The following is a 72,089-nucleotide window of genomic DNA, read 5'->3' on the forward strand; positions in this document are numbered from 1 at the left end:
AGATCATTTAAAAAGAAAAAGAAAGACTTGACTCGAAACTTAAAAATTAGATATTGCATTAGTAGTCCAATGTTGATCACTTCATTCTTGAACACTACTTAGGTACTACTTAAAATCTCACTAAGGGCTTTTTTGGTGTGGAGAAAAATATTTTCTCATGTTTTATTAATAAAAAATTTAGGGAAACATTAATCTAAGAAATGAATTAAAAATGAAGAAAATGACTTTCCTGATAGGAGTAAGGAAGATATCTTGAAAATCTACAAAGAGCTAATTAACTGAACCTAAAAGTATGAAGTAGCAGTCAATAGAGTGTATGAAAATTGTGGGAGATTAGGAATCAAAATTCTAGTACAAACAAGAAATGCGAATTGATTATTTTTCCAATTTGTCTAAGCAAAATTATCTGATATTATATGCTGAAGAGAGATGATTAGAAATGTCTAATGGTGCAAGTCGGCACCAGTATTATAGAAAGAAGAAGTCAACGAATAGCTAACTACAATGGTCATCATTGAGGGCATGGTATTGAATGTGATCCAAAAGAGATAGGACAATGAACGAAACCTACCTACCAAATTAGGTTTTGCTTAAAATAAACAAGACACTATGGGACTGTGTCTCTCCCTCAAGGACCTCAAAAGGGAAGGTACTACTATATGGATGGTAACATCATAGGGATGGATTTTGCGCAGGAGTTAAAGGCTCTCATTATTGACCTGTAGCTATCAAGTGTCTACAAATTCTTGGTTAAATATTTATCGAAACACTTACAATAGGAACCTTATTGGTTCACTTGTTTAATCTTGTTGACAGGAATATAGGGAATTGATTGTTGGAATAAATTACACGCACAAAAAAAAGTCACCAATAATTTAAGTCTTTGTTTTTTTTTTATCTTTCTTAATAAGATAAAATATGCTTTAAGATATGTACGTCATTTAGTAAATCTTTCGATTTCCTCTTGTTTTGCCTTCAATCAATAAAGAAATATAGGTTTGGAAATTAAAATATTTTTATATAGGAAATGGATTATTCATCAGTCATGGAGAATTTTAGTAGCTTAGTTGGTTAGCTACATGAACTTTCTATCTTGTTGATAAAAGTTCGATTCCCACCTTACTTTTTCCGCCCCCATTTTCCTTACCCCCATTTTTTCTAACAAACAAAAAATATCTCTACTATTATAAAAATGGGAGTTGGGAAGGACCAACAAGGATGAACACAGCACTAAAAATTTGTACAGAAAACATTTTCAATTGTACTATAAACTATGCCAATAAATCACTACTGTCGTGACACGGGGATTCCAATTTCTATCCACGTGTACCACATCACTACTTTATCAACATTAATTATAAGTGTGTCTCCTCCGCTACTCCACTGCTTTCTAGACTTTCCATCACTGCTCCTTCCATAAGTGTCGAACAGGGAAAGGACGATCACAGCAACAATAAATTGTATAAAAAATTATCTGAGTTATATATTAAATTTAGATTTATTTTAATTATATTTGATTTCTTTTCTTTTTTTTTCAGTTGTGGGTCTATTTCATTTAACAAGTATTACTACTTGGTTTGTCATCTATTCTTTGTACACGTGTATTTCACTTTTACGTTATCATATTTCTTTATTTCTACACTTCATTTTATTACTCTATTATAGAAAACACGTAAAATTATACTTTAAGCAAAAATTAACATGTATATATTTTAGAAGTTTAACATTAACAATGGCAAAAAAATAAATTTCCATCTAACAATAGGGTTATATTAAACCAAACATCTAACAAAGCGACCAATTGTCACAACAATTTTACACGTGGCAAATATGAGAAGTTTTGTCACATCAATTAGTCCACGTGGCAAATATAGTAAGTTTTGTCACATCATTAGTACATGTGGCAAATACGATAAGTTTTCTCCTATAAAAATCTATAAGTCATTAAGCCCTAATTTCTTTTCTTTTCTATATTTCTTAAATATAAGTGTCCAAGAGGGACTAACATAACAATGAATACTTATAACAAAAGATATTTAAGTTGTACACTTTAATTAATTACTTTTGTACTCCACGTGGATATATGTCATAATACTGAATATTTATTTTCTTCTCATGTATACACGTATGCACTTCAATTTTAATTCTCCGACACATTTATTTCCTCCGTACATTTTTACTTGTTCACTTTTGACTTTTCACTTTCTTTAAGAATTAATAAATAAAGTACTTCCTCCGTTCCATATTACTTAGACATATTACTAAAAATTTCTAATATATATAAGTGTCCAAGAACGGCGAACACTAAATTTGGAATTATTTCAATTGTACTTGGTTTATCTCCTTCTTTCCCAGTTCTGGATCCACTTCATTTAACAAGTACTACTACTTGGTTTGCCACTTATTCTGTATTCCACTTTTACGTTATCATATTTCTTTACTTCTACACTTTATTTTATTACTCTATTATAGAAAGCACATGAAACTGTACTCTAAGGAGGGACTAACATGTGTACATTTCAGAAGTTTAACATTAATTCTACCTCTTATGTGTTAACTTTTTAAGTCTCCACGTGTCTGCATTATCTCAATTGTCCTTTCATTTCCTTCATTTGACATATAGTCCCTCTGTCTCAATTTAAGTGTCTAAGTTTGACTAGACACGGAATTTAAGAAATAAAGATAGACTTTTAAATCTTGTGGTTCTAAATTAAAATGTGTATAATATAATAAAATATCCTTTGAATCTTATGATTATAAACTTGATATGTATGATATTTAAATTGTCAACTTACTAAATATAAAAAGAGGGGAACATAACCAAAATAAGACAAATTTTAACAACAATTGAGAAATTAAAGGGAAAAATAAGAGGAAAAGCAACAAAATATTGCTTAGTGATTCATATAGTTGGTACTCTGAATTTGAGATTGTTTAAATTAGAGTTTTGCTATTAATTTTGGTGAGTTTATTCTACAAATTTCTTTGTTAATTAGATCTAACGCAGTGTCTCAATTGTCCTTTCATTTGGCATATACTCCATCAGTCTCAATTTAAGTGTCTAAGTTTGACTAGACACAGAGTTTAAGAAATAAAGATAGACATTTGAATCTTGTGGTTCTAAATTAAAAATGTGTATAATATAATAAAATATCATTTGAATCTTGTGATTATAAACTTGACATGTAGGATGTTTAAATTGTCAACTTACTAAATATAAAAAGAGGCGGACGTAACCAAAATAAGGTAAATTTTAACAATAATTGAGAAATACGAGGAAAAGAAACAAAATATGGAGACTTACTAAGGAGGGCTGCTTGGTGTTTCATATAGTTGGTACTCAGATTTTCTTTTAATTTTTCTTGTTTAAATTAGAGTTTTATTCTACAAATCTCTTTGTTAATTAGATCTAACATAGTGTCTCAATTGTCCTTTCATTTCCTTCATTTGACATATACTCCATCTGTCTCAATTTAACTGTCTAAGTTTGACTAGATACAGAGTTTAAGAAATAAAAATAGACTTTTGAATCTTGTGGTTCTACATTTAAAATGTGTACAATATAATAAAATATCCTTTCAATCTTGTGATTCTATATAAGAGTTTGAACACAGCAACAACAAATTGTACAAAAAGTTGTATGAGTTGTACACTAAATTTGGACTTATTTCAATTGTACTTGGTTTTTTTCCTTTTTTTTCCACTTGTGGGTTCACTTCATTTAACAAGTACTACTACTTGGTTTGACACCTATTCTCTGTACACGTGTATTCCACTTTTCCGTTATTGTCAACTTATTAAATATAAAAAGAGGCGGACATAACCAAAATAAGGCAAATTTTAACAATAATTGAGAAATTAAGAGGAAAAGAAACAAAATATGGAGACTCACTAAGGAGAATCGCGATATCCTTTTATAAAATATATAAATCATAAAGACTAATTAAATTGAATAATCAAATTAATTATGTTGCGCCCCGTACATCGCACGGACATATATTGCTAATATATATATATTCATCAGTCCCTTCTCCATATTCTCTTTTGCAAGCCCAATTAAAGCTAAGCTTGACCTACCTCCACAAACCCTTTTTCAGTTTAGTTAAACTCATGATTAAGGAAGTACTTTTACTATTTTTGTCCACATCTTGATCAAAATATCTAGGGAAGGTATATATTGGGTTATAATCCATCAAAGATTCTTTAAGTCTGGACATCACGTGAGCTTCTTTTTCCAAAGAAAAGGGTTACGATTCTCTGCTTACGTGACAAACATGAAAATCGACTCATCAAAGTACTAGCACAAAAAAGTAAACTTATGTTCAACGGTATGAATAAAAAAAAATCAGATGCAGATATCAGTGTTATTAGTATCTCAGAATTCTTACACTTCTAAAGAAATTTAAATTATGTTTATCAAGTACTTTAAAACCATTAGCTACCCAAAGTATAACAATATATTTATGTGTGTCTCTGTGTGTCTGGGCGCACAAACAAGGAAATATATAATCGCATATAAAAGTTGCAACATGCATTTTCTGTGGCCCTTCTCTGAAAGAGCACATTCATTAGTAGTATCATTAGTGAAACCGACACTAGAAAAACACTGTAACAAAGAGAAAAATGAAATGAAAATTATAAAAAATAAATGTAAAAATAAAAAAACTGAGTATAATGTTTTTCTTCAGCCTCACCATCAGTCTCCTTATTTCAGTTTTTTTTTTTTTTTAAATTAATTGAATGGATGAAAAAAATTCCAAGATGTTATTATAATAATGTTATACAAGATAAATTTACAAAACAAAGGACCGTAGATAGTGATACACAAAGAATCACTAGATCAAATTTAAAAATCTATAAATATTCCAAACTAGGTATTACCGTATTAGTACGTCGTCAATCACCAATTCAATGAAGACGATTTGGTTGCTAGCTTGAAATGTTTCGATGTCGTTTCTGCCTGATGAGTCATGAATCATGATAAAAACAGTATTATATATATATATATATTTTTTTTTTGATATAAACTTGGATTTTTGGTAGGTATTCAGGCAATTATGAAGTTCCGATGGAAAATTAACATAAGGTTCAAGTCCAAAGGTTCCCCAAAAAAGTCATCTGTATGATCAAAGCAGTCAATATTTACTAATATCATATTGCCAACACACTCAGCGGTGTTAGCTACAAAGGAAATATTTTCCTTTTGTTACTTATTTTATAGCGCTTGTTAGGTAAATAAAAATATTATTTCAAGAGCATTTATATATAATCAGATCATATATGAGTTCGGGTGTGAGGTATTGAGAAGTGTCGATGAGACATTCAGCATAAAATGCCACTGAAGGAACTTATTCTTTAGAGAAGATATTTTTTAATACATTTTGACCAATCAAACAAGGTAAACTTTTAAATAAAAAAATTAAAAAACTCCTCCATACCAAAAACAGAATCTGTCCTTGAACTGCTTTTTTATTCTTTTATCTTATCTTTAATTTCTGGTCACATGCTAATTATAAACAATTATAGCTAGGTGATACCGATGTTCAATTAACTAAATAGGAGTAGCATTCATGTATTGTCTTAGGAACCAATCTTAGGGTTAGGCTTAGCTAGCTAAATATGTAAGTGGGATTAATTTAGTGCTGTATTCCACAAATTAGGCATCGCCCTAAAGTAGATTGATTCTGCAACAGTTATTTGCTTTCCCACTTCAAAACCGACCATGTAAAAGTAAAAAAGAAAGAAAAGCATACAAGAAGCGCTAATTAGCTCGCAATCTCAATTCTCAAAGGGTGAGAAGAAAAATTATACTGCTTAATTACTCCATTCTATTTTAGGTGGCCCCATAATTGAGCATAGACTTAATTAATTGGTTAATTACCTTTGCACTCTCATTAAAGTTTAACTTATAATAACATGTTACTTGTCATTTTTACCTGAAATGTTAAAAGAACACGGTAATGTAGTAATATAATAATTAACTCATTAGCTTAATAAAGAAAGGCATCAAATTATTTGCATGAACGAAGGAACAAGGTCAGGGGTATAGAGGGGAGTAGTATATTTTACAAGTTCATCTGAATTCAGTAGTTTTAGATGAATTAAAAATTTCACTTAATAAGCATAAATAATAGATTTCAAACCAGTAATAAGCAATGATAGAATTTTGAATCTTGAAAATGTAAAATTAAAATCCTAAATCCGTCTCAAGGTTACATTGATCTAAACCAAAAAGAAAAAAAAGTTCATGAAATTAACGAATCTTTGCCAATTAAACAAGAAGATATAGAGGGATCGAGGTCTTGACAAGTAATCTAGCCATCAAGATTCAAGGGAGAGGTTGACAAATTAACTAAACCTGCCTCCCAATTTGTTTCTACTTTAGGTTGTTAGTCTTAGGTTAGGTTTCTTTCACAGTACAAAATTTTGTGCATGCCTATCAGTCACCATGGGTGGATGAATATGATTACTGGATTGGAAATTCACCAGATACCTGGCTCTATTATTAGGTTTATGTCTCTCTATATATAAGCATATCAAGGCCTCTTTCGTCCTTGATGTTGCTTGTGTATTGATAAAATTTCTCAGTAGTACAAGTAGATTATACAATTGTCGGAGCAATGATCTTTTTATCACATTATCCAAATTCCCAGGTGTAACCCAGTAATTATCGTTGTAATTAGGACTCATTATTTCCTTGAAAAGAAGAGGATATTCATAATTAACTTTCAAATAACCCACTCCTGCATCTCCATTTGGATGGCGTTAGTGCGATTTTTCATGTCAATGTCTCCGTTATTTCGTCAGAGAAATGCCTCTTTACTGACATGTTTCGTGATAGCGATGCTCGCTTTTTTCAAATGCAATTACTTTTACCATCCCAAAATCAATACACAAGAAGTCCAAAAAAATCTAGTAATGCAAATTACAAAAGTATTACTTTGATGGTGATTATGATTTAAATGGAACACTAATTACTAGTGAAGCCTTTCAAAAGGAATGCCTGGTCAGAGATATCATATATGTTGACCTAAAATTAATGAGTAAACAGAGGCGCACTCAGGTCTCACGATTTGAAGTTTATAGATCCTTATAACAATAATCTCGACCTAATATTCAATAATGATCAGGTTCACAGTAAAATATTTATAGCTATTTAATAAATTTCTTAATATATATATATATATATATATATACCGTATCTCTAAATAAAAATACTCAGATTCTTATGAACCCACATGTCATACACTAGCGGAAACGCCCCTGAGTAAATCTTATGTATATCTATATATAATATAAAGCTAGACATAGACAAGGTGATGTGACATCTCTATATGGCCTAGAATGTTATTTATCTTTTTTCTCCCCCCCCCCCCCCCCCCCTTTTTTTTTTTTAATTTTATCCCTTTTATTTTAATTTATGTGATATTTTTAAAAAGTCCAAAAAAGTACCTCATTAATTTTCTTATAATTGCTCCTTAATGTTCTCTACTTTTATCATTAAATAGTCACGTTCTTGCTTTGGCCTGTTACAATTCTAAATCTAATCTATGGCTTTTCACTTTCCCTAATCTTAGGTTAATAAAGGTTATCTTCTGATTAATTCACTACTGAAGAATGGATAAATAGATTCATTTCATTTTTCTTTACTTTCTCTGAATTAGGAAGAAGAGAAATTTCCATGAATCAGGCACTTCTCGGATTGTGGGGTTGCATTTAGCTTCACAAGTCTCGGATTGCTTCCGATAATTATATGTGCGGTGATTTGACATAAACTCCAAAGATGAATCCATTGGTAAGTCTTCAGTTATTGCATAAATATTTTCAGGTAAGTTTGAGAGTGTACAAAAAGCCAGTGAATCGTGTATGTGTACACTAACAAAGCACGGTTCCATTTACACATAAGATGGGGCAGACTACGACTCTTCGTGTTATTAGGTATGGTCGGAGTCTACTTTCATTTTGTGGAAGTACAAATAATTTTGTTAACGGTTTAATGCTTTTTGGGCTATCTTTGACGATTTATCTAATATATCTATTGATACACAACAATATTAGCAGATATGCTAATATAGAAGCTGATGGAAGATCTTAAAGACTAACTGTGCTCAATGTTAAAAAAAAAAAAAAAAAAAAAAAAAAAACTGTGCTCTCAATCGAGGATATTAAATAAGGTCACGTATGCAATGTCAATTATTGCAGAACAAGATCGACATATAGCAAATGAACATTTTGATATTGATGAATCACAAAACAAAAGAGTTGCTCAAGATATAATGTGTGAAAGCATAATATAAGAACACTTCAACATGACATACTAGCTTGTAATTGCACAAAAATGTGTAAAATTGATTTCTTAAAAAGGTAATTTTTTCCACCATTGTGGCGGGTTGATCATTCTTCCTTTTGTGAACTGCTTGTAACTATTTTCTGCTACTTCAGATAGAAAAATAAAATATAAAATAGCTTTTGAAGGAATGTGTTTTAAATTGAAGCCCGGCTTGATGAAATTGAAAAACTTGGCACCAACGTGTATAGGAAGGGAGGCTTCATCAAGAATAACAAGGTTCCAGGGAGTTCATTGAACAATAGTATCTTACACATCTCCAATTAATTTTTATGTTTTGCTTTTTCATGTTAATATATACTAAACACTACAAGAAAGTGGAGATATGACGACATTTATTTAGTGACACTTGAAATAAATGTCGGGAAAAGGGGAATTTCACGACATTTATGAATAAATGTCATAAAAATGACGACATTTGATAAAAAAAAATGTCGTAAAATAATGACATTTGGCGCCAAATGTGCTTAAAACAATGACATTTGGCGTAAAATGTCATTAAAACCATGACATTTGATACAAATGTCAAAAATATTTTGACATTTGTTTCAATGTCATATTATTAGTTTTAATTACCGACATTTACACCTAATGTTGGAAATCTAAATCTTTTTAAATTATTTCATCACACCTTTGTATATAACTCTAGATAAAAAAAAAATTATTGGATGCTTTAAATTAGTAATTATATAATATATAAAAAAATGAGTTTGGAACTAAAAATGTGGCTTAATTATTTGTTTAAGTTAGTCAAAATTAAATTATGCAATTATATTAATAGAACTAGTTAATATTTCTACTAATAAGAAAGTAAAACCTAGTGAACATTTGTGCTCTTTTAAGTAACTAGTATTAGAATAGGCGTAATTGCGGATAATGTTTAAATAATATCAATTATTTTCAAATTATGGTTTAATTTATTTATTCATTAATGTTTTCTTAATTATTGTTGTGGTCAGACTCTATTGTGATTTTCTTTACCATTCTCGACAAGGTTCTCTTATCTTTTCCTTCACCCAACTTTGGTTGTGGAGGAAAGAACCGAGAAAAAAGTATCGTCGATAATTGATTTTACTATAGGACAACTCATGATGTTCGTATCAATCTAGTTATTGTGCGATTATGGTGTATCTAATCTCATGCGCTCCCCTAACTTTCGTATCTCAATGTCAGTGTCGGTTTGAAGAGTGGTTTCGCAGTTGGCGTTCTTTCCGGTAATCTAACATAAATATATAAATTTCTTACTCCTAAAATATTTGTTATTCTTAAACTTTTATTTTACTATTCATAGTTTGCCATTTCAATTGCCAACATCTTATTATGGTTAAGAATATGTATTTCTTGCATATTTGCCGAAAAAAAAAATGCTTACTATTAATTATTCCTCCATCCCTTTGACTAGTCTAGTATACTTAAACAAAAAAATTACTTGTCCATTTTAACCAATCAAGAAAGATTTTGTTTATTAAGTAATTATTTTTCAAGCTTTTCAGAATATTAGTAGTTAAATTTAAATTTTTGAAAAAAAATTAATATGTACAACTTGATCATAGAAATATTTAATAAATAACTATTTTTGTGGTAGTTTTAGTGGAGTTATGTAAATCGCCGCAGATTTATATAATTTGTGACGATTACTATTCGTTTCGTAATACAAAATTCTCGTATACTTTACGATATTTCATTAACGTTCCTCATTTTGATTTATTCGTAACAATTTCATTATTAACTTTACGAAGTACATTTTTTATTTTTTTGTTTATTTTTGTTATATAAAATGTGCATGTTTTTCTTTAGAAGTTATATCACTTCATATTTCTTCTTTTTGTATTTGTATATACTTTAAAACAGAATTTAGATGTCAGATCAATAGTCATACTTATTCTATTCATTCTTTTATACATCTGAACTTTATTTAAGCTCGTTTTAAAGTAATCGATTTTGTAAGGACAACATTATAATTGGAGTACAAGTTACTATTATTCTAATAATAAAAAAAGAAAAAATTTGAAGTACAGTAATAGTAATAGGAGCACTTTTTATTATTTTATGTACTTTAATAAGAGAAATTCTTTTTCATTTGGACTCAAACTTTCCCCCCAAAATTTGGAAAATCCCTAGAGACCAAATCTTCCCTACTAAAAATTTAAAGCCCATATACTAATTCCCCCTCCCCATGAAATAAAAACTGAAACCCTCCCCTCAATTCCCTTTACGTCACGGCGGCCTAACTTCTCCCTACCTCACTTTTTCAGTTTTTCTTATCTTTCTCTCTCTTGTGCTTGAATTTTATGTACGTTAGTTACTCTTTTTATTTTACATTTTCTTTTGTAGGTTTTATAAAGTGGAGTCTCGAAAGAGATGAATTAGATGAATTGCATAATATGGTTGCTACGTTGGATCATATTGTTGTGGATGTTAAGGTAACCCTCTGTCCTATGAGATTTAGGATTCACACTGCATTTTGAGGTCCATATTTTTTACTTTTTTTAAATCGTGAATTTTGGAATCTCAGTTGATTTCAGGTAATATCCAATTCTATTTTTCTATGTTAAGGACCGTGTGGTTGGAAAAATAGGTGAGCTCCTTGGAGTTTGATTTTGCTATTTTTTTGTTAATCATATTTTTCTAAGTTCTAATATGCACGATGCACCTTTATGTTTGGTTTGATGTCACAACACTTTTCATCTTCATCAGAAGTTATATGCAAAAATGAGAGTCAAGAAGAGAAGTCTTATGAAGAGGGCGTTGTCATAGAAATTCCAATTGCTGCTTCGTATGAAGGCTCGCCAAGTGACCATCAATCAATCAGTATTCTTGTAGTCACTAGTCTCCGTTAGAGTTTATTCATAGTATGTAGTTAGCAAGCTTAGCATGATAAGAGAATTTTGTATTTCTTGAGAAACATTATAATGGTGTTATGAGATTTATAAAAATATAGTTCGTCGGAGTGATTCTTTTATTTCATTCAAAATTCTTTTGTAGTGTATGACTTGTATATCAAAATTATTTGAATGATTCTGGTATTAGAGTAGGTTTTTTTAGTATATAAAAATAAAATGAAAGAGTTATTGACTAGGGATGATATTATGACATTTCTTTGTATGTGTAGCAATGATGGCTATGATTTGCTGACATTTCTTTATATGTCGCAATTAAATTGAGTTAAAACTCAAAACATGTGACATTTAGTAAAAGTCATAAATAAATGTCACTAACTATTTTGCCGACATTAATCTAAATGTTGGAAAATGTAAGGTGACATTTCAAAAAAGTCATAAATAAATGTTGTGAATTTTCTACCGACATTAATATAAATGTCAGAAAATTCCTGACATACAAATTTACGACATTTGTACTAAGTGTAAAATAAATGTCGTTAAGTGATTTTGCGACATTTATGACGCTTAATACGACATTTATAAAATGTCGTCATAGGCCTAATTTCTTGTAGTGAAATTAGTAGGGCTGCTTCAAATTTGATCTAATATGCTTCTCACACTTCGTTTTCTCACACTTCGTTTTCTCAATTTTTTTATATAGGATGTTAAAAGAATCATGACAATATGTTCGATTTGTGATTATTGTTTTGCTTTATAAAAATTATGGCATTACTATTCAGCTATTTTTGATATTTTTCAATTAAACATATATGCATGAGAGTGTCATTCGTACATTTTTAATTCCTCGTGGGGCTGGAGCACCAAACGAACCCCAAAAGTTTCCATCATTTATGATATTGACGAATGATCTTCTTTTTTGATAGCTGGGTGAGTCATGGTTCCTCTTTGGTTATTTTCAGTTATTGCAGACTGCATGTGGAAGCTTTACACCTACGTGGTAGGGTCAACTAACTTCCTCTTCGTTCTTAATCGTTCTCTCCTTTTTTGTTTTTTTTTTTCCTTCCAATGAAGGATGTGGGGAAAATTCATATCGATCACTCCCAGTTATGGTAATTTCTTCTAGAGATGGTGAGCAAGTTTGTGCATACTTTAATTAACTATTTTATCTAACAGCTACTATTTGTCTATTGCCGACACAAATATCAAGATAACTCTGTTAACCAAGCTTAAATAGTTTAGAAAAAATCTCATAATTCTTTGTCTCTAGTAAACCGTGAACTTCGATCTCAAGTGATAATGTTTTATGAGCTAGCTCTGCTTATCCCCCATATCCGTTTCAGCAGGAGTTTATGTGGTCTTCAAGAATCTTTTTCCGACTTTTGAGGTGGTCGTCAAGTCCTCTGAACTCTAGTTTAGGATAGTCAAAATAAAGGCAGGACTTTCGTATCTTTTATTTTCCTTTTTCTTTTAAGAGATGTTGTCTGATTTCTAATGAATTGAATTTGCAATCTATTTCAGTTTAATCTTCGGCTTTGGCTGATTTGCCTCTTCTAGCTAAGCTTGCAAAATGGAAACAAGTCAATCATAAATATAATGGTTTTCTTTTTTTTGGCTGCTTTGAGTGGATGAGAAAGCGGGGGTTGCATTGCTTTGCTAAGCACGGAAACAAATTGTAGAAATATATCTTACTTTCCACATCAAATAAAGATATGAAGATGGATTGAATCTGCAAAATGTATATAATTATGGTAATTGCTTCCCTACATTACATCCGGGAAAAGGGATCTGGGGAAGCACTTAACAACCAAATCAAGAATAAAGAAATCTAGCACTAGAACAACTTGAGTAATAAAGTATATTCTGGAAAAGAACCACAAAAAGCAAAGATGACGGTACTAGATCTCACTGAAAGCTTAGTTCTCCCCGTGATTTCCAAATTAATGTCTACTTTCATTGTGTGTTCTTATAGGCTGCTTCAACCCATAAAATATTTCATTAATTTTGTTGCTCAAGCATTAGTGTTTTCCTCCGAGAAGCTAACAAAATCGACAATGTAATTTAACAAGCACGAGAAAAGTGGAATAGCAGTTATATGAAGATATGAAAGCAGAGGCCTGCTCATCATACATATATCTAAACTTTTTTTTTGCACGGATTGGCCTTCATTTGGGGTGGTCTTTAATTTTTGTCTTTCAAATTGGTGATCTTTAAGTTTTGCCCCTCAAATTGGTGGTCTTTAATTTTATCCTCCGCCTTTGCAGGCAGAATTTGCATAGGGGTAGATGACAAAAATTAAAGACCACCAATTTGAGGGGCAAAAATTAAAGCCACCCTAGCGTAGGGCAATCCTACAAATTGTCCAACTTCTAAACAAACTAGTTTCATGAGGCTCGTGCTAAACCCGAGCCCAAACTCAAAATATAAAAGTAAATATTTTAATTAAAAAATATAATTTATGTTAGTAATAATTAAATTTCAATAAGTATATAAAATGAAAACTTTCATTTCACTCCTTTAATATCTTAACTTTCTTTTTAATGAAATTATTTACTTCAAATTAGATGGGGAGTCAGAGTTTGATGTTTATGGGTTCTGAATCTTAATTTTTAAGTTATTTAATTCTAAATTAATAATCTATACATATTTATGAACTTTTAAGACAAATACAAAATTTGAACCAAAGCGCTATCGAATCCGATCAAACCTGTAGCTGACACTCTAACTCTGCCTTGCTTCAAACTCATTTTTTGTTTAAAAAATTAATTTTAGTTAACCAGACAAGAGATTCTAAAGATAATACGATCTTGACTGATAACATTCAACACTATATAGCATTTTAATAATTTTAGTAAAAATTTGTGTGAACACATATGAGCTCATTAAAGTATAAATATAAAGTAAAAGGAATGACTAGATGTAAGTAAAAGAATATTTAGAAATTCTCAAATTTCATAATACAAATATAGAGTAAAAGAAATGCTTACACTGTAAAAATCTATAATAAGCAACAAATAAAAAAGGAGAAAATGAGAGAACAACAAGAAGCAAAAATATCAAGCGAAGAAATGACTATTTTTTAGGTTAATAGAGAAGATCAATTGAAGAAAGTAACAGGGAAAATAAAGTGCAGTTGATGTGGCTGCTTCTCTCTTAACCAGGGGTCTCGGGTTCGAGCCTGAATATGAAAAAATTTGTTAGACCCCGTATTTTATACGTCGAGTTATTCGCGAAGGAAATCGATGTGAGATAGAAATCCTCGGATTTTAATTTCTAAACTAGAACTAATCGGTTATAAATTTTACTTAGTATAAAAATGTTATTGGAGATTAGGAACTACTTAATTGTGGTGTTAATTAAAATTTTGTGACAACCATGAACCAAGAAGGAACACCAACGTGCAATACACAAAAGATTACTCAAAGTCATCTAAAACAAGGCTATTATGGAAGACATACACATATGCATTTAATGTTGATTCATCCACTACACTTTCATTATATTGTGGACAATAAAATTGGAAGAAATATACATGTAATACTCGGCCAAGATGGCTGGAAATTGGAGGAGAAAAAGTTGAAGCATGCAATTGAATAATGAAGGCATGCATTATTTTATGAAGACATAACATGTTGGAGGAATCATTTCATATTTAAATATTGACCATTCATCTTGTATGATTGCAATGGACAAAGGGTAGTGTATGAATCATCCACCACACATGCAATTGTCTTGTAAACAATTGAAAAGAAAGAAGAAAGGAGAGACAAGGGGGGGGGGGGGGGTGGGGGGGGGCTCGGCCAAGAGGCTAGCCGAAAGTTGAAGGGAAAGAATTAGAATTTTAGTGTAAAGTTTATTTGAGTGGCTCAATGTCATGAGTGGAGCATGTGGCCACCTTCTAGGCATCATAGTTAACCAAATAAGGACTAAGGAGATCAGTAAATACATTCATTTCAACTACACAATACAAAGAAAGAAAACTTAAACCTAGAGAGAGAAAGCTCTCGGCCACAATGGCTGATTTTTGAGCTCTTGAGTCTTGATCCAAAAATTATTTTCCAAGGTGTTTCAAACCTTTAGAAGGTCCCTAAAAACGTGAAGATAGTCATTGGAGCAACAAGAACCATTTTCATTTCAATTCACAAACTCTAGCCAAGTTGAGAAGTCAAGTTGTCAAGGTAAGATCTAACTTTCTTTTTCATGTATTAAGGGTGATGTATGTCACACCCCGACTTTACTAGGGTGTGATGGGCACCCGACCCCGTACTCGGAGCCGAGCGAACCCGCTGACTCTTATTACGTACTTAATTCCCTTAGACTCTTACATTAATAAGAAACGAAAACGTAGTAAAACCTTCAGATTTTTTTTTTTTGGTACTTAATTCAAAAAAAATCTGTAACGATGTGAAACTTATATCATAACACGAATAACACATCGGCTGATGGAGCCGCTACTGGACTGACAACCAATACCCATAACTTTGTCTGCAAAGTCTCTAACTTCGAACAAGACATCATAGCATAGTACGCTGACTAGGCTACACTCCAGGGCCAAATGGAGCTCGCCAACTTCGCCGGAACATCTTCTATAATAGTTTCAACTCATCTGGGTGTACCTGCGCGGCATGAAACGCAACCCCCGAAGAAAACGGGGTCAGTACGAGCAATGTACTGAGTATGTAAGGCATGAATAGTAACAGAGTAAGGAATATAAATATGAATAATAACAGAATGGAAATATAGAGCGTATCATAAAGTAAAAGAGTAACCTGTACATCTGAGTGCCGCTTAGGCGGTTACCCTGCATGCTTAGCTTTCTTTGAAAAACACTTCTTGTTCACATATATAGGAAATAGAATATGTCAAATTGCCGAGGCGTCGGCTCCGATCCATATATATATATCATACTTTACTTTCTTTGAAAACATTTCTTTTTTATATACATAGAAAATAGAACATATCATATTGCCGAGGCGTCGGCAACCGATCCATTTAACCACATATCCCGCGTCCGGGACGATATCATATCATACCAACTAATCAGGTGGCTACGCGTATATAACGCTCTGCCCTTTTTCCCATCTTCCCCATATACATATACATGTACATATATCAGCGTCTATAGCGCTCTGGCCCTTCATCTTCCCCATATACATATACATGTACATATATCAGCTTCTATAGCGCTCTGGCCCTTTTTCCCATCTTCCCCGTATACATATACGTATGCATATATCATATAGCAGCATGCAGGAGAGCCCAAAGAAAGTCATGTAACTATCGGAGTGACGTAAGGTCGGTAACCTCCGATTACATTATGGAATAACCATGGCTTTGACTCACCTCGAAGGAACAATTATTATAAGGTGAGACTAGCAACGAATGGTAGCGTTAAGACTCGATGGGTACGTACGTAAATCGACATACGAAGGCTCAAAAACAAGTTTCGGGTCAATCCGACTTAATATACGAAAGTTATGAGCGTTTGAAGTTCAGAACCTTTTATGAACATTTCAGAAGCCATTTTTGGAAAATCATTCTCATCATAATCATCATAGAATATTCTCGTCCTTGACATCATCATTTTCATCGTGAAACATATCCCTCGTTATTGCCATAAGAGCTTACGAAATCATGAACCTTTGTTTTTTTGGAAAAAATACGGACATTTTGAAAAAACAAATTACGAGTTATTGGAAAGAGAATCATACCTTGAAATCGTAAACATCTAACTTTTGAAAAACAAGTAAGATATGGAAACAATTATGAAATCACAATATCGGGATCATGCCTTTGAAGGAAAGGAACAAGCCTTAACATACCTGTTCCGCGTCCTATTAGCTATGCTTAATTGTCCAAGCTCGCTACCGCTAATCTACATTCAAGAGACGCAATCATTAGATTCATTACCACACACACCTCTCTTAGTATCTCAAATAAATTCACTTATGACCTGTCGAAATTTCGGCAGCATCTCCCCTGTAAATACACCAGCCCCCGAGAATCGAACTCGACCCAAAGCATCAATCAATCAATCCGAGAATTCAACTCGGCCAAACTATCAACAACAATACCAACAATTATTCTAGCAACACTTCAACATTCAATTCAATTCAATTCAATTCATCCCAATTAATGCATACCTCCACCCGAAATCTCACAACACCACCAAAGTCAACAACACATTACTTCCTTCCAAATTTATGAGTTATATCAACAATCCATACATTGATAAATTTATTCTTACAAATATAAGAACCATACTAACTTTTCCAATAATTCACAAACGATTTCCATTTCATTCCAAACCATTAAATCTTCATCTACCATCATAGAATCTACTACAACAACAATTAAAATGCTAAATGAAATTAGTTTATCACTTCCACACAATACACATACCTACACGGCCACAACTTCCACAACAATACCATAACAATTACAACTTCATTTCAAGCCACCAAACCTTCACTTTTATTATGGAATTCACAACAACAATAATCAAACTATTATATAAAATTAATTCATCACTTCTACACTACACTACTCCATTTGGCCACAACAACCACATGCATGCTTTCATGAATTTTCATCCATTTCTACACATTACAACAACAACCAACACATTACATAAAATTAGTCCATTCTCTCTACACCATATCACACATGCACGGCCCAACATCAACATCATTCTTTCATGAACTTCATTCATTTCTTTACACTCCAACATGCATAAATCATCTATACATATGTAAAAGAAGATTGAACACATACCTCTCTTCCCTTATCTCTTTTTGCTCGGCTAAGTTCACCACTTGCATAACCAATGCTTTTCTTACTCCAACAATCACTCCATGTTAAAGAGGATCTCCAAATTAGTTAGAATGCTAGAAGAAAATTATTTTTCTTGATCAAAATCTAGGACCTCATTTTTTGGACTCATGGCCGAATGGCCCTTACTTTTTTTCTCCAAGTTTTCTTCTTGGAGTTTTTCATGAATAATGGTCTTACTTTATGAGCAATTTTCCATATATATATATATATATATATATATATATATATATATATATATATATATATATATATTTAGCCTTATCAAATAGCATGTGGACACATGCCCCTTCTTCATTTTTCTTGAAGTTTCTTGAAATTAGACAAGAAGACCACTTGACTTGTCTTATAAGCTTTGGTCCATGTAATTGTAATTAACCTCATTATATAAAAAAAATGTGGGCACATGGCCATGGGGTGGGGCCCACTCTTTGTGTCACATGGCCAAAGTGGAAATTTTCAAGGACTTTCAAGACTTTCTTCCTCTTTTTTTTTTTCTCTTTTTTTTTTGGTGAAATTTCCATTTTGCCCCTAGCCTTCCACAATATTACCATGAACCATTTTGCGAATTTCTCTTTTTTCCCTTAGCCTTTCTCAACATTTCCATATTACCAATGTTCATAAATAATATTCATAACCAACTTGTACATTAGAAAAATTTTGGAAGATGGTCATTCCCTTAACTTTGCCACGACTACCTTGAAATATCCGAACGTATAAAATACGGGATATAACAATGTAGATGTGTAAATATAAGTTGTATGCATGAAATAAGGTGTGTTGATGTGGGAACATGATAGTAACCATGAGGTTATAGGTGTTGATGTTGAAGTATGGTTGTAACTTGATGAACATGAATCACATGCATAAAATCATGAATGTTGGTGTTGGAATGACTATGTGGCCGAGGGGACTGTTTTGGTGGAATTAATGAACTAATTTTCTTTAATAAATATGGTTGTTACTATCATAGATTTCATGGTAAAAAGGAATGAAAAGAATTGGAAGGTTAAAAGTGAAGTTGTGTTAGTATGAAAATAATTGAATCTATGATTTTATGTGAGTGATGTTGAAGCATGTTGAAACCGTGTATGGACTGTTTTTGTAAGAAGTTAGTGAACTGATTTTACTTGATTTTGATTGTTATTGTCATGAATTTTATGATGGAAATGAAGGTGTTTAATGGTTGGAGTTGAAACCAAAGTCGTTTGTGAGTTGTTGTAAGGATTATAGAGATGACGATGTAGTTTAGTTGCGTATGAATTGATGTTGTACTTGTCGTGTGGATAGCTGGTCATAACTTACTGAAATTATATGAAAAGAAGACATGAAATAATGTGTAAGAATCATATGTGGTTTGCTTAGTATGTTCGTAAACGTTTGCAAGAATTCTGAACATTTTTATGTTGTCGGTTAGGGACTGTTTTGGACATGTTGTTGGTTAGGGACTGTTTTGGACGTGTTGTTTTGGCTAAGTTGGAAAAACTAATTATAGTTAAGAATATACATCATGTTGTCATAGTGGTTGGGATGTTATAGAATCGTTTCGACGAAATGTTATGACTATAGACTAACAAGAATAAATTGGACGTGTCATAATCGCATGTAGACTATTATTGGGTGTTGTAATGTGCGGACTGTTTTGACACGTTGTTGTTATTCTTATTGAGCTTGTGAGATTAATGATAATTAAGATTTTGCATTGTGTTGGATAGGCTGTTATAAGTTGTTACATGCAAACGTTAAGGCTACGAACTATTAGAAGTAACTTGAAAATGTAGTAGCCGTATGTGAATCGTTATTGCATGTTGTGAATGTGGGCTGTTTGGGATATTGTGTGGGCTGTCCGGATTGGTATTGAACACATAATTATTGATGTTGGATTGGTTGTATGTGGTTGGTTTGGATACAAGAGAAAACGTCGTCTAAACATCTAGAAAGGAGTTACTAACGTTAGAATACGTTTTGAATCTCCCCGTAACTTAAACGTAGTTGTTGGCATCTTAATATAGGTTGAAGTATTATTGGGCAGCGTATACATATTGTGTGACGAATAAGCGCTAAAGGTATGTGAATCTAACTCTTCTTTCTTTTTGGCATGATCGTTGTGAAATGAATATACGATATATATACGATTCCAAAGGAAATTCCTATTCTTAGAGCCACTAGGATGGCTATTGATCTTGATTCCCATAACTTATGTTTTGTTTTATATATATTGATATGTACACATGATTTCAAAGTTCCATTTTGATATGATCCACAGGGACATCCGAAAGGTATATAGTATGACTATTATTTGAAATTGCGAACGATGGTTCGTGTTGACTATCCTATTGAGTCCTTAAAAATGTTTTGAATTGCATATAGTTTCTCACTACTCTGCTCGTGCATACCTCAATATATCTTTCACCGAGTCCCGGGCCGGGTATGTTATCGTGCACACTTCCACTGCATTGTTCGCCGAGTCCCTCATTAAAGGGCCGGGTACAATATATATATATATATATATATATATATTCTGGAGTTATGCTGTGTTATGGTGTTATGCTGTGTTATGATGTTATGCTGTGTTACGGAGTTATGCTGTGTTACGGAGTTATATTATATTCTGGAGTATGCTGTGTTATGGCGCCAGAGACGGGGTGGCGACCATGTTCACCGAGTCCCATAATGGGGCCGGATCTGACATATGATATTGATGTGCATGAGTTATGTTTCAAAAGCAAGTACTTGGTATTCTGGTTATTGTACTCATTTTCTATACCTCTTATTTCAGTTATAATCCCATTTACTGTATTTCATGCTTTACATGCTCGGTACATATTCCGTACTGACCCCCTTTCTTCGGGGGGCTGCGTTTCATGCCCGCAGGTGCAAATACTCGCTTTGATGATCCGACAGCTTAAAATTCCCCTTCTGCTATTTTGGAGAGTTCCGTTGTTCCGGAGCCCAGATTTGGTATAGATCCTTTCTAATCTAAATATATGCATATGTTGATTGGTACGATGGGGCCCTGTCCCGTCATATTTACTGTTGAAACTCTTAGAGGTCTGTGGACATATGTGTGGGTTGTGTATGGGTTCTGTTCAGCTGTGTCTATATGGTGTGCTGTGGTATGATGTTCGTCTATAATGGTAGCCTTGTCGGCTTGCATATGATATTGATATGTGATGGCAGCCTTGTCTGCTTGCTTTTATATGTATGGTTATGCGACAAATTTGAGACCATGGTTTGGTCGTTATGAATTCCATATGGAGTTGTTGTGAAATGAACATATAGCTAACGGATATGTATACGGGTGTCCAGGTCGGGCATCAGTCACGGCCTACGGGGTTGGGTCGTGATAAAAATTATTGGTAGGGAGCGCTTCCCCCGATTGAGCCCTACGCGACGCGAATTCGAATTAGTCGAGCTCCAATGCAGATATCGGACAGGTAAATAAGGTAGGAGTTCGACAGCTTTTGAAAAGTAGACCATAAGAACAAAAAGTAACTTTGACTCTATTAAATAAGTTCAGGACCTAAAAGTAATTAATTGAAAAGTTTGTCATTTTATTGGAAACTTTTGTGAGGACTACAAATATCCTTTGGTTGTCCCTTATACAGTCAGACCTCTCTATAATGACACCCGCATATAACAACACCTCTCTATAACAACTAACTTTTTTCGAAACTAATTTTTTATGTTATATTTTACTTATCTATAACAGCAACAACCAACTTTATAACAGTACCCTCTTTGTAAAACTACCCGCATTTAACATCTATCTTTTTTTTATGGTAATATAATAATTAACCATCTTTATCAACAACAACAACCTAGTGAAATCCCACATCGTGGGGTCTGGGGTATTAACCATCTTTATAAAAATGGAATATCTATGATTATCAATAATAAGTGTAGAGATTTTGACCAAATATTTGTTCATTTAATAAATTATTACAATAAAAAATATTATATGAATATATATATTTTCATCATTAAACGACTTTCCTTCGTTATACAAAATGTGACTAAGCTTAGAATTTGGCAATTAAAGATGAAAATTAGATTTTATGCATCTTTTTCGCCTATAACAGTGATATATTATTTAATTGTCAATGTTGTTCTAGATGTATAATAACCATCCTCTATAACAGCTGAAAAATTTCGAATCCAATGATACTGTGTTGGAGAGGTTTGACTGTATACAGTAAATGAACTCGAACCAAGTTGTGGGCTACTATTTTCACAGCTTCGAATACAAATCATAAAGGTGGCAGAGAAAAAGAAAAGAAACGCCAGCTGGGTGAATTGCATTTTTTTTTTGCGTGGATTGCCTTTTATTGGGGGTGGTCTTTAATTTTTGCCCTTCAAATTGGTGGTCTTTAATTTTTGCGTTTCGCCTAATACCCCGAGATTCTGGGTTTAAACTCCAGCTCAATAAAAAGAAAAAAAAATTGCAAGGCAGAATTTTGTAAAACTCTGCCTTACCAGTTTTGGCCTGAAGGTAAAATTCTGCCTAAGACAAAATTCTACCTTGCGAATCCAAACTTTACATTGAGAATTTATTTTAAATTTTTGACTGAGCGGAGTTCGAATCTAAAACCAAAATTTTTTTAGCGAAGGTCAAAAATTAAAGACCACCAATTTGAGGAGCAAAAATTAAAGACCACCCCAGCGAAGGACAATCTTGCAAATTGCCCTGGCAGTTTCAATTTTTTGCGCGGAGTGCCCTTCTTTTGGGCTGGTCTTTATATTTTGCCCCTCATTTATGTCTTCTTTAAATTTTGCCCTTGCCGCCTGTTTAATGAAAGTTCTTTGACAAAATTACCTTTACCCCATTAAAATCCTTTTTATTTCGTCATTTGCCTTTTTCTTTCTTTTTTTGCTTCTTCTTTCCTCCTCTGTTTTGTGTTTGTCTCATCTGTTCTAAAACTTAGGTACGAATTTGGATCTTTTGCTCGTTTCAATATTTGTTTTTATGTTAAATTGTTATTTGTTGAATTGATATCCTTGTCTTCATCGTTTTTTATATTTAATTGATCCTTTTTTATTTAAAATTATAGTGTTTTGTTATAGTGTCTGTATGATTTTTTTGAACTTTAGTTTTCATTCCCATGTCTATATTTTGGTTTTTGAATGTCGTATTATGAATGTCGTAATATGTTTTAGTTGATTTTGATATGCGTTTTGGTTTTCTCTTTGTTGAATCGTTGAAGTTTTGCCTGTGAATAGCTGTTTTATGTTGTTGTTGCTGCTGTTTTTATTTAATAATCTGATTTTTGTGAAGAATGTGTTTGTCTGAGGCAACATATGTCGGGTCCGGCAGAGTTCTTGGTTTTTGAAACTGAAGTTATGCCGGTTCCGACATAAAGTTATGCCGGTTCCGGCATAAAGTTATGCTTGTTCCGGCATAACTTCATGAATTAAGTTAATTTATGTGTGCTTGGTTTTTTGGTGTTGTCTTGTTAATAATTTTGATTTTTATGCAATCTTATGTGTTTTTGGTGTTTTGTTAATAATGTTTTGTTTTGGTTATGAAAAATGAAAGTTTGCCTCTCACGGCATACTTTGTAATTTTGTAAACTGAAGTTATGCCGGTTCTGGCATAAAGTTATGCTTGTTCCGGCATAACTTCATGAATTAAGTTAATTTATGTGTGCTTGGTTTTTTGGTGTTGTCTTGTTAATAATTTTGGTTTTTATGCAATCTTATGTGTTTTTGGTGTTGTTTTGTTAATAATATTTTTTGTTTTGCTCATGAAAATAAAAGTTTGCCGCTAACAGCATACTTTGTTCTTTTGTAACGTGAACTTCTGCCCCCTCCGGCAGACTTGTCTAATTCTTAACACTTGTGTACTTTTTTATTTTGCTTATGAAAATGAAAGTTGCCTCTAACAGCATACTTTGTTCTTTTGTAAAGTAAACTTCTGCCTCATCCGGCATACTTTTCTAGTTCTTAACACTTGTATACTTGATGTTTTGCTTATGAAAATGAAAGTTTGCCTCTAACAGCATAATTTGTTCTTTTGTAAAGTGAACTTCTGCCTCCTCCGGCAGACTTGTCTAATTCTTAACACTTGTGTACTTTTTTATTTTGCTCATGAAAATAAAAGTTGCCTCTAACAGCATACTTTGTTCTTTTGTAAAGTAAACTTCTGCCTCCTTCGGCATACTTTTCTAGTTCTTAACATTTGTATACTTGATGTTTTGCTTATGAAAATGAAAGTTTGACTCTAGCGGCATACTTTGTTCTTTTGCAAGGTGAACTTCTGCCTCCTCCGGCATACTTGTTCAGAACTTTGCCTGATTATTTTTTGTCAACTGAAGTTACTATAATTTCAAGTCTAAGTCATTGAGCATTGTATACTAATCAAATGGAACGTATAAACTAATCAAAATCAGAACAAAGCAATAAATTTGATCAATTCTATGTTGTTGAGTAAAATTATGATTCGCAATGTTGAATCTCAACTGAATATCAGTTGTTTAGTTCATAGAAGATGATTTGTTGTTATTTTCAAATATTAACAAATCTAAACTTAATAAAGCATCAAATTGAATTGAATTACGTTCAATTGTAACGCTATATATTATGTATTTATCTTTTTCGATGTTGTAGCAGCAAAATCAATGGAGATTTCTCCGGTGAAATGTTGGAACGATGGAACGATTGAAAGGTTTGTTGTTGGAATGATGGATAGGTTTAATTGGATGTTTGGGGTTCGTTACAGACTTTCAGGTTTTTATATGTGATGGGTAGGGGTAGTAACGTCTTTTCTTATTATTTTTTAGCTTAGAAGGGCAAATATTAAAGACCACGCATTATGGGGGCAAAAATTAAAGACCAACGCATTTGAAGGGCATTCGCGCGAATTGCCCTGGCAGTTTTGGAAGTGGATCCGTCGTTCAGGATCTGTTGGGTGACATCTGATCCAATTTAAAAAGCCCAGTTTTAAACACTTTTCGGGCCCGATGGTTTGGACTTGCAAAAGAAGACTGAGAAATTTATTTACTACTACATTGTTTATTCAATCAGACGGCTGCAGAATAAAATTTCCTGAAAATAGCAAAAACTTCTACTATTTTGCAGGCAAAGGACTAAATTGATTATTTAAAAATACATTATGAATAATTTTCATTATATTTATAAATTAAAAACCAAATAAACCAAAGCCCATACTGGTGATCACTTTCTCGTACTTGACCTTTGGCGCTTGTTTTTAAACGGGAATTACTATCTTTCACTGCGCCTTTTTGATTTGATAAATAAAAAAAAGAATATATCATTGTATACTCTTTTGGCCTGCAAAATTTGTCTTCAACTTCCACTCCATCGATACTCTTGCTTGTCACTACAAATCAACATGTCTCTCATTTCCACTATTATAAACCTCTTATTCATCCATCACTTCAATTCAGCAACTCGCAATGGATATTTCCATGATCCCCTCTTTAATTTTCGTGTTCTTCTGCGCTTTCTTCTTTTATGTGGCTAATTCTTCGACCCTCGGAGTCAATTACATTTCGCCACTTGTGGAAATTCAGGATAGGGAAAGGGCACCTTCTTCAGTCCAATTAACTGCCGCCTATGGCGTTCTAAATCGTTTAATACCCTCTCATTTTTCCAGCTTTGAGTTCCACATCATTCCCAAGGTGCTTCTATAAACTCTTACCCCCTTTTTGGATGGTGGTTTCCCGTGGTTTATTAATGTATGATTTTCTATGAAACTATGTTTGTTTCTATTGTTCTTAAAATTATGTGGTATGATGTTGTAAATCCATGGTTCATTCCATGGTTATATAACCATGAAAAGTCCTAATTTTTGTAACCACGAATTTAGTGATTTTTCCGTGATTACATATTTCATTTCTCCATTATACCCCACCCCACCCTCCACCATCCATCCCACCCCATCCTTGCCCCACCCTCCACCATCCATCCCACACTACCCCCACCCTACCACTCACCCCCACCCCATTCCCACCTCTAACTACCCCACTCCTCTGCCACCCACCCCAACCACCACCCACTACCCTTCACCACCGCCCAATCCCACCCCACAACAACTCACTCCCACCCTACCACCCACTATGCCCACCCTTATCCTACAACCACCCACCCCTCCACCACCCCCATCCACTACCCCTCACCACCACCCAATCCCACCCCCACCCTCATACCACAACCACCCACCTCACACCGTCCACTCCTCCACCACCCCCACCCACTACCTACTTATTTTTTAAAGTTCCTATTTTATTCTTACCTGAGTTTTATTAATATATATAAACTAATTTCTAATTAAAAGTTAAGGGTATTTTAGTAAACTTACAAGTTATTATATAGTACCATACAGTCAAACTAAACAATACAAATGTTATTAAACCACAACAAACGATACAGTCTATCCAAACATGGTGTTCATTAATAGAGTACAATACAATACAACACCATACTGTACCATACCATACTGTACATTAATGAACCACGGGAAACAACCATCCAAACAGAGGGTTACTCCCGTCATTTCAATTTATTTATCTTACTTTCCTTTTTAATTCATTTACTATAAAAGAATGTCTCCTCCGCAATTCTTTAATTTCAACATTACACCTGTCACGTTCGAAAGACACTTTATATATATATATACATATATATATATTTAGTTTAAGGCCACATATATTCAATTTGGACTAAGAAAATTTATTCCTGTAGGAACATTGCGGTGGAGAATTTTGCTTCAACATAAGCAACCACCCCGGTTCGGCTCGAGACAATTCTCCTGAAATTCTGTAAGTTACATACGTACTATTTTATTCATGTTGCTAATTACAGTGGTTTACGATAATATCATGTCGTTATCCTTTAAATACCGATGGTTTAGTGCTTCTTTTACCTTCCCATTACATAAGAATTCACGTGCCAGTTATTTTCAGTGTCTGGAGAACAATGAACTAGTTCTCGACTTCTCGTAATTTATTTGGCTGTATAAAAATACGATATACAGTAACTAGTAGTATGATAATATGTCCCAGCATTCTGTATTCCTGGTCAAGATAACTTGTCAAAGCTCTTCATTGACTTCTGACAAACAGTTAGATGCGTAAGAATCTATTATGCATTTGGTATATATGGAGGAAATATTTTCCATTTATTCTGCGGAATATTTGAAAAATGTTTTACCTTGCGAAATCATTGTTCCAACAGTAGGAAAATATAATATATGATATCGTTTCCTTTTAGCTCTTCATTCACAATTGTATATTGAGGATCAGTATATTTGTCGTCTGTTTATGTCTTCGCCTGTTTATTATTCTATGTCATAAAAGTGATGATAATTGATTTAACTCTTGTCTTAACATGGATGTGTTATGCGTGAGTATGGTGTGTAGAGTGCTCTATGAGCTCATTTTGTGCTGAACATATATTATTATTGCTGCTCAGCCATTGTATTTCTGTTATGTCTTCAGCAGAACATCTATAATAATACCATAACAACACAAAAAGAAATGCTTTTTCTCCAGTTTGGTTAGACTTAACAAGTATTAATCTCCTTTTTACATATTTACTGCTAACAATAGGAAATTGTGGATCTCTATTATTAAATCTATCTGGATATTACACAGAATAAGTGGAACTACAGCAGTAGAGATATTGTCTGGTCTTCATTGGTACTTGAAATATTGGTGTGAAGCACATATATCATGGAGCAAAACAGGTGGAGCACAATTAGCTTCTGTACCTAACCCTGGCTCTCTCCCTCCTGTTCAAGATGCAGGAGTAGTGGTAACGAGACCTGTTCCCTGGAGCTATTACCAAAATGCTGTCACATCGAGCTGTAAACCAACTTTTCTTTTATTTTTTAGACACTTCTTGAGTCCTCTCACAGACCAAGAGGTTTACTTATTTTTTGTTGATTGTTTGTTCTAGATACATTTGCCTGGTGGGATTGGGAAAGGTGGGAAAAAGAGATTGATTGGATGGCTCTCCAGGGGATCAATTTGCCATTGGCTTTTACTGGGCAAGAAGCTATATGGCAAAAAGTCTTCAAGGTATTTTCCTTTGACTCTATGTCTCAGTTGAAGGTTCCTACTTCTTACTGATTTATGTTGAATAGGATTGACAGTCTTTCATTTCACTACATTATTTCGAACTGGGAAAAAACATTAGTTAATAGTAATATGTTTCCTGTTACAATTTCTTGAGAAGGTGTTTTTTTCTAAACCCATTGGAGACTATTTAGCACATTCCAAAAGGACTTGGAGAATTGTTATTACTAATTTAGGAGTATCGATCTGTGGTTGTAGATCAAACAAACAAAAAGGAAAGAGGAGAGTCAGTTATAGTTAACAATTTTGTTAGAAATCTAAAGGTGCAGATGCCTAGTGAATGGTTCAACTCAAAATGTTTGATACAGAGAAATTGAAATGTTGCTTAGGTTGACTTGGTGAATTATCTGACTTTTTGAATCAGCCATGAAATTAGCTATTAGTATGTAATTAAATATTTATCTTTGGACATATATCTATGTCTGCTGAAAAAACACGAAGGGTAATTGATCAAATTCACGGACGTTCCTATGAGGAAACGCTTATGATACTAGAACTCATACGCTATCGATCATGTTATCCCATTTTGAAATTGGGTATGCAGCAGCAAATGCTAGTTATAACATGGATTCCAGCGAAGCCAATTTAGTCCTAGTAAAGCCGAAGTTAGTACTGATGAAGGGCAAATCCAATTCTTGATAGTCTTATATCAGGCAAGATGCTACTATTAATTATATGAAAACTAATTATAGTCTGCACTTTTACCATGTCTCTGGATGTGGACTCTGAAAACTAATAAATGCTCCATTTTGACTTTCAAGATACTCCTTCAACTTTAACTCTTCTGGATATATTCATCGTCGCGCATGCTGAAACTTCTGAACTTGAGTATAACATTAAGCTTCTTTCTTGATGTAACATTGATCTTAAGTGTCAATTATCAGAAAAAACATAGGTCTTAGTGTGTCGTTTATTTGGTTCATTTTGCGCATTTATATTTTTGACAAATGGTTCATATTTGTGCAGCACTTCAACATTAGCAAGTCACATCTGGATGATTTCTTTGGAGGTCCAGCATTTCTTGCATGGTCACGTATGGGAAACCTACATCGGTGAGCTTCTAGTAATTGACCTATCTATACTATTTTTGACAAATGAGTTCTTTCTGCATCATGCATTGGAAATACTTGAAGATTTTATCATAAAATTTTATCTCATCGAAAATTGAACATTTGTATTGCCCATAATAAGTCACAGGATATTTGTGGTGTTATGTTTACATTTTTAGTTCATTCAGGAACTAGTTTCTGCTGTTTGGTGAACTTATTTAGCACCGCAAATCAGCTTATAATATATCTTTTTGGCATTTAACTTTGTTTGATAACTGTCACTTTTCTCATCAGCAATTTGGCATGTGCGTTCTTGCTACTATGCTATTCTTTAATTTTCATATATAATGACAGATGGGGTGGTTCACTGCCACAAAGTTGGCTAGATCAGCAACTCATTCTGCAGAAGAAAATTCTTGCCAGAATGCATGAACTAGGGATGACTCCAGGTACAGCTATAGTTTTGAATCTTTCTTAAACCCTCCTGCTTTTCCTAACTGAGAATTCATAGCCCAAGACCTTATTACTCAAGCTGCAATTTATCCCCAGTTCACCAGTATACTGCAGGATTCATCATGACAGATGCTTTTGCTCTTTCATTAAGCAATTTTACTGATTGGGTTTAAGGTTTGTTTGAAAAGATAATTTGTGCGGATAGGATAGCTTGATTCAAGCATCTAAGTTGTACATAGCTCTGATGTAGTGACATGGCTTTTACTTTTTACCAAAAATGAAAATATGAGAATGAAAGCCAGCTATAAGGCTTCTTTTATTGTATAAAGAAGTTAAGCTTTCATAAAACAATTTTATGCTTCATGTGGATTATGCTTTATATATTATATTATATTATATATGATCTGGTAACCTGTTTCTTTACTTAATTCCTAACACTTCCCCGAATGTTTAAAACAAATTAAGGTATTGCTAAAAACTTTACCGCTTCTATTAATCATATATAGTGTGTGCTGGACTCCTATGTTTTGTTGCCTTGGTAAACTAATGTTGAGTTGATTTTGTGATCTTTCAGTTCTTCCAGCCTTTTCTGGAAATGTTCCGGCAGCACTGAAGAGCGTATTTCCATCAGCAAAGATAAATCGTCTGGGGAACTGGTATATTGCACATCTAATTTAGCACAAAGTAGTAGATTGGTGATTTAGAAAGGCTAACACATCCTTACTATTATCTTTCCTTTATTTCCTTTCAATCTCTCCTGTAAGCAATATTGACCTGACCATGCACCTGGGCTGCCGATGAAAATTAAGTGCAATTTTCTTAAGCATAATCCTACAATTTTCTGCTATTTATTTACAGTTAAATTATTGGGTTTCAGGTTTACTGTGAACAGTGATCCAAGATGGTGTTGCACCTATCTTCTTGATGCAACAGATCCTTTGTTTGTTGAAATTGGAAAAGCATTTATTGAGCAACAGCTAAAAGGTATGGTAATAGAAATGTCTGTCACCATCAAACCAACCACCATTTCATTTTGATGATTTAATTGTTTCTGTTCTATTTTTTTCTTGTTTGTGCCAAACTATGATGGTCAGAATATGGAAGGAGTAGCCACATATATAACTGGTAAGTTGTTATAATTCCATTCTTGTCAAGTAGAAAGATTGATTTACTATCAGTGATGTCGAGTTATATTGTTGTCCCACATGGGCTGTGTAAGGGACACCAAAGCGGCCATCGCCTCAAGGTTTCAGGTTGAATCCTCAGACTCCTTCATGAGGGAGAAGTAAAAGATTCATTCAGAAAGTTTATATTAGTCAGAAACTGTACTGGGGGTAGTTTTGCTCACTTCAATAATAGTTACAAGACAGATTTCCATATGCTAATATCTTGTTGTAGCACAGAGATCAGTAGGTTGCTAATACAGTAATCAGAAAGCTGTAACTGTACAAATTAATTCTGGACACTGATTGATTACTTTAACTAGCGATTTTTTATGATATTAGATTTTCTACATTCCATGTTCTTCAGCAATTTTCTACTGCATTACTCGAAAATATATTTCTGATATACTGACTAAAGTTGCTGCCATGTGACCAGGAGGTCACGGGTTCGAGCCGTGGAAACAGCCTCTTGCAGAAATGCAAGGTAAGGCTGCGTACAATAGACTCTTGTGGTCCGGCCCTTCCCTGGACCCCGCGCATAGCGGGAGCTTAGTGCACCGGGCTTCCCTTTTTTTGACTAAAAGGATCCATTTTTACCTCCCTGATCCTCTGATACCCAATGAAAGGAATAAATGGAAAGCGAAACTGACAGGCAGACAGAGAGAGTGAGGTGCCAGAAAATGAGGCCACAGAAGATTTTGTGTTTTGCTCTGGGGTTCAGGTTGGGAAGGGGAATCATAACACCAACTTCACTCCTTGCTTTTTTGTATTTTGTAGTTTGGAATCAATTAGGTTATTGTACTATGTGTGTACCAAAACCATGACTTTGGTTCACACTCCTTAATGCCAAAATTTTACTTCTACTAGGTCATGTAATATTGAGAACTAGTCGCCATAGATTGGTCATTTTCCATGATCATTCACACCTTCAAATATTCAGAACCTGTTAAACTCTCTACATGTCAGCATACTATTTCTTCATCTCCATTTTGGAGAGTCTTCTTAGTTCTTTCAGTAGACATGATCTCCAACTTGGCGGCATCTTTCGTTCATAACCAAAGGATGACATACTTGCACTAGAGCTGTTCTGTGTAAGTCATCATGTGGCAATAGCCTACCTTTGTTGCCTTGTCCAATATTGTCTTATGCCAGTTGGAAAATGTCATATTGCAGTGATACCTTTGATGAGAACACACCGCCTGTTGATGAGCCGGATTATATCTCTTCGTTGGGTGCCACAATTTTTGAAGGAATGCGAAGTGGTGATCGTGATGCGGTTTGGCTAATGCAGGTGAAAAGGCTTAACTTGTTGCATCTCTTTACAGCAGACTGTCTGATGATTTGAAAATATCTAACTTTTATGCCTACTGGTATCTGAAACTCATATTCAGTTAAATATCTAACTTTTATGCCTACTGGTATCTGAAACTCATATTCAGTTAATCTTGTTTACTTCTTCATATGAGTATTAATTTAGTATCCTGGGTTTACTTTGACTTGAATCATTAAATTCTTATAGTCTACTCCTCACATGGAGCACAGTTTGTCCTCAGAGTGATGATATCAAATGTTTTGTTATTTTTTATCTTCTTCTTTCTTCTTTATAGCCAATCATTTTCCTTCTGTTTTCCAGGGATGGCTTTTCACATATGATCCTTTCTGGAGACCTCCACAGATGAAGGTTGCCCATCTTAGTCTCTAGTTCCCTCTTTTTCAATATGATAATGAGCCTGTTTGGATGGGCTTATGCTTATAAGCTGCAAACAGCTTATAAGCTAAAAAAAATAAGTTGGGGTAGTCTAACTTATTTTTTTTGGCTTATAAGCTGTTTTCAGCTTATGAGCTGTTTTAGATAAGCTAAGTCAAATGGGTCCAATTATTTTTTTGAGCTTATTTTAAGCACAAAATGACTTTAAGCTGGCCAGCCAAACACTCAAAAAAGCTAAAAACAGCTTATAAGCCAATCCAAATGGGCTCAATGTTCATGCTGATTACTTCATCAAATGTTCATGCTGATTAACTGAAGCATATTTCATATCGTCATTAGCTGTTTGATATTGAGGCATGGTAGTATGAAGCTTTGGATAAATTATAGAATGCATAATGCCTCCAAAGTTTTGCTCTTTGTGTCACTTGAAGCATTAATTATTCACGCGCTCTATTTTCAGGCACTTCTACATTCTGTTCCTCTGGGCAGGTTGATCGTGCTTGATTTGTATGCTGAAGTAAAACCTATATGGGCTACTTCAAAGCAGTTTTATGGCACCCCATATATCTGGAAAGTAACAATGCTATTTTTCTGTTGTGTATTGGATGCAGTTTTCAATGTCATCAAGTTCTAGATAGTCATTCCAATAATTAGCATGCTATTTGCTCAATTCATCTGTTTCATCTCACTTGGAATTAATCTTAAGGTGGGTTTTTTTCGGCTGGATACGCCATTTACTTATGGAATGACTTGAAAGGGTGTTAGTTTGGATATAGTAGAATTTAATTGGTTTGCTTAACCTATACATTCTGGACTGATGCTCGGAAAGTAGTTAATTAGACTTATTTCTACATGCATAAGGAATATGGTAGGTCATACTAAACTGCTTTCAACAATAAGCATGGCTAACCTTCATTCTAAGAGCATTAGATAGCATCCAACCTCGGCCATGAGATCCCTAGGAATTCAGCTGGTGTGCAGGAATCTCAGAAAACAGGTTTCTGGAATAAGTGGACAGTAATTTTCACATGTCTTGAAAGCAGTTCATGGCCTTCTTACTCATTCTAGAGATGAAATACTGAATTTTCTGACTTTCTGAGGTTGGAGTATTTCACCAACATTAGCTCAGCATTTTTTAGCTCTAGCCACCTGAATTTTGTCTTTTAAAATTAACTTGGTTTGCATTGACATTTTTCTTTTCAATGTTCGCAGGTGTATGCTGCACAATTTTGCTGGGAACACTGAAATGTATGGAGTTCTTGATGCAGTGGGATCAGGACCTGTTGAAGCTCGTACAAGTGATAACTCAACCATGGCAAGTTTGATTTTTCTCGTATTAGGTTTTCATTCTGTTTATAACCGTGCACACAATACATAATTATAAGGAGGTTGCCAGCATTTTCGGATCCTTGATATCATAAACTGTTAGGATCTTTGAGCAATGTGACTGGGTTACTTCCAATGCTTCTGTCCAATTCCATCATTATCTTGCCAAAATAGTTTTGAAAGGATTTCGAAATATAACTCTCTGGTGGTGCTTCCTTGCTCATAGGTTTAGAGATTACAGGGTTGCTTAGGTGGTCTGAGTATATTTTTACCAGATTGTTTGTTGCGTTGGTGGTCTTGGATTTGGATCTATAATACTAATCTATTCGGATCTTGTTTCATTCCATTAAACTTTGTCATGTATCTTATTTCTTTTGTTCCTTTCTCCGTTTCTTACTAAAAAAATTCATGCATCTCACTCTTTAACTTTTTAACTTGCCTAAAGGTTGGTGTTGGGATGTCAATGGAGGGCATTGAACAGAACCCCGTGGTGTATGATTTTATGTCTGAAATGGCTTTTCAGCATAACCCAGTTGATGTCAAGGTAAGGGAAGGGTTTTATATATAACCCTGGAGTTTAGTAAATTAGACCCTCCACTCTGAATGTTCTATTAGCATTTCCTTTCAATTGTCAGTTTTAACAATTGTATGGTAAAAGAACTTTGTTATCTAAAAGAAAGTGTTGTAAGTCGAAGCACCAAAATCCATCGCTCTTAACTTTATAACCTTTCTCCTCTCACTTATTCAGTTTGAATAAGTAAAAGATAAATTCTAGAGCTGAAAGATAAAGCAGTTCAAACAGCATGTTTTGTGTGAATTGCCTTCTGTATAGTATTGTTTTTGAAATGGTAATTGTTGTTGCATGTCAACACCTAATAAGTTGATTAAACAATGTCTTGTAGGTTTGGATAGATCTATACTCCGCAAGACGCTATGGGAGATTTGTTCAAACCGTGCAAGATGCCTGGAATATTTTGTATCACACCATCTATAATTGCACCGATGGTGCTTATGTAAGTAACCTGTTTATTGCTGCCTTGTTCTTCCAGTGAGAGGTGCTTATATAAGTAACTTCTTTATCTTTGCCTTGTCCTTCCACTGAGAGGTGTTCTAATTAGGTGTCATAGTAAAGAACCTAATGGAAGCATCGTTTGCACTTGAAATATGATATCATCTCCTTTATAACTGATATAATTAGGTGGGGTATTTCAAATATGCTACTCTGGATGTATGGTCACAATTTAGCGATTGGAAGGAAATTGGTTTAGACAGATTATTCATGACAAGTGTGTGAAGAACAATTAGGATGGTGCAAGTTGCTAATGGAGAAAAGGAAGAGTAATGTCATGTCAAAAACGATAGAATCCCCTAAGCACAGTACTCTTGTCTAACTCTAATTGTCTGTAAACTAGTAGTTTGATGGAGATAAATCAAGTCAGGTTGTTCCATTTTGTATGTGGGGACTATTTCCAAGACAACATGGTTATAGTTGCCCTTTTAATGTATTCCTAGTGTATTGCCTCATTTCAGTATTGAAATTCTAACAAAAGTGGTGCTCTCGGAAATGCAAAATTACCATCTAGGAAAGTAAACTGGTTTGTTTATTGTCGTTTTCATACTATTGTCGTCCATCACTAAATTAGTGCATTTGTTGGAACTTTTTCGGTACATAACATGCTAAATATGATTATAAACGTGCATGCAAAGTTGTGCACTCACATGCTATATTGCCTCATTTCACTCTTGGCTTTTCGCTGCCAAGACAAGAACATGCATCAATCTCCAGAATACGAGAATGTTTTTAGCATCGTGCATTCGTTGCCTATATGCTACACGGTTACTTGTTTACTTTGATCATTTCCTTTGTGATTCTGGTGCAGGACAAAAATAGAGATGTTATTGTCGCATTTCCAGATGTTGATCCAAAGTCCATTTCAACACCACAAATAGTACTAAATGATATCCATGAACAATATGGAAAAGGATATTTAACAAGAGCTGTTTTGGAAGAAGCAAGTGATTCCTATGATAAACCTCATCTTTGGTATTCAACGTCAGAAGTTATACATGCACTAAAACTTTTCCTAGATAGTGGAAATCAACTATCTGACAGCCGTACTTACAGGTCTAATATTCTAGTCTTAAGTTTCCTTCTTTGTGTCTTTTTTTAACTTAGATGATAGTTGTCCCTTTCACTCTTCTCAGGTATGACCTCATAGACCTGACAAGACAAGCTTTGGCAAAGTATGCAAATGAATTATTCTTAGATGTTATACAATCATATGAATTGGGTAATTTGCACAATGTTGCACGCCTTAGCCAAAAGTTTCTAGGCCTTGTGGAAGATATGGATATGCTTTTGGGATGCCATGATGGATTCCTTCTAGGACCTTGGATACAGAGTGCAAAGAAGCTTGCTCAAGATGAAGATCAGGAAAGACAGGTAGAGGTGTCTTTAACTTAAACACCTTTCATGCATAAACCAGGACGATCTTTTAACTTCAATGGACAATTTGCAGTTTGAATGGAACGCAAGAACTCAGATTACTATGTGGTTCGATAACACTGAGGTGGAAGCTAGTTTGCTTCGTGACTATGGTATGCAAAATAACCAAGCCTGTCTTATCTTACATATCCATGTTAGTCTTTGGGGAAGTTTATTATTTGGAACCATAAATGGCGCATCCCAAGCTTTGACCTACTAAGGTCTTAACTTTTGGAGGAATGAACTTTGTTATACACGGTTTTTGTCTACTCATTTTTTGTCCTCCTTTTCAATAGGTAATAAGTATTGGAGTGGGCTATTACGAGATTATTATGGTCCTCGTGCAGCAATTTATTTTAAGTATCTGATAGAAAGTTTAGAAGAAGGCAATGGCTTCAACTTGAGAGCTTGGAGGAGGGACTGGATCAAGCTTACAAATAGTTGGCAAAGTAGCAGAAATGTTTTCCCTGTCAAAAGTACAGGAGATGCCCTCAATGTATCACAGTGGCTTTTTGAGAAATACTTGCAAGATTTGGGATCACACGATCACTAAGCTTCCTAATGGATATTGTAATATAGATGTCCCCTGCTCCCAATATATCCCATTTCGGTTTCTGCAAGAAAAATATTCATCATTATTGATCGCTGTGCTACTCCAATGTAAAGCAATTGTAGTTTTGACGAATGAAATGAAAGCCTCTCTTTAATTTCATATATGCATTTACCAAGTCCCAAATACGAAAAAAGAAGGAAAAGCAAAGACGTCAAAATTTGCAGAAAAAGTTATTACTTCAGTTTTTTGTGGTTTACTAATACCAGCGCTGCATTTCAACGTTTTATTTGGTGATCAACTTAATTAATCATTTTGTCGAAAATTCAAATAAGATGGCTGGCTTTGTTGGTAGAATTGACTAGAGATTAAAATAAGTAGCGAAATTGAAAGAAAAAAAAAACGAGGAGCAACAGATTTCCTCGACTTAGAACAAGAACAACGTCATTGGACGGAAATGTCAAATGACGGGAAAAATAAGAAAAAGCAGTAAAGGAAATTTAACACGAAAGATTCGCACGTGCCTGCAGATCGTATGCATTCGTTCGGCCAAAAAGGCGTAGGCTTTTTGAATCAGTTTGTTACGGTCAAAAATCACTCTACATTCTAGGTGCTTTGTTGCTGACTAACTCCACGCCCTGTCTATTTACCACACTGTCCTAACATATTTAGTCATGCCTTAATAATACATAAAGCAAAATTATGGTATATTCATGTTGTCTAAAATGGATACAGTTTCACTCTGATAAATACAGAAAAAGAATTATACATTTATTTTAAATATATTGTTATGCTTTGGAGTATTATTTTAGCTTTTTTCTTGGTCTGACGAGACGAACCATTTATCATTATGATTGATGTCAAGTAGAAATACAGTGATACATGTTGTGAGTCATCCTAACAAATCGCTAAATTAAATTATTCATGTGTACTTTCTATAGTTGGCAGGGAGAATTTGGTATTTGTAATAGAATTAATTTATAATACTTGGACCTTAGCTACTTATAGAACATCCCCACTTTCGCATAGGCTGTTAACTCCAATATTATTATATCTACTCTCTTTTCTGCCGAAATTTCTGATTCCTTGTGGACCTTTTCCTCTTACTCTCTCTTTTTCGCAGAATTATATTTCATTTTTTATCACAGAAGAAACTAAACAAAAAGGATATGGAGAGGAAAAGTGCATATGAGAATTCAACATGGGCTGATCAGTGGGACTACAATACAGAACCATATACCAAAGAGACCAAAAAAAGCAATTCCTTGGGTGGCAGCGTAGGAGTGGCAAAGAAGGTGGGAGATAAAACAAAGGCAGTGGCTTCAACTAGCATGAAGAAGGTGAAAGAAGGTACTTCCTCTGGTTTTCAGTGGATTAAAGACAAGTGCCAAAAGACCGCCCAAAAGAACTGATTTAATATTATTACTACCATTTATAGATATAATATAGTTTCAATTCATTTTTCAGTTCAGTTCAGTTCAATTTATGGATCGATCATCTGTACATGACTGACGATACATAGATTTCATGCAGAGACTATTCATTTTTTTACACTGCCATGTATCAGTCTAATAAATTTGAGATGATTTATTGTTAACCAAGTTTCTTCATGATCCTCTTTTTCCAATGTTCTGATTTGACTAATGCCGAATATGAAGGAAGACTGATTCTTCTAATTGGAGAGACAATAGGAAAAAAGAGAGGCTAGATCTTTTGGACAATATTCAAGATTTAGCTAGCGCAGACCTTAATCCCACCTTGGGAGGTAAGGGGTTGTTTCCGATAGACCCTTGGCTCAAGAGAAGGTGTCAAGACAACAATAATAATAAGCACTAATAGCAACATATAATAAGATAAATGAAGTTAAAAGAAAGAAACAAGCAAGCTATATTAGAGATCTAAAAAATAAGCGAGCCAACAAAGATAATAATACTCCTAGTGTTAGTATGATCTTATAATTATATGTATATATATTTTAATTTTTTTCAGATTCCATTTCATTTTTATTTTATTTTTAACAAAAGATACTGAACTCCATGAATCCGTTGATTGTTCTCTAGATCCGCTACATGTTGATGTTAGTAGCGCTTTTTGTTTGAACGGTTGATTTCCATCAAGTCATCATATATTAAAGGGAAAAGGATCAAATATACTCCTCTACTTTAATTTAATGGTTAAATATATTCTCCGTTAGTCAAAATAGATAAATATACCCCTTTCGTTAGTCAAAGTAGATAAATATACCCCTTCCGTTAAGAAAGTAAGCAAATATACCCCTCAGTTGATAAAATCCCCAATTCCACCATTAATTACCCGATTTAACTTTAAAAAAAACCATGCCCGACCCGCCCCGACCCGCAAATTAAATTCTTCCCACCCAAATATACCCACCACCACTACAACCGACCCAACACAACAACCACCACCACCGCCACCACTGAATGTGTAAAATGAGAACAACCATTTGTTTGAGAGTTGACTTAAAATACATTCAAAATAGAGTTATTCTCCTTTAAAATCTAAAAATAATGTATAGAAAACCAGTCACAATAAAGAAGAAAGAATTTATCAACCCCAAATTGACGAAATCGAATTGCATGAAATTCTTCTGTAATATTCTCCTTTCTCTTTCTTTTACCTTTTTCTGTTTTTTCTTTAATCTTTTTATTTCTTTTTTTATTTTGTACTTCCTTGTCTGTTTCCGAGAAAAACGCCAGGACTTCTTTTCATTTTTTCTTTAACTTTTCAATAACTAAGGTCTAAGGTGAATAAAACGATAGAATGAAGAAAAAATAGCGGTAGAGAAGCTTACCATTGTTGCCGGAACTGTTTAGTGGATAAGGGGGAAGGGGGAGTGCTAAACAGTGGTGGCGGTGGTGGTGGTGGAAGTGGTGGTGGTTGTTGTGTTGGGTCGGTTGTAGTGGTAGTGAGTGTATTTGGGTGGAAAGAATTTAATTTGCGGGTCGCGGCGGGTCGGACATGAGTTTTTTTAAGTTAAATCGGGTAATTAATGGTGGAATTGGGGATTTTGTCAACTGAGGGGTATATTTGTTTACTTTCTTAACGGAAGGAGTATATTTATCTACTTTGACTAACGGAAGGAGCATATTTATCTACTTTAATTAACGGAGGGTATATTTAACCATTAAACTAAAGTAGAGGGGTATATTTGACCCTTTTCCCTATATTAAAAGGAGAATAAGAGAACAAAAAAAATTGGTCCACGCTTGGATAGAATGATAGCCCCTATTTTTTCTGCAACATGCATCTCATCCAATAACTGAAAATTCATATTGTCAATATTAATAGTATAGTCAACATTCTTAACGAGTTCATGCCCCCGTTATATGTTACTTACGAGTGTTAAAGGCAGAAGTTCTTAATTGTAGCTGGGAAGTGTGGAACAATAACATGTAGCTTTTGTCTTATGTTTTGGTGGTACTAACACGTAATATGCCTAATAAAATAGAAGTTGTTATCTTAAACAGACACTTGAAAATCTTGAAAATAGCTACTCCATTAATTTAAATTTATAAATATTAATATATATCAATTAAAGATTCAAATAAAGGAATAAGAAAAGATAACCTAAACCTTTTAATTATGGATTTCATTTTAGGCCCAACTCCAAATGCCATCTTCGACGAGCATTAACTCAAGGGATTTTTACAGGGTCATTTGCATTTGGCTGTATTTTGTGCCGGTTTTTAATTTTTATCCCTCAATGCAAACAACTTTTTGGCGGGGCATGAGTTTATATTTTAGCATCATAATATCCCGGAAGTTATATCCCAAGCCTTAAAGAACTTATGCCCCACTTGGCATAAATTTGATTTTGGAGGGAGAATTGGATTTTGCTCTTTTACAAACTGTTTTTTAGTTTTATGACCTGTTTACAAGGGATCTTCATTTTTTACACATAAAAGATATGGAAAAAACACAGAAGAGATTTGAAAAAGTCATTTTCTTGTACTCAAATTGTAAGAGGGCAAGAGATCTCAAATTATATATATATATATATATATATATATATATATATATATATATTGTATATTTAGCTAGCGAATATAATTAATTTCGGCCCATCCATCAAATGTGTATAAATTTCATCAATCACTTTTTCTAAAACTGAAGTATTTAAAAACGCTTCATTTGTTTTGTATTTTCTCCAATGTTGAATAACTTGCTATATCTGCCCAAATAATTTATCACTGACTAATACTAACAGAAACTTTCCTACAGTTTCAATACTTTGTGTCTCCTAATCGAGCATATATTTCTTACTTGGTTATTAGTTGGACCCAAATTGATGCGCGCTTTATGTCTTAGAATTTGAATTTCTTGTGACTTACAAGTTGCAAATCAATACACATTGCAGAGTTTCTGAGGAGTGAGAGATGATCATGTTCCTACATAAAATGCAATTAAACATTCAGTCAAATATCTTTTACCTTTTTTTTTTTTTTTTTATATATATATATAGACATTAGAAGGGAAAATGGACGAATTAGAGAAGTAAACATTAGAACGAAAATGTCATTTATTATGACTTATGAGAGCCTAAAGCTTTGACACTAGTAGTAGCCAAAAAAGGAGAGAGATATTGTCAAATGGGCTTTGCTCAAACAACACTATAGCACCCATTTGTCTCTTTTCTATCAATTTCATCTTGAAAAATAGTGGATGTTGAAGTTTCAGATTTCGTAAGTTAAATTTCAACATGCTATCCTATTTGAAATTTCAGGATAATAACTATTCTTCCATTATAAAGATTGAAAAGTATTTGTTTGTAATTTTTTTCCTAATAATACTACTATTAACATAGAGTTCCGGTTCCTTTTCTTGTAATGCAGAATATGAACCCTTTTTTCTTGATTCTGAAAGAGTTGAATTGTTCATAATACGGTGAATTAAATATGGAACTGAAAATCGAAGAAGTTCATACTTCATACCAAAAGGAGAACAACTAAATTAAACCAAATATAATGTAGTAAATCAAATCGAACCGAATTCTGACAAACACTCCTTCTAGATTTGAAACTCGAGTTGACCAATATACAGATCATTTGATTTTGTAGTCCTTTTTAAATCTATTCTTAATTTTATATTAAAAATAAATTTTACAAGAAATTTTTATTTTATACATAAGAGATCTTAAAATAACACTTATAAAAGTTGTTTTATTCAATCCAAAATATAGAAAGGCTATGTTCTCCCATTTTCCCCAAAATAGTTAGGAACTAATAATGTGTTAAATTATTTTACGTTTCTGAGGATTATGTTATGAAATATACTAACGCCATCTATTTTCTCTCCGTGCAAGTTACGGCACCTATATACGCAAAATGCGCAGGAGTACATATAGATGTGAGATCCACAAGCAATAAAGTACTGCTCCCTCCGTCCCAAAATAATTGTCCTAATTTGATTTAACACGAAATTTAAGAAAAAAAAATAAATGTGTGATCTAAAATAAATCTTAGATATTTTTGTGGTCGTAAATCATCTCATAAAGTTAAATTGTTTCTCAATATAGAAAGATGTCAATTTTTTTGGGACAAACTAATAAGGAAAGTAGGACAATCTTTTTGAGACAGAGAGAGTAGTATATACTAACAAAGAAAAAGGCTTAATGCATATGCGTCCCCTTACAATTGTTTCTTTTTTTTTCCACTTTAGCACCTCAAATAAGTGTTGTTCCTGTTGAACATCTAAACTTGGTTTCAAGTGTGTCTATCAAACACAATCCGACTTACACAACATATTTCTTAAGTTAATTTTATTTTTTTACTCAAGATGATTTACACAAGACCCGACAAATCACAAAATTTAAATTTAAAATAACTGAAAATCAAAACATATTTTACAAAGAAAATTAAGAATTCACATATGAATACACCATCAACATAGCATTATCTTTATGAAAATAGTCAAATTCCATACATATATTAGCTTAACTTTCAAGGATAGATCATGTGAGATGCTATGTAAGTCGGATTGTGTTTCATAAACACATTTGAAGCCAAATTTAGAGATTCAATAGAAACAATACTTAATTGAGGTGCCATGAAAAAAAAAGACAAATTTAAGGGCCGTATATGCATTAAGCAAAAAAAAAATAAAAAAAATACCCCATAAATCTTTTTCCACGGCCACCGTCCTCCATAACGTGAAAGCTTGAAAGTGATGGCAAATTATCCCCTTATCGTGAAACTTCGTCAGCAACTCTCAGAGTCCGAAACTTTTTTAACCAAAAAAAAAAAATTGGAACTAAACTAACCCATTAAAAAAAAAAGGAATCAAAGTAGGCTTCATGCACAGAAAGGACCAAACTGTAACTTTTTGAGTTTGATCCTTTCACGCACAGATTCTGTGCTCTGTGCGTGAAATAGGGTGCCTTTTTTTTTTTTTTTTTAAAGCTATCAAAATCACGTTTTTTCCATACTTTGAGCAAAGATTAGTCATATTTCAAAACCCCAAAATATCAATATGTTATATAGAACTTAATATATTTTTTTGCGTACAATAACGTTGGCTCATTACATCAAGTATACCTAAATGTTTGGATCATCGTTTTAAGGGTTGTAAAGTGCCTCGAAGTAAGTTTTGTTTGCCTGGAAACTTGTCATCTTTGTTCTTTGAAAATCAAACTCAAAATTAAGCTTTTTTCCGTACTTTAACCGAAGATTAGTCATGTTTCAAAACACCGGAATATAAATATTTTATATAGAAGAACTTCATATTTTTTTCAGCGTAAAATAATGTCGGCTCATTACATCAAGTATACATATATGTTTGAATCGTCGTTTTAGGGGTTGTAAAGTACCTCTAAATAAGTTTGAAAACTTGTTATCTTTAATTTTTTTTTCGTACTTTGACTGAAGATTAGTCACGTTTTAAAACGTTGGAATATAAATATTTTATATAGAACTTAATATTTTTTTTAGCGTACAATAATATCGGCTCATTACATCAGGTATACATATGCCTCTTCACTCACATAAATAAAAAATATAAGGACATGAGCATAGGTAGAAAACTAGTTGTAAATTGTTGAAACTTTAAATGGTCATAACTTTGCGCTCGGATGTCCGATTTACGCGTTTTTTTTTACCCAGGGTATTTTTTCGATATCTAGGCGATTTGGCCGAGCCGATTTTCTAAAAAATGCCCGTTATCCCATTCAATTTGAATTTTACCCCAAATTTGTGCAAAATTTTCATTCTTCTCTAGTAAAAATTTAATGATAAAAAATCTATTTCGAGATGCTAATCTCGTGGTAATGATGTTTTGAATGTCAATTTCGAGGTTCGAAATCCAATTTATGAAAACGAGTTAAATAGCATTAGTGAACAATATAAAAAACAAAAAGTGTCCATTTTGTGACATTCACCAATTTGGCTTGGTGGTTTAGCCTCTCATTTTTACTCACTTCTTTTTTATGCCAACAACATAGGATCAAACATTGGCGGGAGCATTGAATGAGATATATTATACCTTGGTTGAACCTCTCGTATCGGATGAATTATTTTTTTAATATAATATTTTTATTTATTTCAAAACACTTAAATCAAAACCCTATAAAATATGACACTTAGAGCTAAAGATGACAAGTTTCTAAGCAAACAAAACTTACTTCGTGGTACTTTACAACCCCTAAAACGACGATCCAAACGTTTAGGTATACTTGATGTAATGAGCCGACGTTATTGTACGCAAAAAAAATATATTAACTTTTATATAACATATTGATATTTCAGGGTTTTAAAACATGACTAATCTTTGCCCAAAGTATAGAAAAAACATGATTTTGATAGCTTAAAAAAAGAAAAGAAAAGAAAGGCATCCTGTTTCACGCACAAAATCTATGCGTGAAAGGACCAAACTCAAAAAGTTACGGTATGGTCCTTTCAAGTACAGATTCTATGCGTGAAACCTATTTTGGTTCTTTTGTTTTTTAACGAATTAATTTGGTTTCAAAAAAAAAAATTGGGTTAAAAAAGTTTCGGACCCCAACGCTCAGGATTTTCACTTATTTGCTTGACGTCCATTTTTCTACATTATCTTCCTTTCTCTCTCTCTCTTTGTCTACACTATGAGCCTGTTTGGATGGGCTTATGGCTTTAAGCTGAAAACAGCTTATAAGTCAAAAAAAATAAGTTGGGGTAGCCCAACTTATTTTTTTTGGCTTATAAGTTGTTTTCAGCTTATAAGCTGCTTTAGATAAGTTAAGTCAAATTGACTCAATTATTTTTTTGAGCTTATTTTAAACACAAAATGACTTTAAGCTGGTCAGCCAAACACTCAAAAAAGCTAAAAACAGCTTATAAGCCAACTTATAAGCCAATCCAAACGGGCTCTATTTCAACACGGTTTTTTTTTTTTACCATTTAGATCAACTTCACTCCCCCTTCTATTTTTTCTTCATTTCTAGTCTATTGATGCTAAACAAAAATGAGATACTGTACTATCTTTTGTCAAGAAGTTCAATAAAACTTTTCACAAACAAATGCCGCTTCATCATTTGTCCTATGCACGTTTAATTTGGAACGTCAGATGTTTACACCAAATCAGTGTAATTTATCATGGTTAAGTGATTTAGTGAAGTGAATACATGCATTAGTTAATCGGGGTTAGGTGATAGTTGTATATATTCAAACATATGCATTCAGTGATTTGGTGTAAACACCCGATGCGACTAAGTTTTTATCAACTTGGAAGGTGTTAATATTCTTTTTATCCCTGATAATCTTATCTTAATAAATTTATGATATGAGTATTATTCGGAAAACATAAGATGACAGATTTAGCTTCCCCAATCCATTAATAAATTTAAGTTATCTGTACGCTTCGCAATTGATGCTAATGACGTGTCGCCCACCAAATCACGTAACGTTGCCGATTTTGCTGTTTGTATAAGAATTTTTTAATAAAAATAGTTACGCGAGACCCGTGCTAAGTCCGGACTCAAACTCAAAATATAAAAATAATAATTTTTTTCTTCAAAAGATGCTTATTTATTAATTCTTGAAAATAGATCTAATTATATGAGAATCAACTTACTTCAGAATGAATAACATATAATCTCGTACAATCACTAATTTCAGAATGATTTTAATCTCTTTTCCTTTTCGTCTTCTTTATTTCCCAATACAATTGAAAATTTAAAAGAAAAATTAAAGGCTCTCGTCTTCTTCAAAAGATGCTTATTTATTAATTTTTGAAAATATTCTTTACACTATAGGGTAATCTAATAAAAGTTATTGCACTAATCTTTTTTATAAACAAGATTTAATGCAAATTCTACGTAAAGAAAGAATTGTTCTGTGTTATAAAAAATAACTCATGCATGCAAAGGAATTAAGTTTAAACCAAAACCAGAATTACAATATATATTTTCTATAATGACACTCATCCATGAAAAATATCCGAACTGATTTCAAATATTATGTACACTTATTTTGAACCAAAATAAAAAAGTTAAATAGATTTTTTTATTTTATTATTATTTTTACCGGATGGACTAATTTTAATTAGACCCATAAAAAGTAGATTTTGATATTCTTTTGAGAAAAACCTTATTTGAGGTACATCAAGAAATTAGTGGTAGATAAATAAACACTTTAAAAGCATATAAAGTATCAATCTCACATATAATTAAAATTTCAAATCAGTACATAAGTTTCGGTATGCAAAAAGTAAACTTCATTTTACACCTTTAACATTTTAACTCTCATTGTTGATGGAATTATTTACTTCAAACTCAGTTATATTTATCTTAAACTCATTTAATAAGGTTTTAATAAAGTATTTTATTTTCACGTGTAATTAGCTAAAAAGTTTTATTTTCATCTTCTAGAATCATCTAAATAACACAGTAAACTTTTCGATAACTTTAACTTGACAGTAATATTTATAGCCTTAGTTTAAAGTCTTTACACAGATTAACCTAATGAAATTATAAGGATATTAATAAATAATAATTCAAGTATAATAATAAAGTAAGAAAATATTAAAATTATACCTCAATAATAATTCTAGAACAGATCTAAGCACAAATGACCTCACTATAGAAGATTTTGGAGGTTTAAAACAAAGAGATAAAAAAGTATGGAGAGAAACATATGACGCGGGACATATGTAAATGTAAAGTAAGACCTAATAAATGCTTCGGTTGGAAAAATAATTGACTCCAAAATTGTGTAAATTTTATCAAAATGTATGAGGAAAAAAAATCTAAAAGGTACTTCATCCGCTCTATATTATATGATGTTTTTAGATTGGGCATACCTCTTAAGAGATTCATGTACCCCTAAAAAGTAAGAGGTGTTTTCACTAAATTACTCTTCATTAAATAATCCCTATGTCTCAACTAATGTGACACAAGTCGAATTTAGAGAGTTAAACTTCGGACATACAATCTTTAAATTTTTTTGAGAAATAATTAAATATTTAGAAACTACATAAAAAGTACTATAATCATAATAATTAACAATAAAATATTTAAAGAGCGTATGAATAAAACCATAATCAAGGATTTTTTTATTTGACTCTCGAGATCCGAACTATATTACATAAATTGAAACTGAGAGAGTAGAACCTATTTAATCATGATTTCTTGATTTGTAAAAACCCACCTATTAACATAAAAGTAAATTTAGGGGCGTGGGGGTGCGAATATCATCATTATTATGTAAAAAATATTTATTTTAGACTAAATATAAAAATTAAAAATACCGGAAAAAAATCTATTAAAGGGCCAATTACAAAAGGGCCCATGCAGGAGTAGTATCCAGAAAATGAACGGTGGCAGCAAAACCAATTGTTACAGCAGCCACGTGTAATTCACTACGAATTGGATTTTTTACAATATTCCAACTTATCCAGAAATGAACGGTGGCAGCAAAACCAATTGTTGCAGCAGCCACGTGTAATTCACCACGAATTGGATTTTTTTACAATATATTCCAACTTAGTCCCCGTGAGGACGACCAAAAAAGGAGATCCCTCTAATATTAAGTAGTAATAACTAGATGAAGAAAGTCTGTGCCAGCACGGACCAACATAAAAAATAGTAATATATTTTTTTTAGTATGTCTAAAAAAATAAATGGAAAAGGACCAAAATTACTCCTGAACTTTGGAAAATAGTTCATTCATACCTTTCGTTATACTTCAGGGCCAATTATACCCTTACTGTTATATTATGGGGTCAATTATACCCTTATGTCTAACAGCTGCCGCGTGGCATCATCCCAGCCCTTTAAAATTATTTTCTCCTCAAATAACATTTTACCCACTAAAATAACCCAACCCGATCCGATTTTTTTTTTATTTCCAGCCAAACTGATACGGGCCCAACCCAATACCCCTTGACTGGAAAGAAAGAAAAAAATCGGGCCGAGTTGAGTTATTTTAGTGGGTAAAAAATTATTTGAGGGGAAAATAAATTTGAAGGGCTGGGATGATGTCACGTGGCAGCGGTTAGACATAAGGGTATAACTGATCCAATAGTATAACGGTAAGGGTATAATTGGCCCTAAAATATAACGAACGGTATGAATGAACTATTTCCCAAAGTTCAGGGGTAATTTTGGCCCTTTTCCGAAAAAAGAATGATATATTTTTATGTTTAGAAATTATTTAACTTGAAATTTTCCCTTTTACCTTTAATGAAATGATTTAAATCCACACAAATATCTATGACTTGTTTTAGATCACAAGTTTTAAAGATCTTTCTTTTCTTTTTTAAACTTCGTGTCTAATCAAACTATGCCACATAAATTAGGACAGCGAGAGTACCTTTTAGTAATATAATTATGAATTTTTTATTATAGAAAGTATTATAATTCAATTAATTAAAAATATCAATAAATTATATTACTTAGTCCGCTTCTTCCATATATAACTTTCCTGGTTTGATTCTCCAATTAAAAGATTTAAAATACACCTTATCCTACCGAGTTTCATGCCATCATCTCTTTCTACTCAGCAACACTAAAAAACACTTTTATAATTCTTGAAACAAAAGGCTAATTTTGTGATTTTAACTTGGTATTCACGTATAAGTTATTCATGCAATAGTTATCCATTAGTAGTGGTGATATAAAATGTATCCTTTTACCAAATTGATATAAAAAAAATGTAATTTCTAATTCTGTTTATGTAATTTTTTAAATATATAAATATTAATTTTAAATATTAATTTAATCTAATCAAATTATACATTAAAATCAAGCTTAATCGATTTTTGAAAAGCATGAAGCATCACAATGATTGGGACAGAGAGTAGTATTTTTACACGTCGCCCAAATCTGTGCACAGAAGCTCGAGTGTGCGCGCGCGTCAGCAGAGCGAGTGGCCGAGGCCCCGAAAAGAGATCACATTCACACCTATCTAGTGGCATTTGCTCACTGAATTCTTTCCAGATTTTTGGGGCATTTTGGTTCCGGGCTAGATATCCTTGTCAAATCTGTGCACAGAAGCTCGAGTGTACACGCGGGTGAGCACAGCGCGTGGTTGGGGCTCCGAAAAGTGACGTGGACAGCCGACACCTGTCCGGTGGCATTTGCTCACTGAATTCTTTCCAGATTTTCATCAGCTATAAAGTGCGATCAGCACTGCATATTTCCACTCTTGTTAGTAGCCACAGACATAAAGTAGTAAGTAAAGTGATCAAGCATGGCAATTCCTAATATACGGATCCCTTGTAGGCAGTTGTTCATCGACGGTGAATGGAGAGAACCCGTTAAGAAGAATCGGCTACCTATCATCAATCCCTCCACTGAAGAAACTATCGGTATTTGAATTTTATTGCTTTCATTTCAAAGTGCTTGCAATCTAAGCCCTTTTCATAACTTTCAAAAAACCTGTATCTTAGAAATGAGTTTCGTGCCTAACTTTTTTTGAAGATTTGCGAGTGTTTTATCGTTGTAAGTAAAATCTTTTCCCTCAAACTACTTCAGAAATAAGATTTACTGGTGAGTTAACACGTTTTCTGGATTTCCTTTTGGCAATGAATGTGTTTTCTGATGTTGTTGGATTTTCAGGGGATATTCCGGCAGCTACAGCGGAGGATGTAGATATCGCCGTCAAAGCAGCAAGGAATGCGCTACGTCGAGATGACTGGGGTTCTACAACTGGAGCACAGCGCGCTAAATATCTTCGTGCTATTGCTGCTAAGGTTTTGTCTGTTTGTTTTTCCATATCTCTATTACGTAGCATGTTTGATTCTCTTTCACAAATATAATAACTACTGCTTTCATGGGCTTGACTTGCAATTTTTTAATTGTATATTAGTGCAAGCAAGTGTTAATTTCCTATCTTCCAAGACCATACGATTGTGAGCTCCGTTAACCAAATATTTGTTCGCTCGATTTGTGTTTAGTGCCATTAGCAAGTTAAATCTATTTGAATAACATCTGCAAATCTTATTCTCTTTGAATGATAGTCAATTATTTTGGTTATCAACTGAACTGCAGCTCGATTATGCCAGTTTTACTGCCTTTCGCCTTGGATTCTGAACATTACGAATTCGATGGTTGTGATACAGTGAGTAGCAGATAGCAGATTCCAGTTTGATTAAATTATGTTGTAGTGTATGAATTGCCGCTGCATATATAGCGTTTATCTTAATTCTTGGTGGCTATGTTGTTCGGACTCTTCAAAAATGCGATGTGTGCGTGTCGGATCCTCCAAAAGTAGTATGTTTTTGAAGGATCCGTCTGAGCCAGATATTGCTATGACTATTCATGATTATTCTTTTATGTTTAAATGATTCAGTTGCTGTTGTTTACATTTACTGTAGGTACTGGAGAAAAAGCCTGAACTAGCTACACTTGAGACGATTGATAGTGGAAAACCCTGGTTTGAGGCTGCTGCTGATATGGTATGTTCTTGCTTAATGTGATAAACATAGTTTTATTTGTTGCAAAATACATCATTTTACTTATGTGCTCTTTCTTATCTTCCAGGATGATGTCGTAGCGTGTTTTGAGTACTATGCAGATCTCGCAGAAGCTTTGGATTCCAAAAAGAAGACTGAAGTTAAACTTCATTTGGATGCATTCAAGACCCATGTTTATAGAGAGCCTCTTGGTGTTGTGGGGTTGATTACTCCATGGTACACCACCTATCATTAATGATTTATGCCCTTATTATCTCTTTCAACCCAGTCGGAAATATGATATTCTTCTTTTCCCAACCAAGTTGATATAATAGGTGACCAACTTCTGCATTGTACATACAGTTTCTGTATGTGTGGCTGCTTTGTTGTTATGAGCATTTATGAAAAATGAATGACTGTTGTATATTGAGCTAATTAAGATAGCCTTTTGATGAACTCCTGTCTCCAAAAGTTGGTGAAAAGAAAATAGTTTGCCTCACTAAGGCAGTTATCAACTAGTTCAGCGGTCTTTAATAGACAAAGTTGGATGCTACCCTCACACATGAGCGTCAAGAATGATAATCAATTGGACTCTTGAGAACTGTATTTACAAATTGGATAGTGACAACATACACATTTCCGGTTCTTCGAAAGACAAAAGGTGAAATGTTATTGAGATGAAAGCCTTTGGAATGTTGATATTCTAGGAGTCTTAAGTTATTTAGGTGCCTTAAAAAAAGTAGGAGACTCGAGTGGGTTTCCTTGTTTGTTGACTTCAAACAAGTTGCATCTTCCCTGAACTTGTGAATTTTGTGGTGGGTTTGTTAAAACAAGGCGCTCTTAGCATCTTCCTTCATTGCCAGGATAAGGGCTTACAGCTTATTGCCTTTTTTCAAGGCAAAGACCCTGGCCAGAAGGTGAAAGGTGAAACTATGTTGCCCTATTGGGACTCTGCCTTGACCTAGCTGCCTCAAGGCAATCAGGAATGCTTGTGAAAGTTGAATTGGGTGTTGACAGAGAGAGGGGGGTTTTGTGTGTGTGGGGGGGGGGGGGGGGGGGGGTGCAACTTATAGAGAATCTCTTTCTCTTTTCTATCTTATTTTACCGTTCATTCCTGTAAGGTGAGAAACCACAGGATACACAGTGCTAGAGATTCCTAAAAAGATAGTAACTTTTTTTTTCCGAGCAAGGGAGAATAGAAATCAATCTTTTGGAGCATTGTGAATTTCATTACATTTGTCGTGTTTGGTGAGAGAGAAAAGATTTAGGTGGTTGACTTATGAGCTTGTTTCATAATGAAGGAATTATCCTCTATTGATGAGCACATGGAAAGTTGCTCCTGCCCTAGCTGCTGGTTGTGCAGCAGTACTTAAGCCGTCTGAAATGGCATCTATGTGAGTCCTTATCTTTTCTCTTCATTATCCATATTATTAGTCCACATCATTTACATATTTACTCTTTTTTTCAACTTCAGTACCTCTTTGGAGTTGGGTGAAATCTGTAGAGAGGTGGGTCTTCCTCCTGGCGCCCTTAACATACTAACTGGATTGGGACATGAAGCTGGTTCTCCTTTGGTTTCACATCCTGATGTTGATAAGGTTTGGGTTGTTCTTTTAGGTGTATCTACATTTATTGATCGGTGCCCGCAATTAGCGCTATGTAATTTCATGTGGTGAATGTATTTTACTTCTTTGGGTGAGCAGATTTCATTTACTGGAAGTGGCCCCACAGGGGTCAAGATCATGACCGCTGCAGCTCAACTTGTTAAAGTATGTTTCCATCTGAATAATCATTTAGGTTCCTATTGGCAAAACTGATATGCTGGTTGGTTCAACATAGCTAAGCCTCTCTATTTCATTTGCAGCCAGTTACTCTTGAGCTTGGTGGAAAAAGTCCAATAGTCGTGTTTGATGACATTCATGACCTTGATATAGGTTTGCTCTTTTAGACCCTATATGATAACTCCCTTCTAAAAAATATTGTCTTTTCCTGACATATCTGGAATTTTCTATCACATACTAAACAAATTGATAATTTTGGGAAAGGAGGAAATCCATCAATATTTTTTTGTTTTGTTTCAGAGGAACATTATATATATATATATATAAAAGCCGAGCCGAGCTATTGGAATTGTACTGGTCACTAACACATTACAAGTCGATGGTCTAACCTCGGAGTTATGTGTTAAATACATAATAATTGCCTAAACTGTTGGAATTGAAATCTTAATATTAATTTCCAGGCCCTCATGTTGATGTCATCTTTGCGCAGCATTTAGGAAATTGATTTAGCTCCTGAATTTAAGTGTCCTCATTGTCTATACAGCTGTTGAGTGGACTCTTTTTGGCTGCTTTTGGACAAACGGTCAAATTTGCAGTGCAACATCACGTCTTATATTGCAGGTAACAAGCTAAATGTTGGACAAGGCCATGTATTTAGTCAATTTTCAATTTTATGGTTAACTTTGTAACTTTGACTCAACCCTGTTTTCCGTTATCTAGAAAGTACAAACATGCCCATTTGGTCCTGTATCCTTTATTGGCAACCGGCAATTCCTTAAAAATACATGAGGATACGGGGGTATCTTAAGGAACAAATAATTAGTTTAAGTTGTATTCTTAACACTATATTGGGGTCACTCGGTTTTTTTTCTGGCTGTTCATGATGAAGGTTTCTTCTGGTTTATAATTATGCGACGCTTTCTCCCTATTTTGATAGTTTGCTAATGGTACCTGAGCCAAACATAATATGTGTCTGTGAAAATCTAAGCATGTCATGTCAGTTGTTGGACATGGGAGGCTCAAGGTCCGTGATAATGATGACATAATACTTCAAAAATGACCATTTCACAAAACAAATGATGCTGTAATAGTACTTCATGTTAGTGATAAAATAATTAAGTAATTCATAGAGCACACGTACTTTCTATATCATATTCATGTCTTGGATTTAAATAACTGCTTGATTCGTGGAATCATTTAGCTTACTTTTTTGTCGTCAGTCAGGATTCCACAATATGTGGAGAGCCATTCCAGATAGCGCAGGGCCAGATTTTTTCTCATTCCTTTGAATAGAAGAGGCTCTTAGTTTTAATTGGTTATAAAGAGAGAGAATACAAGCTCTTAAGTGGTACTGAGAGAATGGATCCACTACTTCTTTATTGCTCTATCATTTGGTATAGGATGAGCGACCTGCTTAATTCAGTTTTTTGGAAGCAAGTCGATATCCTACCAGAATTCTTGAAAGTTGGAACTGGAAAGGGATCATCCTAATTGTGGATTGAGCACGATACCTTATCAAAGAAAAGGATAAAACAGCCTGCATCCCTTATTGTACACTACAAAGATTAGATTGTTAAATTTTAGTTTCAATTTGGAGATTGATTAATTTAACCTTAGATTATTTTTTTAACTGAACGCAAAGTATTCTGTAACAAAATATATTTTAGAATTCAAAAATTTCCCAAGAAAAAAAAAAGAAGAAGAAAAAAAGTCATAGTCTTAGCGGAAGTTCTTTTGGCTCTCAAATAGTAAGTAGGTCATTTTCAATTGGCATGTCCTTTTTAATAAAGGAGCAGGATGATCCACTCTCTTATGAAATCAGGCAAGAGAGGGTGAGACTTCAAACCTTTTCTTTTATATGCCACCTTATCATAACTGTGAAAACGATACTATTACAAAGTCCCTTTGATGTATCCTTTAATACTAGCGCCCTTTCTATTATCGTCTAACATTAGAGCTCTTGGTGAAACCAAATTCTGAATTTGCAGGAAACAATTGCTTCAAAATTTTTGGACAGACTTCTGGAGTGGACGAAAAACATCAAAATCTCAGATCCCCTGGAAGAAGACTGCAAGCTTGGTCCTGTCATTAGTCGTGGACAGGTAAAGAAATTACGCCAAAAAACTAGTAGAGGATGCTGCTTTATCTATATTGCAATGTGCTGCTTGTTGGAGAAAACATTATGTGTTGCCTTGAATAGATGCCACTGTAGCTTATAAAGTGAAGGACTCATGAGAATTTATGTTTGTTCCCTGCTCCAGTGTGACTTACTCGCGGAAGTGTCTTCTGGATAAGATACAGTGAATATGATAAGTTTGGGGGATATGGAACATAAAGTCATAACAGACTGAAACTGAAGGTATAGGAATAGTGTACCATGCCATCAGGTAGTGTTGGGAAGCAGATTTCTTGCATAAGTAGAAGAGACTTGTGGATTAGTAAGTAATAGCATTAGGTTGGAAGATGAACAACTTGAATAGGTTTAGAAGTCTACTCATTTTCTTTTTTTTTTAAAAAAAACAAAAAAAAAAAAAAGGGGAAAAGAAAAGAAAAGAAAAAAGTCTACTCATTTTCTTCTAGCTTGTAGACACTCTTTTGGAAATTAATTACCCTTTGGGTTGACCTTGACTCTGCTATAAGATTTTTCTCTTAACAAGTGGTATTTTACAATCCAAACGCATGCTGCCAGACTTCTTTCTGTATGTGATGTATCGTAATTTTTTCGTATTAGATGCTTGAACTCCAGTATCGCTCTCTCTCTTTCTCATTCCTTCATATCTTAGTTTGTTACCTATTGATGTTGTCTTGTTTAAAGGACTGGTGTCGGGAGGACAAAACTCAGGAAAAGAATGAAATAATGGTGACGGCTCCCTGAAATTTGTCCAGTTAACATGCAGCATGGTTTTGTACTTGCAGTAATTTTTTTTTTTAAACTGAAAAATGAGAAGAAAAAGTAAATTTAAAACTTTTTCCACAACCACATTTATAATTTGGTCGATAGATATGTCCGAGACTTTGTAGAGGCTATTTCACTGAATGAAGAAGGTTTTGTATTGCATATTCTTCAAGTTTTAAGGAAATAAAAGAAGGTAAAAGAAAGTGCTTGTGGACGGTCAAGTGCTGTTTAGATGATTTAACAACAGTACTTAACAAAAAACATAAGATACACTGAAAAGCCACCACATTCATATCTTCTCTTGAGTTTATTTGGGAAGACTATCCCCTTGTGGCTGATATTCATTGTAAAACTTTTGGTTTGAACCCTGAGACCTCAATGAAGTGGGTTGAGGACCATGAGGTCTCAAGTTCAAACACCAACTGAGGCGAAAACACGTGGTGGTTTTTTCCCATCGTCCAAGCCTTGGTGAACAGAGTTATCCGGTATTATCCTTCTTAAGAAAAGGAAGAGTTACTCGGTACCCAGTTAATAACAAATGCTCCACAATATACCTTAACCACCTCCCCCCCCCCACACACAGAGACTTATTACTTGACCAGGACAATAGAATAGGATAAGCTCTAGATGATGAAAAAATAAACAAATTCTCTTAAGGTTTTTACTTGTACTGATGAGACATTCTTCTGGTTTGAAACTTTGGTGTTTGCTACTTGATTCGGTGATCATATCTAAATGCAGCAGGAAACATAAAAGTGTTTGTCATTGTTTAATCTCTAGTTTATCAAAATGCAAGGGACCTCAGTCTGAGAAATTACAATTTTTTCCTAACTTTTGTAGCTAATACTGTTAATTTTAAGTTCAATTCACACCATTGTTGTTTAGCTAATCTGGCCAAAGAAATCTGATTAGTTCTATCCGTAATTGCATAACTATGGGTTAGAAAATTATATGTTTGGTGTATATCCTGTATAATGTTCTTTACATTAGATACTAATTGACTAATGACTATTGCCAGTATTAACGGCGGAGAATGCTCTCGATATCCATCTGGTCTACCCTAGTTTAATCGATGTTGTTTTGAAAGAACTATTGATGTGAGATATCATTTCTTTCAGAACTGATGTAACTAAATTTTGTTTGATGTAATAAAAAAGATGACCCCAAAAAGAGAGAAGATAATTTATGTATTTCGAAAAGTTAATTGATCGTGTTTTCCAAAATATATTGTCAATTAACCATTTGCTAACTGAAGGGAAGTTTCTATCAAAACACCGTGAAGTAAAGTAGTGGTTGGCGTAAATCTTAAAAAGAATTTGAGGTGAAATCATAATACAATCGACGTGGGGAGGTCTGTGTAGTTATTGTGAAAAAAAATCAAAACAGAGAAAAAAATTACCATAGTTCACATCAGTATAGAAGTCATTTAAGATACTATAAGGAACTCTGTTATCACTGAGTAAAGCAACATCTTTTAAAAATGACATGGATATCGGCTTTCAATTTTTTCTAGTTTTTCTTGCTTTCTCATTAATGACGTGCAGATCATGTTTATCTGCTGGTTTCTTTTTCCTTCTAAGTAGACCTATGGGTAATTCTTGTATATAATGACTGTTTGTTTACCTTTCAGTATGAGAAGGTCATGAAGTTTATCTCAACAGCCAAAAATGAAGGTGCAACCATCCTTTATGGTGGCGAACGGCCTCCGGTAAGAGATACTTCTGGGTGAAAGTATCCAGGTGCTGTATTTATCAATCTGTTGGACTTAATTCTCCACTGAATTGCAGCACTTAAAGAAAGGATATTATATTCAACCAACAATCATTACTGATGTTGATACGTCCATGGAAATCTGGAAAGAGGAGGTATTTGGACCTGTTCTTTGTCTCAAAACATTTAAAACTGAAGAGGAAGCCATTGAGCTAGCAAATGATACCAGGTGAGTTGGCTAGACTTCAGATATATGGTTCTGTTATTTTACAAACATTCTCTTTCGTTATTTTACACTTTTTGCTCTATTAGGTATGGTTTGGCTTCTGCTATTTTGTCAAAAGACCTTGATAGGTGTGAACGTTTCGCAAAGGTGAGAGTAGTTTCGCAATTGCTAAAAACATCTTTTATCCATACCAAAAGGTACTGCTTCTGCAATCAGGGATGACCTCTTCTTAATTGAACTTTGCAGGCTTCTCAGTCAGGGTGTGTCTGGATCAACTGCTCGCAGCCATGCTTTTGGCAACCTCCATGGGGCGGTAAAAAGCGTAGTGGATTTGGACGCGAACTTGGGGAATGGTAAGCACTCATTGGTTGATTTTGGTACCATCTTGAATAACATTTAAGTGGCTTAGCAATCACCTCACTTTCCCTTCACATCCATCTTGTTTCTTTTCTGCTGCTTAAAATTCTCTTTCTGGAATTAGCTATGTTATAGAAAAGCAATCCACTATGAAGGTAAAAAATGTGGTTGTAGTAGAGGATATTGGCAAGTTGTACAGCTGATAAGTGATATTTTGCTCTTTCTTCTTTCTCGCAGGGGTCTTGAGAACTACCTAAACATTAAGCAGGTGACTCAGTATGCATCTCCCAACGAACCATGGGGTTTTTACAAGTCTCCTTCAAAGCTGGGAAACTGTTAAGTGGTCAAGGAACATGTGAATGATGAAGTAGAGATGAAACTTGATCTAGTGTAGAACTAGTGTTGTTTGTTATCATCAAGTCTAATAAATCTGTTTGACGGGACAAAATATGGATTGCATTTTTCATTGATGTTTTGCCTTCCTCTTCTCTTCATTTCATCTTTAAGAGCCAAGTGTGAAATCTTTAATTTGGAATAGTGTTCTGTAATTGCTGCAGCATCTTGAATAAAAGGGGATTTCCCTTAGTTTCATAGGTGGAGTAAAGCTTAAGGGTCGTTTGGTTTGCGGACTAAATTATTCTGGTATTATAGTTCTTGGATTAATTTATGCCACCTGATAAGTAAAGATTAAATAATTCCAAGTTTGATGGGATATGTCGGATTAAGTTGGGATTAAATTTATAATGTGTTTTACTGTGTTTGGTTGGCCCATCTACCAAACACGATATAAATTTAATTTTAAACTTAATCATGAAATATTCTGCTACCAAATAAACATTAGGGGTATATTAGATAGCATGGTGGGAGTGAATGCCTAATTGGGATAATGATACAACTATTATAATTTGGTGAAATGTGAGTTTATGAAGAAGATCTAAATGTGTCAACTTGGATTTACTTGTAGCAACGTTTTATGGAAGAAAGGTTTAGAGAGTAACATAAACTAAATGCAATGCACAAATGCAATGCACTGAGCAGTTCACATAAGGGAAATAGCATTGAGGCATAGCCACCTGCAAAGGATAAACAAAAGCCAACCATGGAAATTTTGGAGAAAATAACCTGATTGTATGGATTAGATCTTCAGATTTTGTGAGTTGCTCTTTTGGGGCAGTAAGACATGAAAAGGGCTAATAACCAATGATTGTGAATTATATACAAACTAGGTAGTAGCATGTTTGTATCTAATCTAATATATACACGTTTTTCTATCATAAGTGATGATGTGATGACCAATGATAGATTACCATGTTGCCGTTGGATGTTATTTTGTATTCTACTATTAGAAGAGGGAATTAGCACACAGGAGGTCAACATGTCTGCTTAGACATTTTGAGGGTATTTTGGTCATTTCAATGAAAATGGAGCGATATGATTAGTCAAAATGGAATCCTACTGTAGCTACAATATAAGAATCGGAAAAGACTCAAATATGTCAATGAACTATCGAAAATGACTCATTTATGTCATTCGTCAATAGTTTGGCTCATCTGTGCCATCGCCGTTACCAAAATGGCTCATTTATGCCATCACCGTTACCAAAATGGCTCATTCATGCCATTTTTCATTAACACCGATTTTATAATACCAGATATAACACGTGACCTCTAATTAGAGGTTCACGTTATTTAATTAAACCATCCCATTTTAAATCGCAAATTAATAAAAAAATCCAACCCAAATTAATGAAACGGCAATGGCGTAAATGAGCCAAACTATTGACGAGTGGCATAGATGAGCCAGTTCCGATAGTTCGATGGCATATTTAAACCTTTTCCGTATAAATATGTGTGCTTTGACTAAACTGCCATTGTGCTGATCTTATCATCCTATCACTCTTTCAAAACCCACTTTCTAATTGCTCTATGTGGCATGAAAGAAGTCTGAGGGGCCTTTCTTTTTTTCTAACTATTTCGCTTCTCTTTGCTTTTCATTGGCCAAGTTTTCCAACACAGAACTTCTGTTACCATTATTTATTTTTCTACCCATTGTTTAGTTGTATTATTATTCTTAACTTAACGTTTGAAAGAAATTGGATTTCTATTCGGTTATTAACATTTACTCCTATAATGTATGATTTCTATTAATACTTATGATACTTTTAGATTCATTAGCAAAGTTAATTTAACTTCCTAAAATATTGAATTTAACTTCTTATTTATTTGTATATTCTTGAATTTTAAATTGTAAATTTAGCTCTTTTTATTTTATTTTATTTTATAGGAACAATTAGATTATAGCATTACAACATTATTAGTACTCTATCTGTCTCAATTTATGTGGCATCAAATTTGGCAAGACATTAAGTTTAAGAAAAAAACACTCGAGATTTATGGCTAAATCATACATACCTGTGTGTCTATAAATCATCGTATTAAAGATAAAATGAGAAGTTTGAACTTTGAGGTTAAAATTATTCTAGATATCAAAAAATGAAATTCCTTTTGGTACAAAAACGTATTTCTTGGAATAAAAGTATTTTAAGTTCATTAATTTTTTATTTATATTAAAATTGTAACTTGCACTTTTTAAAGAAAATGCAAGTTTAAAGTGAGAAAGCTATTTTTCCATGATATTTATGTTAGACTATTAAATGGGAGAGTATCAGGAAAAAATAAAGAGAAGTCAAAAAGGAAAGGAGAAGAGCATATGTAAATCGCGAAAAATAAGAGTAGAATGTATTCGAAGAGTAAAAGAAGGAACAACAAAACTAAAACTAAATAAGCGAGGAACATCCAAAGAAAGAAAAAAGGAAAGGATAGAAGAAAATTGATATATTAGTTGCTTTCACGGTTCAGATGTGGAGTTTAAAGTAAAAGATGAATAATATAATCTGAAATTGAAAATTTAGAAAATTAATATATGTGGAAGTAAAGATGCTTCTAATGTTATTTTTATTATATTGGAACATGTTAGTCCCAACTTAGAGTACAATTTCATGTACTTTCTATAATAGATCAATAAAATGAAGTGTAAAAGTAAAAAAATATGATAACGTAAAAGTGAAATACAAATGTAGAAAAATAGGTGGCAAACCAAGTAGTAGTACTTGTTAAATGAAGTAAACCATAACTGGAAAAAAAGGAAAGAAATCAAATATAATTAAAATAAGTCCAAATTTAGTATACAATTCAGACAACTTTTTATACAATTTGTTATTGATGTGTTCGTCCTTGTTGGACACTTATACATATAGAAAAAAGAAGGGTGCTCGCTCGTCTGATGTTGAAATCCTTTTTTTTTTTTGTTAAGAAAATTCTATTTGAGTTGCAGAAGAGGAAAAACAAAAACTATATAAAACTCAACTCCCCCTCATTGTGTGGAAGTCTTTATAAATACCAGAAAATCTTGGTGGTTGAAATTTCTAACTAAAGAATATCTTCTTTTAAAAAAAAAAAAGGTTTTTCTCTTGGGTAAGTAAGATTATGCTTTCAAGATCCATCTATCAAAATTTTGTCTATAATAGCTAGACTTCATCTGTAAAAAAAATACTCCGTAAAAGATAGTAGTATAACATACATTAGACTTTATGAGGAAGACAAATGTACAAAATAATTCTGTACTTCACCTGTTGGGAGAGTGTGATGAAGCCATGCGAAAACACAGAGGTAGTGTCACTTTCAGGTTTTTGTCTTGTAATAATTGAGTTTCCCTTTTGATATCACGTGAATGTGTGTAGGGGATATTGTGTTCATTTTAAAGTTAAACAATTGGAGTTGCTGATTTGGGCTAAGTTATAATTCCGTGTTTTGAGATCTGATTTCAATATGAAAATTGAACTGTGTGGTTGTACACCTCTAGCTTGAATCCTGTTACCTGATCTTATAATAACCTCCTGAAAGAAGCTCTTTCTGCACAAGGATCATACGAATAAATCACCCGCTCTAGGTGATGCACTCTCAGCAAAAGATAGTCAAGTAGGGGTCTCCATAGTGCAGTTACTAGAGCTGGATTATGGGTCTATGAATGAGGTTTATGTTTCTTAGTAGGAGAAGTAAAGTTAATCTTTCTATTGAGTAATACTTAGAATTGGAAAACAGAGTTTAAAGCTACCGGTGAACCTGAAAAGGATGTCTGTTTCCTTCTTTTCCTTTCCTGATACGAGCTTATTTGACAGGAGTCTTCCAACGGACTTTGTACGGTTGGATCAAGATATTTTGACACCTCTTGCAGGGAAGAAGCAGCTATATGAAACCATGAATTTCTGGGAACAAATTAAAACTCCAGGGTATGCCAATCACATAAAGTGCTCATCATACCATTTTCCATTTCAAATGTCAAGATTTGAGGTGACAGGTGGGTTTATTTCTTTTGCAGAATGTCTTTGAAATGCTCTGGTCTCTACCTCGCTCAATAAGGTTCCACCTCACCACATATTTTGGCAAGTGGGGATGGCTAATATATTCCGGTTAGTATATTATGCTGTAGATCTCTGGTTGATTTATTGAGATTAGTGGTTAATTGAAACATGTGTCCACGGTGTCTCAATTATACTTTTATTTTCTTCATTTGGCATATATTCCCTCTATAACAATTTAAGTGTCTAAATTTAATTAGATACGAAGTTTAAGAAATAAAAATAAACTTTTAAATCTTGTGGTTCTTAATTAAAAATGTGTGTAATATAATAAAATATCCTTTGAATCTTATGATTATAAACTTAATATGCAGGATATTAGAATTGTCAACTTACTAAATATAAAAACAGGCGGACATAACAAAATAAGACAAATTTTAACAACAATTGAGAAATTAAAGAGAAAAATAAGAGGAAAAGAAACAAAATATGAAGGTTCACTAAGGAAAATCGCGGTATCCTTTACAAAATATACAAACTATAAAGACTAACAGAAGTGAGTAACCAAATTAGTCATGTTGGGCCCCGTACATCGCACGGGTATAGTTAACTTGACATGTCGGATATTTGAATTGCCAACTTACTAAAAATAAAAAGAGGCGACATAACCAAAATAAGACAAATTTGAACAACAATTGAGAAATTAAGGGGGAAAATAAGAGGAAAAGAAACAAATATGGAGACTCACTAAGGAGAATCGCGGTATCCTTTGCAAATATACAAATTATAAAGACTAACTAAAGTGAGTAATGCCTTTCATTCTTCACTATTCCGGTGGTCCCTCAGCCTTTCTTCTACTTCTTCGGTCTTCACTCGATCGATCTGATTTTTCTCTGGGCTGCTTGGTGGTTCATATAGTTGGTACTCTGAACTTGAGATTTTCTTTTCATTTTTCTTGTTTAAATTAAAGTTTTGCTATTAATTTTTGTGAGTTTATTCTACAAATTTCTTTGTTAATTAGATCTAAGGCAGTGTCTCAATTGTCTTTTTATTTCTTTCATTTGGCATATACTCCCTCTGTCTCAATTTAAGTGTCTAAATTTGACTAGACAAAAAGTTTAAGAAATAAGATGGACTTTTAAATCTTGTGGTTTTAAATTAAAAATGTGTATAATATAATAAAATATCCTTTGAATCTTGTGATTTTGAACTTGGCATGTAGGATATTTGAATTGTCAACGTATTAAATATAAAAAGAGGCGAACATAACCAAAATTAGAAAAAATTTAACAACAATTGAGAAATTGAGAGGAAAAGAAACAAAATATGGAGACTCACTAAGGAGAATTGTGATATCCTTTGCAAAATATATAAACCATAAAGACTAATTAAAGTGCGTAACCAAATTAATCATGTCGGGATTTTTTTTTAAAAAAGTTAATTTTTTTTTTGATTTTCTACACCACCCATCCCCCTCCCCCCCCCCCCCCCCCCCCCCAAAAAAAAATACTCCCTCCGTTTCAATTTATGTGAACCCATTTGACTGGGCACGACATTTAAGAAAGAGTGAAGACTTTTGAAACTTTTAGTTCAAAATAAGTCTTGAATATTTGTGTGGCTGTAAATCATTTCATAAAGTAAATTTGTTTCCAAATTAGTAAAGAGGTCATTCATTTTGACACGGACTAAAAAGAAAATAAGTTCACATAAATTTAAACAGAGGGAGTATTATTGTTTCCTGAAAGAAAGGTTTAAAAAAAATTATTTGGTTTTTTACACCACCCACGCCCAACCGAACACCCCACCACCCCTCTAAAAAAATTATATAAAAATAAAAGTTTTGGAATTTTTTTTTCTACGCCCAACCAGCCCCCCCTCCCCCGCCCCAACACCCTCTCCAAAAAGTCAATTTTTTTTAAAATAAAAAGTTTCGAAAAGTTTTTTTTTTATTTTTTATTTTCTACGACACCCCACCACTCCCTAAAAAAAAAAAAATTCAAAAAAGTTTTGAGAAAATTTTCTTTTTTGATTTTCTACAACCCCCCCTCCCCAAATCTGCACCCTTTATCCCCTCCCAAATTTTCTATTTCATATTTAATTTTACCCTTATAATTTTTTTTTATAAAAATGAAAAGTTTGCTAATTTGGTGTAGGGTGGGTTGTAGTTCGGGGGTGGATAAGAAAAAAATTTCCATTTTTTATAAACGTTAAATAAAATATATGAAATAGAAAATTTGGGAAAGGGTAAGTGGGTGGGAGGGTTGGATAGAGCAGTGGTGCGGGGTAGGGTGAGGTTGGGGGTGGGTGGTGGTGTGGCGTAGGGGTGGGGGTTGGTGAAGATAAAGTGGTTGGAGAGTGGTGATTGGGTGGGTGGGGGGGGGGGGATTTGGTTAGGGGGTGGAGCTGGGTGGGTGTGGTATAAGGTGGTGGGGTTGGTGGCCATGAGTGGCATTTTCCGAAAAGTATTTTCTACCAACCAACCGAACATGAGAAAATAAGTAAAAAAATTCACTTATTTTTCACTACCCAACCGAAAATGAGAAAATAAGTAAGAATTCACTTATTTTCACTACCCAACCGAACATGAGAAAATAAGTAAAAATTTATTTATTTTTCAAGAACATATTTTCTTGAAAAATATTTTCCTCCATACCAAACACACCCTAAATTTCTTTGGGAAAGAAAGAGATATTTTTACTGCTCTAGTAATTTATCTGAAAGAATGATGGAAAAAAAATGTAGTTATGATATTGACACTAAATAGCAAATTAAAAATTAGAAAACAAAAAGTTAAAAGAAAGAAAAAAAGTGTGAGATGTGACTCCAATTTTCTATTTTTATTTTATAACAATTTACGAATTTAAGTAAGCAACTTTTTTTATAGACACTATATTTATTCTTTCATTGGAAGATTTAGCGAACTTAACTATAAATACAAATAAAATAAAATTTTACAAAAATTGACTCTTAACTTATTTTAATAGATGCTAATTCTAATTAAATCATAAAAAAATATTAAAAATATCAAAAATTAAATGTTAAACTTTCTTTTCCTTTCGAAAAATTCATGTGAGGAAATGTATTTCTTTTTCGTTTTTCTTAGTCTTAGTGAAATATTACTTTGTATAATTTACATCATAATAACCAAGCTATCAATCTCAAATAAGTTAGGATCGATTAAATTTAAATAATTTAATCATGTCTCAATGCAACGACATATCTAATAATTTTGTTCCTTCCGTTTCTATTTTTTTGAGGATTGATCTTGAAACTCATTTTCTATTATACAAAATTGTGTTAAATATCATACCTAAATTTATATTTTTAAAATGCCAACTAAAGATCATTAATAAACAAGAGGATGAGAAATGTAACAATAATTTTAAAATTTACCAATTGAAAATATCATCTCCAGAATACTTTTTAAATAGTAAATGAGTTCTTTAAATTATTGTAGTTTCTTATCTTTGTCACAAATGTTTCGGTTAGATATGACATCATCATTTTGGACAACTTTTGAAGCATTTTAAAGGATCTCAATTTTGTTATATTACCCATTGTGGCAATCAAAGTAATAAAAAAATAAAGTAGGGATAAAATTATGGGATAGAAAAAGTATATATCCACTTGCAAAAAGTTAATTTGAGGGACCATATATTACCAGAATAGGATTGAAAATGTCTTGATTAATTGAAAACATACTTTGACATATGATGCAATAAATACCAAATACAAAGACAAAATTGAAAGTGCAAACCTTTTGGTTAGCAAGCTCCCCAACAAGTTCTCACTTATTATATATAGTAATCTCATTTGCGTGAGTACCACGGGTGTTAATTTATTACCCAATTGTAAAATAAGAAATTTATAGATATTGTACATATTTGTCAACTTGAAATGTTCATGTTAGTATCTCCGATACGATATCAAAATGAAATATTGTTTTAAATTTAAGAATATGTGTGTATTTGGCCATAAGAATGTCAAAGAACACGTTTCATTTTGTCGAGCAAAAGTCAAATTAACACAAAAGACCCGATACAAAAAACTCTTAATTGCAATATAAACTAACGTGTAGATTAAAGGTTTTTTCTTGCGTAGATTAAAGTTTATAACCGACACGAAAAAAATGTCGGCGCTAAATACAGTACTGCAAGAAAAAAGCATTGCGAGAATAAAAAAAGAATAAAGTAGTTGAAGAGTTCAAATATAAAGTGACAAATTATTTGCTTCGCATATCCCTTTAGCAACTCCATTATTACAAAACAAAAAATAAAAATAAAAAAATAAAAAATAGAAAGATAACATAAGCATGAGTGTATTATTTATTCCCTTCACAAATCCCTCTAACAACTTCATTATTTCGAAATAAAGCTAAATAAGGAGATGACCTGTGAAGAATTTTAAATTCAACTCTAATTTCTACTTCATGTCTACCGACCAATACCTTTTTAATCATTTAGTCCTCAATTACGTCGCTGAATAATTAAGACGGAACTTAGACATATGTATTAACATATAAAAGATATTTACATAATTAAACTATTTATAAAAATATGTAAATAAATTTTACAACAAAACATTTGTTGATAAATTCGGATAAAAAGTAGTATACTCAAGGGTTCTATATGAGATACGGATAATAATTTCAGTAATACAATTTGGAATTAATTTTTTCCCATAATTAGTTATGGGTACTAATTAACCCCGCAATTACTTTATCCACCATTTGTACTGAAATAATGGGATTGCTGTCCCATATAGAAGGTGGGATAATATAATCTTAGAACTTGTTTGGCCATGAGAATTTTTCACTTTTTCCCAGAAAGTTTTTTCACTTTATTTAAAAATCAGCGTTTGGTCATAAAAATTCTAAATATAGTTTAAAGTTGTATTTGGTATTTGGAAAACAATTAAAAACTCTGTTTTCACTTTCAATACGTTCAGACAACCAAATATTCTTTGCTAAACTTATAACCAAACGCAACTTTATCTTCAAGTCCAAATTCAAAATTATACAGATATCCTTGTCAAATCTGTGCACAGAAGCTCGGGTGAGGACAGCGCGTGGTTGGGGCTCCGAAAAGTGACGTGGACAGCCGATACCTGTCCAGTGGCATTTGCTCACTGAATTCTTTCCAGATTTTCATCAGCTATAAAGTGCGATCAGCACTGCATATTTCCACTCTTATTAGTAGCCACACACATAAAGTAGTGAGTAAAGTGATCAAGCATGGCAATTCCTAATATACGGATCCCTTGTAGGCAGTTGTTCATCGACGGTGAATGGAGAGAACCCGTTAAGAAGAATCGGTTTCCTATCATCAATCCCGCCACTGAAGAAACTATCGGTATTTGAATTTTATTGCTTTCATTTCAAAGATCCTGCAATCTAAACCCTTTTGATAACTTTCAAAAAACCTATTTCGTGCCTAACTTTTTTTGAAGATTTGCAAGTGTTTTCATGGTTGTAATGTAAGTAAAATCTTTTCTAAAATAACCCTCAAACTACTTCAGAAACAGGATTTTCTGGATTTCGTTTTTGCAAGATTTCAGAAATATTCGACAAACGAAGGCCTGGAAATGAATGAGTTCTTGTTTGATCCGATTGTGTTTTCTGATGTTTTTGGATTTTCAGGGGATATTCCGGCAGCTACAGCGGAGGATGTAGATATCGCCGTCAAAGCAGCAAGGAATGCGCTACGTCGAGATGACTGGGGTTCTACAACTGGAGCACAGCGCGCTAAATATCTTCGTGCTATTGCTGCTAAGGTTTGTCTGTTTGTTTGCTAAGTTTTCCATATCTCTACTACGTAGCACGTTTGATTCTCTTTCACAAATATACTAATAAGTATTGCTTTCATGGGCTTGACTTGCAATTTTTTAATTGTATATTAGTGCAAGCAAGTGTTAATTTCCTATCTTCCAAGACCATACGATTGCGAGCTCCGTTAACCAAATGTTTGTTCGCTCGATTTGTGTTTAGTGCCATTAGCAAGTTAAATCTATTTGAATAACATCTGCAAATCTTATTCTCTTTGAATGATAGTAAATTCTTTTGGTTATCAACTGAACTGCAGCTCGATTATGCCAGTTTTACTGCCTTTCGCCTTGGATTCTGAACATTACGAATTCGATGGTTGTAATACAGTGAGTAGCAGATAGCAGATTCCAGTCTGATTAAATTATGTTGTAGTGTGTGAATAGCTGCTGCATATCTACATTTATCTTAATTCTTGGTGGCTATATTGTTCGGACTCTTCAAAAATGCCGATGTGTGCGTGTCGGATCCTCCAAAAGTAGTATATTTTTGAAGGATCCGTCTCAGCCAGATATTGCTATGACTATTCATGATTATTCTTTAATGTTTAAATGATGCAGTTGCTGTTGTTTACATTTACTGTAGGTACTGGAGAAAAAGCCTGAACTAGCTACACTTGAGACGATTGATAATGGAAAACCCTGGTTTGAGGCTGCCTCTGATATAGTATGTTCTTGCTTAATGTGATAAATATAGTTTTATTTGTTGCAAAATACATCGTTTTACTTATGTGCTCTTTCTTATCTTCCAGGATGATGTCGTAGCGTGTTTTGAGTACTATGCAGATCTCACAGAAGCTTTGGATTCCAAAAAGAAGACTGAAGTTAAACTTCATTTGGATGCATTCAAGACCCATGTTTATAGAGAGCCTCTTGGTGTTGTGGGGTTGATTACTCCATGGTACACCACCTATCATTAATGATTTATGCCCTTATTATCTCTTTCAACCCAGTCGGAAATATGATATTCTTCTTTTCCCAACCAAGTTGATATAATAGGCGACCAACTTCTGCATTGTACATACAGTTTCTGTATGATGTGTGGCTGCTATGTTGTTATGAGCATTTATGAAAAATGAATGACTGTTGTATATTAAACTAAAATTTGAGCTTTTTGATTAATCAAGATAGCCTTTTGATGAACTCCCGTCTCCAAAAGTTGGTGAAAAGAAAATAGTTTGCCTCACTAAGGCAGTTATCAACTAGTTCAGCGGTCTTTAATAGACAAAGTTGGATGCTACCTCCACACATGAGCGTCAAGAATGATAATCAGTTGGACTCTTGAGAACTATATTTACAAATTGGATAGTGACAACATACACATTTCAGGTTCTTCAAAAGACAAAAGGTGAAATGTTATTGAGATGAAAGCCTTTGGAATGTTGATATTTTAGGAGTCTTGAGTTATTTAGGTGCCTTAAAAAAAGTAGGAGACTCGAGCGTCTCCTGGGCATTTCCTTGTTTGTTGACTTCAAACAAGTTGCATCTTCCCTGAACTTGTGAATTTTGTGGTGGGTTTGTTAAAACAAGGCCCTCTTAGCATCTTCCTTCATTGCCAGGATAAGGGCTTGCAGCTTATTGCCTTTTTTCAAGACAAAGACCCTGGCCAGAAGGTGAAAGGTGAAACTATGTTGCCATATTGGGACTCTGCCTTGACCTAGCTGCTTCAAGGCAATCAGGAATGCTTGTGAAAGTTGAATTGGGTGTTGACAGAGAGAGAGAGAGAGAGAGAGGGGGGGGGGGGGGGGTGCAACTTATAGAGAATCTCTTTCTCTTTTCTCTCTTATTTTTACCGTTCATTCCTGTAAGGCGAGAAACCACAGGATTTACAGTGCTAGAGATTCCTAAAAAGATAGTAACTTTTTTTGCGAGCAAGGGAGAATAGAAATCAATCTTTTGGAGCATTGTGAATTTCATTAGATTTATCGTGTTTGGTGAGAGAGAAAAGATTTAGGTGGTTGACTTATGAGCTTGTTTCATTATGAAGGAATTATCCGCTATTGATGAGCACATGGAAAGTTGCTCCTGCCCTAGCTGCTGGTTGTGCAGCAGTACTTAAGCCGTCTGAAATGGCATCTGTGTGAGTCCTTATCTTTTCTCTTCATTATCCATATTATTAGTCCACATCATTTACATATTTACTCTTTTTTTTCAACTTCAGTACCTCTTTGGAGTTGGGTGAAATCTGTAGAGAGGTGGGTCTTCCTCCTGGCGCCCTTAACATACTAACTGGATTGGGACATGAAGCTGGTTCTCCTTTGGTTTCACATCCTGATGTTGATAAGGTTTGGGTTGTTCTTTTAGGTGTATCTACGTTTATTGATCGGTGCCCGCAATTAGTGCTATGTAATTTCATGTGGTGAATGCATTGTACTTCTTTGGGTGAGCAGATTGCATTTACTGGAAGTGGCCCCACAGGGTTCAGGATCATGACCGCTGCAGCTCAACTTGTTAAAGTATGTTTCCATCTGAATAATCATTTAGGTTCCTATTGGCAAAACTGATATGCTGGTTGGTTCAACATAGCTAAGCCTCTCTATTTCATTTGCAGCCAGTTACTCTTGAGCTTGGTGGAAAAAGTCCAATAGTCGTGTTTGATGACATTCATGACCTTGATATAGGTTTGCTCTTTTAGACCCTATAAGATAACTCCCTTCTAAAAAATATTATCTTTTCCTGACATATCTGGAATTTTCTATCACATACTTAACAAATTGATAATTTTGGGAAAGGAGGAAATCCATCATTTCAATATTTTTTTATTTCAGAGGAACATTATCAATATATATATATAATAGGAACAGAAAGAACAGATAAAAGCCGAGCTATTGGAATTGGAGTGGTCACTAACACATCACAAGTCGATGGTCTAACCTCGGAGTTATGTGTTAAATACATAATAATTGCCTAAACTGTTGGAATTGAAATACAACAACAACAACAACAACAACCCAGTGAAATCCCACAACGTGGGGTCTGGGGAGGGTAGAGTGTACGCAGACCTTACTCCTACCAAGGTAGGATGGCTGTTTCCGAGAGACCCTCGACTCAATAAAAACATAAAAAGAGGTCAGATACGGCTAAGAGATTCAAAGCGATATGGAAATGAAGTAACGCAAGCGACACAGATAACATAGAATAATCAAAGCACAGGAAATAACAGATAATAGCATAAATTAGAGCACAAGAAATTATACTACGATAATGCGACTATTAATAAGGCAGGGTAATGAGACTATCTACTAGCCTTCTACCCTAATATGGGTCCTCCAAACCCTCCTATCTAAGGTCATGTCCTCGGTAAGCTGTAACTGCGCCATGTCGTGTCTAATTACCTCTCCCCAATACTTCTTTGGCCTACCCCTACCTCGTCTGAAACCATCCATGGCCAACCTCTCACACCTCCGCACTGGGGCATCCGTGTCTCTCCTTTTCACATTTCCAGGCCCTCATGTTGATGTCATCTTTGCGCAGCATTTAGGAAATTGATTTAGCTCCTGAATTTAAGTGTCCTCATTGTTTATACAGCTGTTGAGTGGACTCTTTTTGGCTGCTTTTGGACAAACGGTCAAATTTGCAGTGCAACATCACGTCTTATATTGCAGGTAACAAGCTAAATGTTGGACAAGGCCATGTATTTAGTCAATTTTCAATTTTATGGTCAACTTAGTAACTTTGACTCGACCCTGTTTACCATTATCTAGAAAGTACAAATATACCCATTTGGTCCTGTATCCTTTATTGGCATCCGGCAATTCCTTAAAAATACAAAAAGATATGGGGGTATCTTAAGGAACAAATAATTAGTTTAAGTTGTATTCTTAACACTATATTGGGGTCACTCGGTTTTTTTACTGGCTGTTCATGATGAAGTTTTCTTCTGGTTTATAATTATGTGACGTTTCTCCCTAGTTTGATAGTTTGCTGATGGTACCTGAGCCAAACATAATATCAGTCTGTGAAAAATCTAAGCATGTCATGTCAGTTCTTGGACATAGGAGGCTCAAGGTCCGTGAAAATGATGACATAATACTTCAAAAATGACCATTTCACAAAACAAATGATGCTGTAATAGTACTTCATGTTAGTGATAGAATAACTAAGTAATTCATAGAGCACACGTACTTTCTATATCATATTCATGTCTTGGATTTGTCGTCAATCAGGATTCCACAATATGTGGAGAGCCATTCCAGATAGCGCGGGGCC

At 33.7% G+C, this 72,089-nt stretch overlaps 3 protein-coding genes across 3 annotated transcripts in view; all 3 read left to right on the top strand.

Moving 5' to 3' along the window:
* The first annotated feature begins 25,216 nt into the window (after positions 1 to 25,216).
* LOC132632756 (alpha-N-acetylglucosaminidase-like) lies at positions 25,217 to 37,011 on the top strand. Its single transcript, XM_060348824.1, has 19 exons — positions 25,217 to 25,658; positions 26,722 to 26,798; positions 27,633 to 27,844; positions 27,937 to 28,058; positions 29,082 to 29,167; positions 29,519 to 29,613; positions 30,192 to 30,273; positions 30,495 to 30,601; positions 30,712 to 30,742; positions 31,954 to 32,071; positions 32,414 to 32,461; positions 32,949 to 33,057; positions 33,700 to 33,803; positions 34,260 to 34,358; positions 34,717 to 34,827; positions 35,695 to 35,939; positions 36,020 to 36,257; positions 36,334 to 36,412; positions 36,596 to 37,011. The coding sequence occupies exons 1-19, from the start codon at positions 25,434 to 25,436 to the stop codon at positions 36,850 to 36,852; spliced, it is 2,445 nt and encodes an 814-aa protein (XP_060204807.1). The 5' UTR covers positions 25,217 to 25,433; the 3' UTR covers positions 36,853 to 37,011.
* Positions 37,012 to 49,269: 12,258 nt separating this feature from the next.
* On the top strand, positions 49,270 to 58,294 carry LOC132632757 (aminoaldehyde dehydrogenase 2-like). The gene is made up of 15 exons (XM_060348825.1): positions 49,270 to 49,647; positions 49,898 to 50,031; positions 50,656 to 50,736; positions 50,822 to 50,970; positions 52,035 to 52,127; positions 52,208 to 52,331; positions 52,437 to 52,502; positions 52,598 to 52,667; positions 53,059 to 53,135; positions 54,503 to 54,616; positions 57,041 to 57,118; positions 57,198 to 57,349; positions 57,433 to 57,493; positions 57,593 to 57,699; positions 57,941 to 58,294. Exons 1-15 carry the CDS (start codon positions 49,530 to 49,532, stop codon positions 58,041 to 58,043), a joined length of 1,527 nt encoding a protein of 508 aa, XP_060204808.1. The 5' UTR covers positions 49,270 to 49,529; the 3' UTR covers positions 58,044 to 58,294.
* Positions 58,295 to 67,106: 8,812 nt separating this feature from the next.
* The window catches only part of LOC132632758 (aminoaldehyde dehydrogenase 2), a 9,509-nt gene continuing 4,526 nt past the window's right edge, over positions 67,107 to 72,089 (top strand). The window contains exons 1-9 of the mRNA XM_060348826.1: positions 67,107 to 67,411; positions 67,699 to 67,832; positions 68,467 to 68,547; positions 68,633 to 68,781; positions 69,868 to 69,960; positions 70,042 to 70,165; positions 70,271 to 70,336; positions 70,432 to 70,501; positions 71,409 to 71,485. Coding sequence (XP_060204809.1) covers positions 67,294 to 67,411; positions 67,699 to 67,832; positions 68,467 to 68,547; positions 68,633 to 68,781; positions 69,868 to 69,960; positions 70,042 to 70,165; positions 70,271 to 70,336; positions 70,432 to 70,501; positions 71,409 to 71,485 — 912 coding nt within the window. The 5' untranslated portion in view covers positions 67,107 to 67,293. The remainder of the gene's footprint in view (positions 67,412 to 67,698; positions 67,833 to 68,466; positions 68,548 to 68,632; positions 68,782 to 69,867; positions 69,961 to 70,041; positions 70,166 to 70,270; positions 70,337 to 70,431; positions 70,502 to 71,408; positions 71,486 to 72,089) is intronic.

Source organism: Lycium barbarum, chromosome 3 (assembly GCF_019175385.1).
Source record: "Lycium barbarum isolate Lr01 chromosome 3, ASM1917538v2, whole genome shotgun sequence".
Classification (NCBI taxonomy): domain Eukaryota; kingdom Viridiplantae; phylum Streptophyta; class Magnoliopsida; order Solanales; family Solanaceae; genus Lycium; species Lycium barbarum.

What these genes read in the sequence shown, in the direction of transcription:
- LOC132632756 (XM_060348824.1), top strand. Translation starts at nt 25,434, where the DNA reads ATGGATATTTCCATGATCCCCTCTTTAATTTTCGTGTTCTTCTGCGCT. An exon ending in TGAACTAGGGATGACTCCAG is followed by an intron (nt 29,614 to 30,191) that starts GTACAGCTATAG and finishes GTGATCTTTCAG; the next exon opens with TTCTTCCAGCCTTTTCTGGA. An exon ending in TAGTTTGCTTCGTGACTATG is followed by an intron (nt 36,413 to 36,595) that starts GTATGCAAAATA and finishes CCTTTTCAATAG; the next exon opens with GTAATAAGTATTGGAGTGGG.
- LOC132632757 (XM_060348825.1), top strand. Translation starts at nt 49,530, where the DNA reads ATGGCAATTCCTAATATACGGATCCCTTGTAGGCAGTTGTTCATCGAC. An exon ending in ATGGTGGCGAACGGCCTCCG is followed by an intron (nt 57,119 to 57,197) that starts GTAAGAGATACT and finishes ACTGAATTGCAG; the next exon opens with CACTTAAAGAAAGGATATTA. An exon ending in GAGCTAGCAAATGATACCAG is followed by an intron (nt 57,350 to 57,432) that starts GTGAGTTGGCTA and finishes TTGCTCTATTAG; the next exon opens with GTATGGTTTGGCTTCTGCTA.